At 35.0% G+C, this 72,089-nt stretch overlaps 1 protein-coding gene and 1 long non-coding RNA gene across 3 annotated transcripts; both read right to left on the bottom strand.

Annotated features, from left to right (window-relative positions):
• Positions 1-23,875: 23,875 nt before the first annotated feature.
• LOC127877946 (DNA polymerase kappa-like) lies at positions 23,876-51,684 on the bottom strand. 2 transcript variants are annotated; one of them, XM_052424276.1, is made up of 12 exons: positions 51,460-51,684; positions 50,433-50,552; positions 47,231-47,349; positions 46,619-46,771; positions 41,170-41,800; positions 39,821-39,945; positions 37,689-37,855; positions 32,539-32,571; positions 32,143-32,239; positions 31,150-31,321; positions 28,264-30,259; positions 23,876-24,395 (listed from the first exon to the last, which is right to left on the bottom strand). In XM_052424276.1, exons 1-12 carry the CDS (start codon positions 51,653-51,655, stop codon positions 24,281-24,283), a joined length of 3,924 nt encoding a protein of 1,307 aa, XP_052280236.1. In that variant the 5' UTR covers positions 51,656-51,684; the 3' UTR covers positions 23,876-24,280. The 2 variants fall into 2 exon arrangements, with proteins under 2 accessions (XP_052280236.1, XP_052280237.1); XM_052424277.1 differs by having other exon boundaries at positions 50,433-50,549.
• Positions 34,247-34,863, bottom strand: LOC127877947 (uncharacterized). Its single transcript, XR_008048675.1, has 2 exons — positions 34,459-34,863; positions 34,247-34,319 (listed from the first exon to the last, which is right to left on the bottom strand). It is a non-coding gene; the product is annotated as an uncharacterized LOC127877947 (long non-coding RNA).
• Positions 51,685-72,089: the final 20,405 nt, after the last annotated feature.

Genomic DNA, 72,089 nt, shown 5'->3' with positions numbered 1-72,089 from the left:
CAGGTAAAATTGTAGATTCAGATGATGTCTGTATATCAATTATTTTGTTAAAGAATTTTCATTTGTAATATGAGAGGTGTACACATTGGATAAGAATATTGCAATTACTGTGCACTAAATAATAATACTTAAAGTTGTATGGTGCCACATTCGTGAATTCATACGGCTTCAAAACTATCATGCTATTCGATAATGGCTAACACAATTGATTTTGTTGGTCACACGTGCATGTTGATACTGTCAATCTGGTTACTGTCTTGGTCTGAATACATCTACACATGTATTCTTAAGTACTAAAGTACTAAAGTTATTAGAGAATTGATAGCCAACATTAATTATAAGATCGCATAAAGGCGACAGGGTGTCATAGGAATAATAATAAATATGACATGATGTGTTATTATTGATTGTACCTATTCAATACATGGGGCATAGATTGAATGCTTGCTAATGATAGAAATACATCAATATAGAAATACATTACCAGATCCGGGTAAATTCTTTCTAATGGTTGACGCACATCAAGGTCCAAACACATAACTTTCTTTGATTTTGACATTAGAAAATAAAGATACATATATATGACATGTCACAGAAGTTCCTTCATTTCTGAGATCTAAAATTATCAGGAAAGTGATGAAACGTGCCTTCATTATTTCCGTTGTCAAGAGTCAGTGCCGACCGTTATATTATTTCGTCACAACCAAGATGGCCGTATCGAGACGAATGCAATACATCTTTTTACTAAGAAACTATTACAATAAATAATATGCGTGCAGGAATGTGCCTCGTATTCAAGTCACTAACATGTTTGACTTATAAGCGTGTCGACACATTTCAGTAGAAGACTGCTAAAACTTCAACTTACTCCAATGACATTACATGCCTTGTACTTACAATACGTCTAAAATGTTATATGGGCATTTGTGTCATTTAATTACATCATTGTGCTGTTACTCAAAATATGAGTCTTAAAAATTACAATAATAACAATAATAATTGATGTAATATAGTCATTGTTCGTATGATATTTAATCTTATAATATGTCTATGTTATAGAATCACAAATACAACTAACTTTTAAAAATACGTATACCATCATTGTTTTTGACGAAATCAGCTTGCCCATCCGGCAACCCGTTTTATAGAAATGCAAAATACTAGGCGCATACCACATGGCATTTAGATACCATAATTTCCATTGGAAAGGAATGATAAACCATTGAGAGAGGCATACAAATTATTATTATCATGTTTAATACAACGATCTGCCCATCGAGGAAATATCACCAAGCACTTTCGTGCGTAAAATACCCAGTTGTTTGGAAGTTAAGTACGTTTTAGTTTCATGTGTGCACAACGGCATTCAAATATATATAACTATATATGTATATATATATGTTTATTTATATATATATATATATATAAATATGACTCAAGCTTTGTAATTTTTATTAGACAAAAGGGGCTAAACGTTTAGATATACCTTAGGATTTCGCCAATATTCCCAATATTCGGACCAACAGAATCGGGCCTTTTGGTATTGGTATCCCGTTTATCGAGTCGGCCAAAATATATTATGGAAACGTAGCAAGTCCCAGTAATAAAATGCAGAGTATCTTATCATTATATTATCACTATCCTTAAGTAAGTGCCCATTAATATTGTTATGCACTAGATTGTTCATGTAAACATGTGTTTATGTTTATGTACATGTACATTGTTTATTTGTATCGTTTACTTTTTGCATTTAAATGACTATGTCACTGTTATTTAATGCTTTTATTGGATGCTGTGTGGTAGTTAGATTTGATAACAGCCGATGCCTTCCTTTTGCGCTTCTTTATTATTTGTAATATCCTTTTTAAATGTCTCATTGTATTAGCGTCTGTTAATGTGGCAGCCATTTTGGATAAACAGGAAGTTGATTTTCTGATGCTGTCATAAGTGCATTCTGGGTAGTTTACACTGACTACAGTAGTTTTGACAGTTTAGTCATATGAAATAATGTATTAAATACCCCTAATCAACCAAATTATCTAATAACAAGATAATAGTCGTCTTTATAAAATTTATTTATGTAATTGATATGTATTTGACTATTGTTTAATTGTAATATCGTCAGAAATATCATTTTAAGACGAGTGCCATTTACCTTGTCAAGAGCTCTCAAATTCTATTGTGGGCTCTTGCGCGCTTTACTGAGCGTTGTTTGTGCGCTTTTTGTGCACATTTCGTATGTGCGCTTTTGTGTTTATATTGGACAACGCTATGCGTGCGCTCCAGGACAGTATTAAAGGCACTGAAAATTGTCATTCGAGGACTCTGAACTTTGTTTTCCTAGGTGTGAGACCTATTTTATTTGCCTTATATTAGCATTTCAAATACAGTTTTCAATAAGACTATCTATTAAAATTAAGACTGAACTTCATAAATTGCATTTATCATCTTTTAGGACATCATAAAATAGAATGTGCAAATACTTAACATGATACATATATATTGCTGTATTGTAATGATAAATGTCTAAGAAATAATCTGTCTATTAAGAAATATATATATATATTGAAAGTTGTTATTTATTTAGTCCATTTTAGTTCTATGTTAAACTTGAACAAAAGCTTCAAGTTTGGAAAAGTTGAAGAAAGTCAAAAAAATCACAGTTACCGCTCGGCTCGTGATTGAATATGAATAATGAGATATCTTTTCCCAATAACATTACTATTTCAGACTAACTTCCTGGCCACGCAAACCCATCCTATATGGCTATTAAACTAATAAGGACCAATTACGAATGTTTCGTTTTCTTCGGCCTTTTTTAATATCTGCCAAAATCGAATTACTTTCATTAGAAAATATGAATAACTGATATAAGTGTTCATGGTCAGAAAACAGTTACAGGACATCTACAATCACTTGCTAACTCTATAACAGGAAATATTTTTCATTCTGCGTACTTGGCACAATAGACTAAACTAGCATAATTTTATGCACAAGAGTTTACAACTCGGGCCGTTTCCAAAGCGCCACTGTTTAGAAGGCGACTTCATGGCTGAACACATCCTCAATTGCATTAACAAGCACATGCTGAGCAAAATTGTTATTCCAGCATCTGTGAACCTCCAGGAAAATGTGCACGGGCAGGTGGAAGCCATACAGAAAACCACCCGTCTCATGCTTGCCTCTCGAATCTAAGTGTGGCTGCGATCAGGACTAAGTGTTCATGGTGGAATGCAGTACCTTGCCTATGATTCAGCTCTCATATACTTTGTTGGTTATCCAAAGATTCGGTTGTTGCCAATACCTTTGTAGCAATCCAGCTTGGTCTCGAATATTCCTGACATCGAGCAGCGACCCGAACGAAATGCTTATTTTGCGGATGAAAACATTATATGACTTTATGCGATTTTAATCTATACTGTTTCAGAGTGCGCTGAATTTTTGTGTTCATATCCTACGTCAATTAGTACGATGTATTTTTTCAACAAATGTTATGTAACATAGATCAATCAAAGGGTTTTAAAGCGTATAGGGCTGTAAATAAGAGTATTGAATTTCGTTTTATCGTGCAAATATTGATCTACGAATTCGTATATAAATTAAATTATTTATATTCCAGTCGTGAAAGCAAATACTTAAAGCAATACATATACATAACTATGGTATATTTAGCCTCCATGCGCTTTCATGATGTCTTAAAAGTGTTGAAAACCGCCCGTTTCTTTAAAATGTTGAAAGTTTGTATGCATGCCAAAGGACATTAAACAAACGTATGCAAATAATTGTCACAATCAATTTACTAGGAGCGAAAGCAGACAAAACAATGAGAATGTAAACCTTTTTGATTCATTTTGTTGTTTAACTAATACAAAACCGACATATATTTTGTTCAATCTCGTATTATTTTGTTTATTTTCACAAATTTTAAATTACAAGCTCGCAAACATTAAAAAGCAAGATGCGCGTAATGGCATAACGTCAATGCTTGCAGTAAATGCATTTCACATTTAAATGTGAATTCAAAACGATTTCACTAATGCATTCGCTCTAATGTGTTGACATGTATTATTTTCATTACTATTCCATCCCTATTCCATTCCTTACTATTGCGCAATCTTTTTAAGCTCTTTTATCTCTGAAACTCTCACGAGCTGTTTATGCACTTAGTGCTATTATGTCCATCTGTTTATATCAACAAATGCGTATCATACTGTTGAAAAAAATGAATGCAACTGTCATAAATGTATGAGATAATGAAACATCAAAGACATTATCAGGACAACATGTTTATGTCCGCCACTTGTTCTGTAAGCAAACGACAAATGTATGTTTGTATACAGAATGCAAGACAATACATGTATGTAGACTTGTTTCAATAAACCACTTGAATTGACCCGTCCGCTGCTATAGTCCTTAATGTTGAGCATTCCATGCACCACAAATTTTAACTAAAGGTCATTTTGCTCCTTGTTACCCCAATGCTTTACATGTCATGTCTGATCTTCCAGAAAACATAAACTGATTACATGAAAACCTAGCTGGGTACCCAGGAAGTCAAACTTATTGTATATGATTAAAGTTTAAGCACACTTTATAAATGACTTAAATTAGTCTAGTGTATAATGTGAACATCCTAATAATGTAAACATTTTTTCTGATCTGTCTTTTATTCATTATTATTCATTTCATTTAATATAACTCACGATGCGCATGGCGATTCTTCGATAACAGGTGGCACTTCGATAACAGAGAAAAACAGATGACACTCGCGAGAGGGTTTTGTTTTTTGCATTTATGTTCTGTTGTGTAGGTTTTGATACACGGAACATTGTTTGGCCGTTTAATGGTATAGCACTACGTATTGCGAAGAACGAAAATCCCGGAAAAACGGTGGCTTATATATTTTTAAAAAATCCATCGAAAAACAGCATGTATACGGTGCCGTACATATTTCAACAAAATAAAAATACTTCGAAATTAATCAAAAAGGTGCTTACTGTTCGACATATAAGATAAATATGTACATTAATGTTACAAAATGTTACAGTAGAAATTACTGCTTCTGTTCTGTGTCGCATATTTGAAGTTTTATCACATGGAAACCATTCAACCAAATCCAAAAATAATAAATAACACATGTTTTTGTTTGCAGTTTACCCTCTGAAAGTAAACGCGTGTATTTGAAAAAGCTGTATGTTGTGTTGATCCTTTTCAAACCCTTCCAAAACATTTTTGTTTTCATATGATGACCCTATTATGTCACCTTCTTGGTATGCTCTATATCTTCACACTCAAACGAAAGAGATTTGCACGATGCCAACTTGTCTTTAACAAGAGTATCAAGCTTTTTGCGTTTTGGAGTTGTGCGGGTAATGAAGATTTGAGAGCCCCTTACTTCAATAGTTTTCCCTCATTCTCCAATCTTATGGGAATTATCTTATCGTGGGACTGGTATTTTAGAAATCCAGTTTCGCTCTGAAGAATTTGTTTTCTATACTTAAAAGTCTGGCACGTGTGGCATGTGACGCAATTCTCCACAATTTCGGAATATTCCTCTGTTCTGTATGTAGGTGCTGTACAATTGAAGCACCTGTACTTCGGCAGAGTATTCTAATTGATTGGTTCAGATCTGTGAAGAGACAAAACAGTAATACATTTGAAAGAAAGGAAAAAACAAATCCATAATATCACATGTAAACATGTTATTACTACGCATTCCTTTTCCCAGCATAATTTTTTTTCAATTTAATTGAAAATTCTTATCCGTGTTTCTTTTTATTCAACAAAAAATGATTAAGAGTCCCTGGTGAAACGCACTTCGAGCAAACGTTATCGTTACGTAAAGGGAGGTGATCACTTTGAGCAACTACATCTAATTAAAGGGAGTTTTCCGTTCGCTTATCATTTTAAATTGTGGCTACGCTTTAGAATCGTCTTGATGATGCCATTCTAATGGGCCTAAACGAACAAAGCTATATTTGCCTGTTAAAGAACACTTTTCTCCCGTTATCTCGAGCCCTGCTATAAGTAAACTTAACACAATCGTGTTGCTCCACATGATCCCTGTCTAGTATTTTCATTTCTCTAAATCGAAAGTTATAACTAAAAATTAATTTCGTTATGTACACAATTATTTCCGATCGTCACTCGAAATATAATACGTCAGAAATAGGCATTTTTATCCTATTTATATCCTATTATAAAAATGAAATTATAATAATAATAGTATACATTGATATCAATGTGATTTTTGAAAACGAACAGAGCCATTCGGTATATTTCACATGTGATTGTAATTAAGATATGCACATATTTCCAATATGTCCCACTTGACTATGAAAGTTGATGCATACTCCAACATGTTTGGTAAAAATAGTAATCATATACATACATTCATTTCAAGTTGAAGGTAAAATTCGGATAAAAGAGTGCCCGATTTGTTGAAATTCTTTGTAATCCGTTGTGTCCTTTATCGGAAATCAACGTGTCTACAACATCATGAATATCACCTATTAAAACATGCTCGATATTCGTTTATAGTCAATTTAATACTATCAAAATTTCGATATTCTAAGAACAGTTATTACTCTACAAGCTGAAATAGCAAACACTTTATTGCAATATATCTAAGTATTGTTATTTTGTTGAAATGTGTATTGATTATTCAGTTAATGCTGTTTTCCGATGGAATTTTCTATTTTTTAACAACAGCTACTATTCTTAATTGAAATTTTTCTTCACAATGCAAAAGGATATACCATTTATCAACCCCGTCATCTACCTTGTTTCAAAAACTTTTATTAAGGATATAAGTTTAATACACGGAGGAACATACCGTTCGCGCGTGACTTTTGTTGTCCTCTGTTATCGAAGTACCAGCCGTTAGCTTAGTATCGCCACACCCAGCGTGTAATTGATCTAAGTATTGTTTTAAACAGTTTCGGCCGTCAATACTCGCATTTTTATAACAAGACGCTCGCCCAGCTTATAATTGTTATTTTTAATGTTTTGTAGTATATTTATAGACGTTATTGTGTATACAATTGATCACTTCAAATAAATGCCGAGCAGATGGAAACCGGATTTTCGCTATTTATTCTATTTATAGAAATTCTTCATTACTAGATTTTATGCATTTATACGGGACAAATTATTGTATGTAATATGCATTCCTTACGCGCGGTGAAGACTGTCGCAAGCTCAAAGATGAGGCTAGTATATCATTTGCCTTAAAGTGATTGTTTCTTGCATTTGCAAATTTAATTATCGCTGTTTCACAGGCGCAATCTCGTGTCATTCCCATACATGCTTTTGGTTTGCAGCAAAATCGGTTAATTATCAAAGGACGCTTATCTTATAATTCTGTTAATAAAATAAAAACATTGTGTTTTTTTTTGTTCCCGAATGTAAAAGGTTTAATGTCATGATTGTTGGTTTATGTATTTACTTTATAATAATCAATGTGAAAGTGCTTCGCAGTCTAGTACCAAACATTACCTGGCAGTTAGGTCATTTACAAGTCTCGCGTTTTACATTCACATTAAATATTAACTCTTCTAGCATGAATGTAACAATATTATAAGTTAGCATATGTCTAGTTTCTTCGCCTAGACGCATTTTGTGTTTATGTTAAGGTGACTAAATAATTTGCTTGCACAAACTTTACGAAAACAATAAAACAACATTCGTATTTTGCCTTTTACAGTTGATGATATTTAGTATTTACCATTTATTTATCAAAATTATGCTCAAGGGACAGCTGACTTTTGGTTAAATCTATACAAATTACATTTGATCTCGGTAAAGCGCAACCGCGCAAAAAGCATTAAAGCCTATAAAAAGAAATAGCATCAACAAATTTAAAATGCCAACTTCAATTTTTAATTTCTTGAAATAATGCCCAAATAACGAAAGAAGGTGAAAAGTGAAATTTAATGAGTAGTTTTTCCATTAAAATTACCGTTTTGTTATGTATTATATTTTATGTCTTACATGAATACTCTTTCTCCGGCAATTTTGCATTTTGAACATCACTGTTGAAAACATTTTCTATATTCTTTTGTGTCAACACATTAACAATCCTTAAGAAGTATTCTTTCACACTTAAGAATGTTCATTTTCAAACTAACATGTAGTAAAAACCAATGTTATTAAGGTGTTTCCTACAGTGCTTACTTTAGATGCCAGTTTGTAACGTAAAACCCCATAACTTTCTCTGATAACACGTCAACGTTCACTAGAACATGATTTCTTTACGTTGTATTCGTCCATTTATTACCAAGTGCCCACTGTATACATGACAGTAGTGACCGCAATAACTGGTATCTATGTTAACGAAGGATGTAAACCTTGATTGCTTTCTGTTTTAACCATTATATTGTCAATGTGTACAAACCCCACTTAGCTAAAATAGAAATACGCGGAAATAGGAAGACGACAGAGTGGCATTGTTCCTTAAACACAGATATGCAAGACCTTATACCAGAATGCACATACAATAGTAGTTAACAAATGTTTATCTTAGCACCAATAAATATAACAGTGATACGCACAGTTTAACAATGTCACATGTTAAATACAACACGACATATTTGGGATTTATTAGGATTGTAACTTTACCTTATAACATGCTTTTTGTCAACCGATAAACCGGAAATCGTGTTTCAACATGTGAACAGTACATGATAGTATTTACACAATTCATTTTCATGATTCTTTCTGTGCTTTTAAGTGTGATATATCAAATGCTTTTTTATATAAACAATATATGATATATCTATCCGTTACATACCTTGCATACTACATTAATGCGGATGTAATTACTAACAAATCGATTGATATGGTGTAACGTTAATAAATAAGATCAAACAAAATATGCAAATCAACTATCCACGGGTTCGACGAATTACTTGTCTCACGATAGCTCATGAGATATTTTCTACGGCTTTTCTCCCCTATCTCTGATTGAACTAGAACAGTTGTATGTTACTTGCATAGGAATGTTCACTTAGTAATGGAACTCCAGTAAACCCAGGGCGAGTTGGTATACTGACCGCCGTGTTACAGCTGAAATACTGTTGAAACGAAGAAAAATATGCAACAAATAAACAAAAGCCATAGTTCAACTATCTTTATTTAAAGATTGAGTAGCATTTTACGCTATTTCATCGGTCAACTGAATTTGTATATGCCAAAAACACCATCTTTACATTCGCGCGATTCAGGGCTCTTGTTTATAAAACCATTAATTTGCTAAAGTAGTGCGATCAGTGGGTATGTAAAACAGGTTAAAAATTCGAATTTTCCCATCATTATGGAGCATTTAGGTGATTAGTCCAACAGATGCAAAACGTTTGGTATTTTACACTATCAGAACTTCAATAGACAACCCATGATTTCTATTCATGCTGTAATAATTTTCAATTTGTAAAAATATATCTAATGCAGGGGAATGTCGAAACTTAAAGGCATCGTAAATACCTTACCATATTATTGTGGTTTCACGACAAAATCTTTCTTCTTTGTTTTCCAGATACATTTGGAGCATCAACAACAAGGAATGTTTTGCAAGTTGTTAGTTTTATTATTCATTCAACTTATACGTCCCACAAAGCCTCTATATCGGGGCGAGGAGAAGGCGTATTTATTCAATTTTCGCAACCTGTTGCCAAGTACGAGACACTTTGATCAAATCATGTTCTGCATGTGCATTAAAAATAAGCGCGCAACATTCCTTTCATCTGCTACTTCGTCGTCATTAATGAGGTGTTTGCAACCAGCTTAACCCAATAAAATACATTTGCCATCAATATGGATATATTTTGACTGGGCTGTATAGGAATGTACCAGGGATTACTATCACTGATGTGTCAGCCTCGGTTTTGCACGAAGATGTGGCATCTTGGCATTTCAGAGCATCAAAATGGTCATTTGGATATTACGTGTACCCTAGCGCACCATAGATTGAGTGGTCAATACAAAACATTCGGCGATTAATAACAAGATGTACATCATTCTTCATAAGCTTACTATTGGTGTAATGGTAACATACAGGCTAACATTTATCTTGATCTTCTAGTTCATTTGGCCAACTAAGAGCATGAGTTTCATCTGTTTAAACCATATACAATTGTCATTTAAGTAATATTGATAACAAGTATACCACACAATTTGAGAACAAACGAGTCTTCATCGTATTCTGTTGGTGGAATTGTGCAATGTCGATATGTATCTGAAATAACGGACGGCAATCGGTACCCCTCGATTAAACTTGTTAGGTAACCGATCATGCAATAATATGTTCAGTTTGAGGCAAGAAAATACAACCTCCAGCTCTGGAAGAAACCCTGACTACCTGGCCATGCAAAACCATCCTATGCGTTATAAACTATTTTGGCATTATTAAGCTGGTTTTGTAAATGTTTATGAAATATTACTTTTGCTGTTTCCTACTGCCCTTGTTCATTTATGGCCAAATCGCATTGCTTATGGAAACATGAGTATGAATAACAGATATACGTATTCATGTTTAATAAACAGATACAAGACAGCTACCATCAACTGTCAATACTAGAACTACGTTCATGGTACACTTTACTGAACTACCACATCCAGATTTCAATGCGTTCTGTCTCCAAAGTGCCCCTGTTAAGAAGCTGAACGAATGGCTGAACAGCTCCCACAGGAATTACTAAACTACTTAACCCTAAGGAAAAATATATTACCAAAACCTCTGCGCATGCATGAAAAGCTATACGGACAGGTATAGCCCTTACAGAAGACCACCATTGCCTGTCGATTCTAGGTCTTGCGGTGATCGAGAAGACATTCTAAATGTGCCGATTATACAACGAGTCGATTGTCGCAAATGAAAGATATTTGACATAGTAGCCATCATGCAATCAGGCATGGTAGCCACCCATGCAATCACAGCCTAGTGCCGAATAATTCCAAGACCACCGAGACACGATCCGAATCCATTGTAAATATGTCAGAGGAAAATACGTCAGGATATTGGTTTTTAAGACTCATACCGTTTCTGTTTTTTATATTTGTCGCCAATTATTACTGAAGATTGTTTTAAAGTAATATTATGTTACATCGTGCACGCAGTGTGTTTTAAAGCGTAGATTGTATTGGCTATAAATAACAGGATTTAACTACGTTTGATCATGCAATTATTGATCAACTAATTCGTATATAGTGAGGTATCGGAACTGTTAGCTAATATCAAGTAATGAACGCAATTACCGAGCATCTAGGTTAAATGTACATTACAGTGGTATTTTCAAACGCTTGACTGTTGTCATTTAAGTGTTAAAGGACGCCTGTTTCTTCAAAACGATGGTATTGAAATTAACGTGCATGTCTAATGATATTATAAAAACTTATAATATTTGAACAATAAGTGTGCCAATAAATTTAACAGGCGCAAAAGCAGACAATAGACAAGCGAGTATAAACCTATACGAGTCATTTTGTGTTTTGCTATTTCAGACGAATCACGTGAAAACATAGAGTTGTATATTAATCTTATATTATTGAGTTAATCTCCAAATATTAACATGGCAGCTTTCAAACTGCAAGCGCACAATACATTAATAGAAAGTGGTGCATAATGTCGTTACATCAATTGTTGAAGTAACTGTATCTTGACCTAATATCTAAATGTGAATTCAGAACGCGTTAAACTAATGCATTCGCCACTCTTATGGTTTTTAGTTGATGTGTTTGTTCGGCATAAGGTTGTTTGATGTTGACAGCCATTTTCATTTTTATTCAATTCTATTCCATTTCTTACAATTGCCTCGGCTTTCTAAAATTCTAGACGCGTTGTTGATGCACAAAGTGATGTTACATCCATCTGTTGACATCAAGAACTGCATATCATGTTTTATAAACCAGTTAACGCAACTGTCGTTAATGTATTTGAAAACTGAAACATCAGAAATATTATCAGTACAGCAGTTTTTGTACGCCAATCTCTTTTAGTTTACTCAACAATGGCCATAAACAAATCCGGACAGTTCATGTATGTAACCTCAATTCTAATTACTACAAAATTAGATCCTTCAACTGCTATAGTCGTTCTTGTTTAGTTTGTTAATTCATTATATAGTATTAATATGTATTAAATACCTCCTTGTTAATTAGATAATTCGCTGGTCGTTTTCATTTTTTAGAAACAGTAACCTTTTCCAAGCAAACGTAACTTCATTAGATGACTTCAGAAAACGTTAACCTTTAAATTGTATATACTTGCAGTAATATCTTATGTAAGGAATAAAACGAGTGTAGTGTATCCACGAGAATTTTTATCATGTCAGATTTTCCACCTTATCTGCACTTTATTTGTATGTGTAATGTTTTATAATATGGATTGCCCGGTATTGTGTAGACCGTTGGTCACTTTGAATAAAACCATACATGATGGAATGACAATATTCACAGAAAATCATCATTCCCAAATTTCATGCGTTAATACGAAAACGAATTGCACGAGATATTCGATCCTTGTACGCGATTTGCGTGTTATATTGAACTCACGTTCTGGTCTTCAAAACAATACAATTGTTCAGATTGACTTCGAGGTAATCATACGACTACTGGTGAAGAATGTCAGAAGCTCAAATAACACGAAAGTGATTGTCTCACGCATAACTAAAAGAATTCTCGTTGTTTTACCGAGCCAATTTCCTCGTTTCTTTCTTATATGCATTTGGTTCGTCTTAAAATCGGCCCATTATCAAAAATCGCGTATGTTGTTATTGTTTTAATGCAAGAACATTTTGTGTTTTGACTTAAAAGCTTTGATGATATGATTTCAGGTATATGTATGAACTTTATAATCATCAATGTGAAATTGCCATAGAGCATGTTTAAATTTACAAGTCATGCTTTTAAAATGAACATAAGTTATTTATTATCACAGTATTCGTCGAAATATAATAAGTGTCATAGATAAATATTATTTATTTATTTTTTGTTCGTGTTAAGGTGATACAAAAAAATTTGCACAAAGCCTGCTGTTATAAAACAGCCATAACGACATTGGTACCAGTATCTTTCACATTGTATATTTTGTTTTTCGAAATGATTCGCTGGGGACGTCTTTCTTTTGTTTATATCTATATAAATGACTTTCGATCGCGGAATATTATATCAATAGAATCCCGGATTATATATAAATCTCTAAAACAAATAAATAACAGCCAAGCAATACAAAACGCAAACTTCGATATAAAATTTATTGAAATAATTCCCGAATGTATGTAAAATCAAAGGATTAACCAAATTTCTATCCAGAATAAATTGAACCCCACACACCAGTTTTCGTTGTTCGTGATAGCTGATTCCATTAAAATATTATCTTTCCGGACAGAGTTCTTTACGAAGCGCTTCAACGGAATGTTTGAATGCACCGAAGGCGAAATGCTGACGCAACCGATGAAACTATAATAATAAATAACTGAATTCACAATAATAATGTGAAATAAATATTCAAAACTACTTTATAAATGAAATTCTTATATTTAAGTGGTTGTCATTTTTTAACTTATTTGTATTCGATCCAATGTTCTTATAAACAGCTGTGTACACTTTCGTTGAGTAATGCGTTTCTTCGATATGTTTTTCACCTTCGACCAAATAGTTATGGTTACATTGGATTTCCTTCCGGAAAGCCTTAGCTATATCTTATTAGAAAAAATTGTATGTACACAAAGCTAAGATTATATAACCGTGTTCTATATGTGCTTAGATGATAGAGGTATCATGTTTTGGATCAAAATCCGTGATTACGAAAGCTGTCCTGATTTCTTGATAATTAATTTAGTTAACAACTAATTGCTTTCTTACAACAACGCATCCCGTATCTGTGTGCGAAAATACTCAACTACATAAATGTTTAAGACGATCTTTCATCACGTCAGAAAAGTATAAGATAAGGATGGATCGATGTTCTGACCAGATCGCCTACCATTAGAACGCCTTGAGTGTTTAATGCTCACATCAGCACAACCGCCGACAATTATCCTGTTTTATTTACAGATACATTTCCGCATCTTCTAATCAGTTTATAACCACACGGTGTCCATTTTATTCCCCACTTAACGACAATAACACTATTGCTCTCTTGCTAATACAGAATGAAACAGATTTGGAAAACTACTAGACTTGAGTATTGAATTTATGGACTCAGAGAAAATATAGCGCGCTATTTTTCTTTTATTTCAAATGTTTTAAAGAAAACAGCTTGTCATTAAAATCAAATCTTCAATTAGCGAAAAAAACAATTACTAATATTTTACCGAATTTCATTACTAATTTCAAATCCGTTTGACAATGATACACCCAAAATATTCATATAAAGCAAACAAACCAAGAGCTAGTGTTCTCGAATATTCATCCGCATAGATTGTATTCGTTTATGGTTTTAGTGACCTAAAATCATGACCCAAATAACCCCCATGACATAATTGAAGTATTCATTCCATGTCTGTACTTATTGTCTTTGTAATTTTTACCTGAATTTAGGGTGATCTCTACTGCGTAAGTCTTCTCATTATAAGGTCAGATATTACCCACCCTTAATAAAGTTTTCGATCAATATAAATGCAATGTTTCATTGATAAATTGTAGTAGATATAGATGCCTGTATTTTAATTTTTTGTACATAAAGGATTTTTTTCTAAATGAATGTAAGAGTTATAGAGCTTTGCCAATGGTCTCAAAACATTAAATTTTGTATCAATTAAATAAAACTATATTCTTTACGCAGCAAAGTAATTGTTGCGCGGAAATGGTAACCAAATTTTAATCATGGCATTCTTGCACTTATCCATTAACCTGACTTTATAGGTAAACAAGTGTTCTTTGATAGTGATGGTTTACATAGGCGCTGGACAGATATGTAACGTTACAGATATAGCTAGTTATTGCATGTCAATTCTACATATCGCATAATTCGGCACAAGCATTATGCCAAATCACATGTCACGAGTTACGGGGTTTGTCCATTCGCCACGTATACTGATCCCAGAGATATTTGTGTAATAACTGAACACTTGTAACAGAGATAAATTCCAAGTGCACGCAAATCCTAACCGGAATGTCATCTTGCCCGTAAAAATACCCGGCGTTTCTAAGATATTAAATGGAAATTATTCTGCTAACTTGTTTGCTGCTGACGTGATGGGCCTTGGTTACAAAAAAAAGAAACATATTTTTTTAAAGGTTTCGTCGGAAAGGAAGTATCACAACAAAATAATAATTATACGATTTCCTTGTTGAAGCACTTTCCAATTATGTATAAGCATGGACAGAACTATAAAATATCGAAAACACGCATGAACATACTTTTTAGTTGGTCGCGTACTCAACATTTCAAGTCGGTTCTACGGAGAGCCTACCACCTGCCACATCCGCGCGAGAAAGAGTTGTATAATTTAAGCAACAGGTTCTCCAACTATATTCATTCACAAATGGAAACATTGTGTGAATATCGTGTTAAATGTAATAGTTTCGAACGGAGCTTATATAGAAAAGAATCAATAAACAATGATTGTATTATACATGTCGCGGAAGAGATTGTTTATGAATGATTGAGATTGTTTATGAATGATTAAAATAGTCCACTTTCTGCTACGTCTTCATGGTGTAGTATTTTTGCTCAGCATATTCATAATCTGAGGCTATTAATAGATGCGGCTGCTGATAAACAAGGGAGTCCAATTGCACGGGTGATAACAACGCAATAGTATCAGGTTACGCTTGTTAATCTGATGCTATTAATAGATTCGGGAAAACAACGCAATTGTATTAAGTTACGCTTGCTTATATTCTCAATTTATAAAACGTTGAACATGAGTTCAACAATAACATGAGAGATACGATAGACCACAACAAAAATGCTTATAAAATCACTCAATATGTTATGGTCTCATTATGTATCTCCTGACCACACTGAGAGATGAGCAGGCTGAGTGTGCTATATATATATATGATGGGCGCATATGGAATAACACCCACTTTCGCATGACGAGGGTCATTAAAAATCTCATTGCTTTTCGATAGAAAATTGAATTCAAAATAGTAAACTTGTAAATAAGGGCAGCCTATCCAGGCGTTCAGGAACGATTTCCAGACGTGCTGAAGGAGTACGGCAAACATTGTGGTTGGATAATTAAACGATTTTCTTCTTATCGTGACACTAAACTATTTTGGTAATGACTGCTTTCTCATCTTGAAAGCAAAACTGAAATTTATCGAAATAGATTGTAACGCGTAATTGTAACTCGGCCACAATTAGTGTCGTTTGAACATTCAGAGAGTAGTCCGGAATTCCTTACACTGAACAGTGCTTCATCCTTTGCGCTGAGCACAGACACAGTAATGTAGCCAAAGTTCAGAGGTTTTATCTCGAATCAGCCTATGAAATATTCGAAAATATTCATGCGTGTCTGCTGGAGTTATGTAAAAGTCATTAAGATGAAAAGCTGAGTAAAACAGCTACGCCGAAAAAGCGCAGAAGTGCTCTATACCTATATTTAGGTAAGAGTTGTTGACACCGTGTGAACTGCTAGGGTTACAAGTAATGCATAAACAACAATGTACGGGTCAACAGGGCTGCCTTGATGACTACCTAATTCGTGAGTAAAACGTATTGCTCGCAGATTTATTATTTATTTATTTTCATCAATGATCTGCTTGTGTATTTTGAATTTGTATATGGTGTCAAAAGTCAAAAGTTTTGTAAAGTTTATTTTCATCATGAAATTATATTCTTAGTGAGATAGGTATTCGCTATTCCATCAATATTCATTTAATATGATGGTGAATGCAAATTGCCTTTATATTCAGTTCCCACGGCCATTTTCAACATACTTTCTATGCTTTCAAAACGTCCAAAAAAGGCCATGTTGTTTTTATTTTGTCTAAGTTATCTCTATGAAATAAATAGGATGATACAAAGTGCACGAAAAGCTCGACCCGTGCGTTATGACATACTCTTCATAAATGTGAATGGCGTGTGTCCATTTCAAACTTGTGATTAATTTTGAACAAGAGGGCCAAGATGGCCCTAGTTCGCTCACCTGAGAGGAGTCAGTTCATTCAATCTGTAACACACATCAAACTTGACCTAGATATTGTCCAGACAATCATCCTGGTCAAGTTTCATCATTATTGAACCAAAACTCTGACATATGGAGTGACTTTGTTTTTGTAAGATTTGACCTGGTGGCCTATATTTTGAGTTGACCCCCCTTACCAAACATCAAACTTTGCTTACAAAAATAAATATTATGACCAAGATTCATAAAATCTGAAACAAAATTGTGACCTCTAGAGTGTTTACAAGGATTTTGTATAATATAATGAACATTTTGACAATCTAAGGGAAATAATTATGGCATTAATTATGTGATATATATAAAACCAATATTTTCACCAAGTTTCATGATGATTGGGCAAAAAATGTGACTTCTAGAGTGTTCACAAGCTTTTATATAAATATAAGAAAACTGCCCCCCCCCCCCCCCCGCCGGCCATGTTATTCAACTGACCGGAACCATTTTCAAACTCAACTCTCATATCAAAGAAACAAATGTTCTGACCAAATTTAATGAAAATTGGGCCAAAATGTGCCTTCTAGAGTGTTCACATGTTTTCACTATATACATATAGAGAAAAATGCCCCGCCCACTGGCAGCCATGTTTTTTCACCGATCTGGACCTTTTTGGAACTCGTCCGAGATATCAATAAAACCAATGTTTTGACCAATTTTCATGATGATTAGGCAAAAATTGTGACTTCTAGAGTGTTTACAAGGTTTCTCTATAGCCAAAAAAAGGAAAACTGCACCCCCCCCCCTGGCACCCATGTTATTCAACTGACCGGAACCATTTTCGAACTCAACTCTCATATCAAGGAAACAAATGTTCTGACCAAATTTCATGAAAATTGGGCCAAAAAATGTGACTTCTAGTGTGTTCACATGTTTTCACTATAGAAATATAGAGAAAAATTCCCCGCCCACTGGCGGCCATGTTTTTTCACCGGTCTGGACGATTTTCGAACTCGTCCGAGATTTCAATAAAACCAATGTTTTTACCAATTGTATGATGATTGGGCAAAAATTGTGACTTCTAGAGTGTTTACAAGGTTTCTCTATAGCCAAATAAGGAAAACTGACCCCCCCCCCTGGCAGCCATGTTATTTAACTAACCGGAACCATTTTCGAACTCAACTCTCATATCAAGGAAACAAATGTTCTGACCATATTTCATGAAAATTGGGCCAAAAATGTGACTTCTATAGTGTTCACATGTTTTCACTATGTACATATAGAGAATAATACCCCGCCCACTGGCGGCCATGTTTTTTCCCCGATCTGGACCATTTTCGAACTCGTCCGAGATATCAATAAAACCAATGTTTTGACCAACTTTCATGATGATTGGGCAAAAATTGTGACTTCTAGAGTGTTTACAAGGTTTCTCTATAGCCAAATAAGGAAAACTGCCCCCCGGCAGCCATGTTATTGAACTGACCAGAACCATTTTCGAACTCTACTCTCATATAAAGCAAACAAATGTTCTGACTAAATTTCATGAAAATTGGGCCAAAAATGTGCTTCTAGAGTGTTCACATGTTTTCACTTTATACATGTATAGAGAAAAATGCCCCGCAAACTGGCGGCCATGTTTTTTCGCCAATCTGGACTATGTTCGAACTCGTCCGAGATATCAATAAAACCAATGTTTTGACCAACTTTCATGATGATTGGGCAAAAAATTGTGACTTCTAGAGTGTTTACAAGGTTTCTCTATAGCCAAATAAGGAAAACTGCTCCGCTCACTGGCGGACATGTTTTTCAACGGACCGGAACCACTTTTGAACTCAACCAACATTTTATTAAGACAAACATTTTGACAAAGTTACATATAGATTGGGCATGAAATGTGACTTCTACAGTGTTTACAAGTTTTTTCATTATTTTGACCTAGTGAACTAGTTTTTGACCCGGCACGACCCAGTTTCGAACTCGACCGAGATTTTATTGGACCAAAGCTTCTGACGCAGTTTCATGAAGATCGGAAAATAAATATGGCCTCTAGAGTGTTTACGAACAAATGTGGACGGACGGACAGACGACGGACAAAGACCGGTCACAAAAGCTCACCTGAGCAATCAGGTGAGCTAAAAAGATGCAATGATTATAATGCACACATGTCAGATGGATAACAAAGTTATAAGGTGTTCAAAACATCTACATGATAAATTCCATTTTTGATTGATTTAATACAAAAATTCTATCAACTTGACCATTATATTGTTTCATGATCCAAGGCGTAAGCTTTCTTGAGTTATCCAAAAACCATTTTACTGTGTTAAGTAACCGTGATCTTGACCTAGTAACCTGAAAGTCAATACGGGTCATCTGAAAGTCATGATCAATGTACCTATAAAGTTTCATGATCCTAGGCATAGGCTTTCTTGAGTTACATCTGGAAACCATTTTTCTAAGTTGAAACACCGTGACCTTGACCTTTGACCTAGTGACCTGAAAATCAATAGGGGTCATCTGCAAGTCATGATCAATGTACCTATGAAGTTTCATCATTCTAGGCATAAGCGTTCTTGAGTAAAACAATTTTACTATTTTGGGTCACCTCAATGTACATATGAAGTTTCATGATCCTAGGCGTAATTAAGCGTTCTTGAGTTATAATCAGAAACCATTTTTCTAAGTTGAGTCACCGTGGCCTTGACCTTTGATCTAGTGGCCTGAAAATCAATAGGGGTCATCTGCAAGTCATGATCAATGTACCTATGAAGTTTCATGATCCAAAGCATAAGCGTTCTTGAGTTATCATCTGGAAACCATTTTACTATTTCGGGTCACCTTGACCTTTGACCTAGTGACCTGAAAATCAATAGGGGTCATCTGCAAGTCACGATCAATCTACCTATAAACTTTCATGATCTTAGGAATAAGAGTTCTTGAGCTTACATCCGGAAACCATTTAACTGTTTCGGGTCAACGTGACTTTTGATCTAGTGACCTAAAAATCAATAGGGGTCATCTGTGAGTCACGATCAACGTACCAATGAAGTTTCATGATCCTAGGCATAAGCGTTCTTGGGTTATCATCCAGAAACCATTTTACTATTTCGGGTCACCGTGACCTTGACCTTTGACCTACTGACCTCAAAATCAATAGGGGTTATCTGCGAGTCATGATCAATGTACCTATCAAGTTTCATGATCCTAGTCGTAAGCGTTCTTGAGTAATCATCCGGAAACCATTTTACTATTTTGGGTCACTGTGACCTTGACCTTTGACCTAGTGACCTCAAAATCAATAGGGGTCATCTGCGAGTCATGATCAATGTACCTATGAAGCTTCATGATCCTAGGCCTAAGCGTTCTTGACTTATCATTCGGAAACCATCTGGTGGACAGACATACGGACCGACATGAGAAAAACAATATACCCCCCTCTTCTTCGAAGGGGGGGGGGGGGCATAAAAATGTGACTTTCATAGTGTTCGATCACAAGGTGTGACGGAAACCATTTTTGAACTCAACTCTCGTATCAAAGAAACAAATGTTCTGACCAAATTTCATGAAAATTGGGGCAAAAATGTGACTTCTAGAGTGTTAACATGTTTTCACTGTATACATATAGAGAAAAATGCCCCGCCCACTGGCGGCCATGTTTTTTCACCGATCTCAACCATTGTCGAACTCGTCCAAGATATCAATAAAACCAATGTTTTGACCAACTTTCATGATGATTGGGCAAAAATTGTGACTTCAGAAGTGTTTACAAGGTTTCTCTATAGCCAAATAGGGAAAACTGCCACTTCTTAATATACATATAAAGAAAAATGCCCCGCCCACTGGCGGCCATGTTTTTTCACCGATCTGGACCATTTTCGACCTTGTCCGAGATATCAATAAAACCAATGTTTTGACCAACTTTCATGATGATTGGGCAAAAATTGTGACTTCTAGAGTGTTTACAAGGTTTCTCTATAGCCAAATAGGGAAAACTACCACTATATACATATAGAGAAAAATGCCCCGCCCCCTGGCGGCTATGTTCTTTCACCAATCTGGACCATTTTCTAACTTGTCCGAGATATCAATTGAATCAATGTTTTGACCACCTTTCATGATGATTGGGCAAAAATTATGACTTCTACAGTGTTTACAAGGTTTCTCTATAGCCAAATAAGAAAAACTGCCCCGCCCACTGGCGGCCAGGTTTTTCAACAGACTGGAACCACTTTTGAACTCAATCAAGATATCATTAAGACAAACATTTTGACAAAGTTACATGAAGATTGAACATAAAATGTGACTTCTACAGTGTTTACATGGTCTTTCTTTTTTTTGACCTAGTGACCTAGTTTTTTACCCGGCACAACCCAGTTTCGAACTCGGCCGAGATTTTATTGGGGCAAAGCTTCTGACCAAGTTTCATGAAGATGGGACAACAAATGTGGCCTCTAGAGTGTTTATGAGCAAATGTTAACGGACGGACGGATGTACGACAGACAAAGACCAGTCAGAAAAGCTCACCTGAGCAATCAGGTGAGCTAAAAATGAATTACGTCTTAAATTATGCAATAGCAAACAACTTCAGTGCCTTCAGCGCTTTGATTATTATTTTGAATGCGTAATTATTTTTATAATGCATCGTTACGAGTTGCCTAACACCATAACGTAAACTATCATCTAACAGAACATCTTTTGCGAAAATGTTCCATTGTGGCTTGAGTTATATCCAGTAACTTTGATAGTTCATGTAAATGTTTGTACTAAAATGCTTTTTCGCAAATGCTTACAAAGTGACAAGTCTTCAGCATCGCATTACCTTTGTCATAATACATGTATTTAAGACAAATGTCATTTGCAAAATGACATTTCAAAATACAAATGCAAGAAACAATATAACAATCCAAACAGAGGGAAGTGTAAATAATTATCAGTTTCTTATCACTATTGGTATATCTGCGTTCTTGTCCCAGGGTTGGCATATTGACTGGCCAATTGAGTATTGACCAGGCCGGCGGTCAATACCCGGTTAAAACCAGTCAATACTGGTCGATTGAAAATAATATCATTTAAACATCACAAAGGAAGACTGTATGCTATTCTATATTAAATAAATGATTATTCTGTAATTGATATGTTTTTTTTTATTTATTTATTGAAAAAAAATCTTTAAAGCTGTAAAAAGATTACTTCTTTATAATTTATGGAAACGGCCTCAATAAATACAAAAGGACTAAGGCAATGTCTTTATCTCAGTGTATCACATCTGTTACTAAAGTATAATAACAATTGTAGTTACCATAGTATTGGCAATTTGCACTGATCTATTGATATATCTATTTGATAAGCAGATAGACAAACAGACCTCGTGTGTTTTCTAGTGTTATAAATCTGGCCCATCAGCCTTAATTGGTAATAAAATGCATGCTTTGTTATGTCTCTGATATTGACAATTAAGCAAGTCTGCCCTTAGGCTATTTCATATCACTCAAACAAAAGGAGATAACTTGCTTTAGGAATCCAGAAAGCTGCCAAGTTAGTTGTTTTTTTACAGATATCTCCGTGGAGATCAAGACATTACCTGGTGAATTTGTGACAGTTCAACAACACACATATTGACAATGCCTGTATATGTATGATGTGATGATGATGACATGTTCATATAAGTATAAACTTGATCTCAAAAACATTGAATATACTTTTGATAATGCACATAATTGGTGTGTCATATTGTTAATCTTGTTGAATCAAGCACAGAGTTATCTGAACATTCATTATAATTGAAAAAAGCTCAATCGACCAGAAAAATCCAATTGACCAAATTTGACTCATTTGATTTTTTTTTAATTGGCCTACAAATTGCATTATCAGGTATAAAATAGTGGGTATTAATGGCTTAAGACATTATTGGCAAAATGTCTGTTTAATTTATATTATAAATATTGTGTAATTAAGCATGGAATATTAATCAAAATTGGGGGTAAAGTGCAATTGACCAGTATTGACCAGTAATGATCACTTCGGGAGTATTGACTGGGGCGGTCGATTGGTGCCAACCCTGTCTTGTCCGCATGTAGAATATTGTACTTAATTATAATTACCGTTTCTGTTCAACTACTTTTGAAATGCCGACTGATAATACTACTTGCTTCAAATCAATGTGAATATTGACACACAATCGGGTTCATATTTCAGATGAAACTTCTACCTAATACTCTGAAAATGGATACTAACATGGGAATCCATCAGTGTCAAATAAAAACAACATTTTTCAACTCATGCTTTTAACACGTCGCTACAAAATGTGTATATATGATCAGAAACTTTGCGAGTAAAAACCGTTTCAGTATCATAAAATGCGATTACCAGTACAGGTTAATTCCTGCAGCGTCATTTATACCTTTCTAGCTGAAATGAAAATCAAAGCTCATGATGTGCATTGCCCCCGTGAGTCTTCGCAGCTTGAATTACATTAATATGCTAGAATTTATGACATAGTCAACATGCTGGCTTTAGAACTTTAAAGCCATTAACAGCAATTTCGTTTATCTCTCGTTATACTTCAAATTTCACGATACATTACTCCAATTTAAAAATATTCTGCACGTCGCGCAATAAAATAATCGACAGAGCTCATTTCCAGTGAAAAAACAATAATGACTGCTAAGGGGTATACTTTGCATCAAATAGCCAACACCATGGCTAAATAAAGGCAATTAAGTCTTATTGTTTGTTTTATCTAGCCTTACTCCGTGATTTGGCGTAAGTGTGCATTCAGAAATTATTCCAAAAAAAACACGCCATGATAAAACCGTTTCAATTCGTGTAATTCATATCTGTAAAATGTTATAAAAACTTCTCTCGTTACAAATGCGTATTTTTGTAAACCGCGTTTACAAGTGTGAAATAAACATAATATAACTTTTTAATAATGCATGGTTTAACATAAAAATAATGGACTGTTTAATGGATTCAAGACAGATAACATGTTTCAACAATGTTCCTTTTGTGCACTTGTCAAACATGTTCCTATCTTGCTTTGGTTATTATTAATATTCATCATGAAATTCTAGAACAAGTGAAATTAAATGAGAAGGCTACATTCATTATCAGCATTTTAAGCACCATTACTATAATGAAGGAAGACAGATTCCCGGTAGACTGTGTGCACCCATTAGTTCAAAAATAATAACACGGGTATATCAGTTCTTTCATTTTTGCAGGAACGATTTTATGCTCCGACATGGCAATTTGTTTGATGGCATCACTGTCTTCCGCTTTTTTGATGGTGGATTTCTTCCGGGGGTGTTAGAATGTGGCAGGCATCTTAATAGAAATGTGTCCTCATTAATGCAGCACAGGATAATTTATAAGTTCCAAAAACATTAATCATACACATTATCTTACATAAAGTAGACCCATTTGAGCGGTCGAAGAATATTTAATGCATCATCCTTTGTATTGGCGTCTTATATATAAATATCTCATTCGAGAATGATATAAAGTGTGTAATAATGATTACCACGAAAATAACAAAAATAAAGATAAATGAGTGTGATTTAATAGAAAAATCATTTCATGAATGTTGAAAATTGATTAATAATTTGTAGAAAAACAATAAATTAACAAGAAACCGTCGGAGACAGGTGATGCTCCCCAAAGTTTTTTTTTTGTCACAATATTGCACTATATATTTAGATAAAAGGAAATGTCTAGTAGTTGGGGGGACAAGAATTGCACCATATGTACAGTTAATGGAAAATTTCAAAGGGCCATAACTCTGTGAAAAATCATCCGACCAGAACCAGCTGATAATATGCACATCTCCTCTTGGTAGTGAAGCTTCCCATAAAGTTTAATTGAATTCTGGTCATTAATTCCTGAGAAATAGCCAGGACAAAAATTGTGCAAGGACGGACACACGCACAGACAGACAAAGCGGCGACTATATGCTCCCCCAAAAATAAATTTGGGGGAGCAAACAAATTTCTGAAGTAACATTTCTTGTATCTATAAAGACACAAAGGAAAAATATAAACAAGAGGGCCATGATGGCCCTGTACCGCTCCACTGTTTTTTCTTTGCGAAAAAAACGTGTAATGCGCATGGGTTGAAATGCACTCAAGCATGTGACTTTTTCTTTCTATCCCTCGTCCCACTGGGCGCATAAAGTTGGAAGGGTGAGCATTTTTACATATGGAAAAAGTTACTACCGTGTTAACTAAACAGACAAAAAAGCCCGGGAATTGTTGCACAGGTCCTTTGCTTATAACGTAGGTACATTTATCTCTCCAAAAGATATTGTCGTTTTTTCTATTTCACATATTTTTAGATGCTGAAGATCAAATCTACGCATTTGATTTGAAACAGATTCACAAGACCCATAGGAATCAAAATGCCTTAACCCTTTACCAAACGACACATTTTGGACTTTCCCAATTTGAAAGAGGTTGCAGACGTCAATTGAATTAAAATGGAATATGAAGGAAATGATCAGATAGGGTAGAAATAATTGTGATAAAAGGAGAAATTGCTCATCAACCCACACATACCTAAGACCAACAGGCCTGAGAATATTATGATAGTCTAAAGATTATTTCTTTATATTTATAAATGTATTTAATTAAGTAATACATTTGACTTCTAAGATCAATTCATAACTTGTATTAATTAAGAAAATTATAAAATGGTCAGAAATATATATGGATTGTTGAGCAATTGACAATCATTTCAACAATTCATGATCAGTCACTATTCACAAATGGAACAATGAATCATTAGTTATTAAAAAGCAGCATATATGATAGTTAAGAAGATTGCACTTCATTAATTTCAACACCTTCTCTTGGATACAAAGTTTGAGTTTACAGTGCAGTATCATATATTGACTTTCCTTGAAATAATTATGTTCATGGAAGTTGTGTTTTTAAAATCAATAATATATTATTAAACTGGTTTTAACACTACAAAAAAGACATGAAATTAACATGTCATCCAAAATATTTTCATCCGGATATATGGTCACTTTCGACATATTTAAATAAAACCCGACTTTTTTCAGTTTATAAGAAAAACATTCATAACACATGTTCTTACTTCAATGCCTTTGTAAGCAGTCACCATCTGACCTAAAATGGCACTAAATGACAGGGTTTTATCTCATGTTTACAAGATGTTGATGTTGTTGAAGGTCACAGCCAAACGGCCGCAGTAAGCTCCACTGGTAAACGTCATATGTTCAGTTTTGTGACCCCCGGGGCCTGGTCAAATTTGAGCCCAGGGGAATAATTTGAACAAATTTGGTAGAGGACTATTAGATATCACTACATACCAAATTTAGTAGCCTTAGGCTCTATAATTAAGAACAAGAAGATTTTTAAAGTTTGCACAAAATAGGCCTTATTTAAGCATATGTTCATTTTTGTGACCCCTGGGGCAAGGTCAAATTTGTTCCTAGGGGCATAATTTGAACAAACTAAGCAGAGAACTATTAGATGTCACTACCTACCGAATTTGGTAAAAATAGGCCCAATGGTTATGGACAAGATTTTTATAGTTTGCACAAAATGGGCCCAATATAAGCATATGTTCAATTTTGTGACCCCTGGGGAACGGTCAAATTTGATCCCAGGGGCTTAATTTGAACAAACTTGGTAGAGGACTATAAGATGTCATTACATACCAAATTTGGTAGCCCTATGCCATACAGTTATGGACAAGAAGATTTTTAAAGTTTGCACAAAAAAGGCCTTATATAAGCAAATTTTCAATTTTTTGACCCCCCAGGGCAGGGTCAAATTTGACCCCAGGGGCATAATTTGAACAAACTTGGTAAAGGGCTATTAGATGTCACTACATACCAAATTTGGTAGCCCTAGGCCCAATGGTTATGGACGTGAAGATTTTTAAATTTTTCACAAAATAGGCCTTATATAAGCAAATTTTCAATTTTTTGACCCCCCGGGGCAGGGTCAAATTTGACCCAGGGGCATAATTTGAACAAACTTGATAGAGGCCAATAAGATGTCACTACATACAAAATTTGGTAGCCCTAGGCCCAATGGTTATGGACAAGAAGATTTTTAAAGTTTGCACAAAAAAGACCTTATATAAGCAAATTTTCAATTTTTTAACCCCCTGGGGCAGGGTCAAATTTGACCCCAGGGGCATAATTTGAACAAACTTGGTAGAGGACTATAAGATGTCACTACATAGCAAATTTGGTAGCCCTAGGCCCAATGGTTATGGAAAAGAAGATTTTTAAAGTTTGCACAAAATAGGTCTTATATAAGCAAATTTTCAATTTTTTAACCCCCCGGGGCAGGGTCAAATTTGACCCCAGGGGCATAATTTGAACAAACTTGGTAGAGGACAATTAGATGTCACTACATACCAAATTTTGTAGCCCTATGCCATACGGTTATGGACAAGAAGATTTTTAAAGTTTGCACAAATAGGCCTTATATAAGCAAATTTTCAATGTTTTGACCCCCCGGGGCAGGGTAAAATTTAACCCCAGGGGCATAATTTGAACAAACTTGGTAGAGGACTATAAGATGTCACTCCATAGCAAATTTGGTAGCCCTAGGCCCAATGGTTACGGACAAGAAGATTTTTAAAGTTTGCACAAAATAGGCCTTATATAAGCAAATTTTCAATTTTTGACCCCCCGGGCAGGGTCAAATTTGACCCCAGGGGCATAATTTGAACAAACTTGGTAGAGGACTATAAGATGTCAATACATACCAAATTTGGTAGCCCTAGGCCTTATGGTTATGGACAAGAAGATTTATAAAGTTTGCACAAAATAGGCCTTATATAAGCAAATTTTCAATTTTTTGACCCCCCGGGGCATAATTTGAACAAATTTGAAAGAGGTTCACCACAGGAACATTCCTGAGAAATTTCATCAGATTTGGACGAGTAGTTTAGGACAAGAAGATGTTAAAAGAAAAAGTTAACGCACGCACGCACGGACGCACACACGATGGACACAGGACCATGACATAAGCCCCGCTGGCCTTTGGCCAGTGGAGCTAAAAAACTGACTTCCATAAAAGAACTATTCGGGAGTAACAAGTGCGTTAACCATAACCGCTTTCTGTTTCACTTGAACTTTCACATTAATTGCATGTTCTTGTGACATACAATAATGTTTGAATGTTGCATTTATCCCTGAATATAAGCAGCCTACCTTTTATGTTTGCTCTTCTCCTCCGCCCTTTGCTCTTTCAGTATATCAGATATGGCACCTCTACTGAGGCACTGGTCCACGTGGCCGTTGAAGTCATCAAGGCTGGCTGACCTCTGCTCCATGCAACAAACTGGGCACACTAGCAATGACCTCTGAGATGATGTTATATCCTCATCATAAGTTTCGCATGATGTCTTGTCAATATTCAGCAGCCCGCCTCTGTGCATGCCATCAATCTCTGAGCTGTCCCTTTCACCATCTTCAGAACTGACAGTGCCTACGAGTTGATTCCTATTTTCTGTTTCATGAACATGTATCCTGTCTCCTTTTGTCACTTTGTCTGTATATTTCATGCCACTAGTTGAAGGTTGTAAATGGTTATCCAAAAAAGCACAAGATTCAACAATAGTTGTAAAATGAGCATTCGTCAACATGTCGTCTGCTTTCATCACTTTGTCAGCATTCTTGCTATCATTATTAAAACCTTCAACAAGTGTCATGGTCTCACTTTTGTTATAGTCTTGTTCACTGGTACTTGGTCTTGATTCATCATAATATGGGTCTTCCTTATTTTCCAAATTCAATTTGGTTGACATTGTGCAGGTTTTAAAGACTCTGTTATTTCCGCAGAAGCCTTGATCTTTACATTGAGTTTTATTTGCAATATTTCCACTTAAGTTATTTCCATCAGCACAATTATTATATTTGTCAATATCATATTCTTTGTTTACAATATCACGTGAATGCAGCATAGAAGCATGTCCAATATTATCAAAATCTTTTCCAATGTGTTTTGACATATGGCGATTTTGGTATGTTCTAGTTTCTATAAAATCTTCATCTTCAATTGGGTTAGTATCTTCATAAACAGAAGACGGTAAAATTATTCCATTTAAAAGGCTGTCATTTCCAGTTTCCTCATTGGCACTTTCTCTTACTTCCATCAAGTCAACAAGCATACCAGTACTATTAGGCTTCTTAATTTTAATGCAAACATTTAGTTCATTTGCCTCTCTGGAAATCTGATCGAAAGTTTGACTGACTTCTGTTTTTACACTTGAACAAATATCCTCCTCCTTTGTATGTTTTTCTATTGCATGCTGGTGAGTTTCTTCAATCACTCGGTTCAAACAAGAAACTGCAGGCAAAGCATTCTCTGCACAATCCGTGTCAGATTCATCTATCACAGCTAATGCATTTTCAATCAATGCACATTTAAGAGTTGTCATCTGTTTATCATCCGCTTGTAGGATTCTTACCTTCTTTTGATAGTTTTCACATGAAGCATTTATATCATCTTTAATATTCATATCATCTGAATTTGAACAACACCCCTTGTCCAGATTGATGGCATTACCATCTCCTTTCAAACATGCATCAACATGTTCATTAAACTGGTTCAGTCCTTTGCATATCACAGTCTTTGCACAAACTGGGCATTCATATCTCTCACTCTCAGGCTCAGTTTTCCTCCTTTTTCTTGAAGACCTCGGAGTATGAAACACTCCTCTTCTAGTTGACCTCTCCACTTTTGTCATGTCAACAATGTGCATCTGCTCATCATTTTGCAGAGTCTTTGATTGATCGTTTACCACCTTATAATCAGAGCTATCTAGCTCAACATCATCCACTACTCGATTTAAATTTGTTGTATTTTGCTTACTTGTGGTCTTCATGGAATGTTGGTCATGTTTACTAACATCAGTTCTATGCTTGGCAACCATTTCATAGTCACTGCAAGACTGAGAAAACCCTTCCTCTTTCTTTGAGCTTGCAAACTTTAAAAACATATCGCTTGTATTAGAGTTGGCCATAGGTTCAAAAGTTGTCTGTATGCCCTTCACTGCGGCCTGTGGGCATGGTATATCCTTAGAAAATTCTTCACTAAGTGATATTGTACTTGCTAGCTCTGCCTGCCGCTTGAATGCCCCAAGAATGGTGTTCTTCTTCTGCTCTTTGCAGTGTTGCTCATTCAATAAGCTGGACATACGAACTCCTGAATTAATAAACTTCAACATTTGTACACGAGTCATAATAGTGTTTCTAAGGCCAAAGAATCAATATTATACACGCAAAGTGAATTATTAATGTTTTTACCCAAACATACTTTAGAATGTTACATATGACATGATGAGAACTAGCATTTATAACAATAGGCTAAGGAATTAGGAGTTGTGTAAAAAACACAAGAGGGAATAGAGGAACCTATGACGCTCATGGTAGATCTCCAATCCTAATTGAATTGTTTACCTCATACATTTGTCCCATGTTTACATATATATTAATCATTTACAATATACACAGGATTTTTTGGGAGCCGTAGCCAACTCGCAATATATTGGACAGCGCGATTTAACTGACCGCCATATATTGGAGTTGCAGTGCATATATATATATATATATATATATATATATATATATATATATATATATATATATATATATATATATATACATTTACAAGAGCTACTTGTCAATCCTTTTCCATGTTTCTCTGTGCCTACTAAATTAATTTAAACCAGGTAAACTCCAAGATGTGGCAATTTTTATAACCGGTGCATAATTTAAATTATCTTTGTAGAGTACAAATAAATGAATATATATAAAATATAATTATATAATAACAAAATAAAAAGCTCTGAACAGTGTGGTCTTAGATGATAGTAGTGTTACATGTGTTTTCTTAAATGTTACATTAAACAAATTTGAATAAAGAAATATTCAATTGGCTGCAAATATTTGTTCATTAAAACCAACAAATAACCAAAATGCGATTTATATTTCAACTAGAGAACATTGTTGAAAACAAACATTAGGAGTGTTTTAAATTCTCGCAAAAGCATGTTGACAGATATTCAAGCTATTCTTATCATGGAGTTCACTTACCCATAAGCCTGAGTCTAAGAGGTTGTGGTGCACAGTTCTGAATCTCTGTTCTCAACAAGTCATGGGCAGATTTCATAATGTCTGCAACTTCATTGGTGTAGTCTCGCAGAGTGTGTGCTCTGGTACGAACTTCAAACTTCACCGTCTTGATCTTGATAGAAACTGTTCTTCCCTAGGCAGAATATGAATAAAGTTCCCATCTTGAGCATAATACAATATAGTACTGTTCGACTAAAAATGTTTGTAAAAAGATATTGATATTTAAAAAATATTGTATTTTAATTGGTTATTAAAATGATATCCAATGGGTAGCTATAAAACTATCAAGGTTCACTCATACAGAGTTCCATTACATTGCATGAAGACTTCTTATAATGTTCAATTGACAAATGAACAATTATATATCAGATTTTACTTCTTTTTTATTTTTTTAGTTTATGTTTTCTATACAATCAAAATCACAACATAGCTAATAATGTTCCTGCAAGTGATAATAAACTATGTTGAACTCTGAATTTCTACTTTCAGTATCCTTAAATACAAACAAGAGCACTGCATAACGGGTGCCAATGCTCGGCTGCGGGTGCAGTTTTTTAATAAATGAAAGCTTGCCAGAATTTTTTTTTTTAAAGGTCACAGTGACCACGACCTTTGACCTAGTGACCCAAAAATGGCTGTGGCGTGTAGAACTCATCAAGGTGCATCTTCATATGAAGTTTCAAAGTTGTAGGTGTAAGCACTTTGATTTTAGAGCCAATGTTACAGTTTTAGCACGGCGGACGGCAGACGCCGGACGACGAGCTGGCTATGACAATACCTCGGGTTTTATCCGAAAACAGCCAAGCTAAAAAACTTCTTCAATAAAGACAGATTATCACAATAAAGAAAAAACTGTTTTATAACAAATCTTAACAAAAGTGCTAACCTGCTATAACATCCCATTCGGTTATTTCTTACAAAAAACTATTACAAGATCTTAAAGTAGGTTCTCACTTTGAGCTGTTCAGCTTTCAAGTCTTCTGATAAACACTGACAGAGCTCTTCACACTTTTTGTACAACTCTGTAGGTTTGTTAATCTCAGAGAAGGTTCTGAAAATTTGACATACTGTTAATATGTAATCAAGCCATTTTAAAGAATATAAGTAAAGTTTTTTATTCTACTAAGCCAAAACTATTTTTTGGAGTAATAAAAAAAATGTTCTTAATTCTCATTTACTTAAGTACTATATGAATCAAGCAATTAGCATTAACATTTATATACATGATCATTTGAAATGCTATTGTCAATGTATTACAATATTTTGATTATAAATGCATTTAAAAAGAAAAAGGTAATCAATTTGAATTACAGCATACAGCTTAGTACAAAGATTTATAATTGAGAATACCTTTCTGTGCTGATACTCTTTCTTTCGCTATCTCTGTTAATAAAATCATGATAATATTTTAATCTTACAAGCAAATATACAACACTTTTATCAGAACAGCAGAATTTTCTAAATAAAAGCATTATAGATTATTTTTAAACATATTTTCAATATGGATTGTCAGAAATGTTAAAAAGCATTATAACCAGATGAAACAATATCAGACACGAACATTTCCAATACAAACATCTACTTCTATTCAACACAAATAAATCTTTGATTGCTATGAAAATACTGCTCATTAATGGACTCAAATTCTCAGGGCATTCTTTTACTTGTAATGTTAGAAATAACTAGAGGTTTGTCACAGACGTGACGTATACCCCCACATGCTGCATTGCCATGCAATATTTTGCATGCTGTCTTCACAAAACAAGGGAAGCTAATTTATGGTGATTTTTAAGAATTATTATGCCATTATCATTTATGCCATTTTGACCTTTGAACTCTTGAATTCTTTTGCATGACACGCCGTCATGAGTGTGAACAAAATTAATGTACAAAGTCATTTTAAAATCTCACAATAAATAACTTAGTTATGGCCCAGACAAACTCATTTATGGCCATTTTTTACTCTTGAATTTCAAGTGTGACCTTGACCTTGGAGATATCGACGTAATTCTTTCATGTTGTGCTCAGGTGAGCTAAAAATGCCCCGCCCCTTGGCAGCAATGTTTTCCAAGCAAAGGTTACCATTTTTGAACTCTGATCCAATATATCATTGGGACAAATCTTCTGAGAAAGTTTCATGAAGATCGGAAAATAAATGTGGCCTCTAGAGTGTTAACAAGGTTTTACTATAACCATATAAAGAACAAGACGGCCAAGATGGCCCTAGTTTGCTCACCTGAGCGGAGTCAGTTTATTCAATCTTTACCAAATGTCAAACTTGACCTAGATATTGTCCAGACAAACATCCTGGTCAAGTTTCATCATTATTTCATCTGCCAGTCATGATCAATGTACGTATGAAGTTTCATGATCCTAGGCGTAAGCATTCTTGAGTAATCATCTGGAAACCATTTTTCTAAGTTGAGTCACTGTGACCTTGACAGCTATTGTGTGAATACGTTTTTTGGCACTGTGACCTTGACCTTTGACCTAGTGACCTAATAATCAATAGGGGTCTGACCTGGTCATCTGCGAGTTATGATCAATATACCTATGAAGTTTCATGAACCTAGGCATAAGCATTGTTGAGTTATCATCCAGAAACCATTTTACTATTTCAGGTCACCGTGACCTTGACCTTTGACCTAGTTACCTGAAAATAAATAGGGGTCATCTGCCAGTCATGATCATTGTACCTATGAAGTTTCATGATCCTAGGCATAAGAGTTCTTGAGTTATCATCCAGAAACCATTTTACTATTTCAGGTCACCGTGACCTTGACCTTTGACCTAGTGACCTGAAAATCAATAGGGGTCATCTTCGAGTCATGATCAATGTACCTATGAAGTTTCATGATCCTAGGCATAAGCGTTCTTGAGTTATCATCTGGAAACGATTTTACTATTTCGGGTCACCGTGACCATGACCTTTGATCTAGTGACCTGAAAATCAATAGGGGTCATCTACGAGTCATGATCAATGTACCTATGAAGTTTCATGATCCTAGGCATAAGCGTTCTTGAGTTATCATCCAGAAACCATTTTACTATTTCAGGTCACCATGACCTTGACCTTTGACCTAGTGACCTGAAAATCAATAGGGGTCATCTTCGAGTCATGATCAATGTACCTATGAAGTTTCATGATCCTAGGCATAAGCGTTCTTGAGTTATCATCTGGAAACCATTTTACTATTTTGGGTCACCGTGACCTTTGACCTAGTGACCTGAAAATCAATAGGTGTCATCTACGAGTCATGATCAGTATACCTATGAAGTTTCATGATCCTAGGCCTAAGCGTTCTTGAGTTATCATCCGGAAACCATTTTACTATTTCGGGTCATTGTGACCTTGACCTTTGACCTAGTGACCTGAAAATCAATAGGGGTCGTCTACGAGTTATGATCAATGTTCCTATGAAGTTTCATGATCCTAGGCCTAAGCGTTCTTGAGTTATCATCCGGAAACCATTCTACTATTTCGGGTCATGCTGACCTTGACCTTTGACCTAGTGACCTGAAAATCAATAGGCATTATCTGCGAGTCATGATCAATGTATCTATGAAGTTTCATGATCCTAGGCATAAGCGTTCTTGAGTTATCATCCGGAAACCATTTTACTGCTTTGGGTCACCATGACCTTGACCTCTGACCTAGTGACCTGAAAATCAATAGGGGTCATCTGCAAGTCATGATCAATGTATCTATGACGTTTCATGATCCTAGGCATAAGCGTTCTTGAGTTATTATCCGGAAACCATTTTACTATTTCCGGTCATCGTGACCTTGACCTTTGACCTTGTGACCTGAAAATCAATAGGGGTAATCTGAGAGTCATGATCATTGTACCAATGAAGTTTCATGATCCTTGGCATAAGCGCTCTTGAGTTATCATCCGGAAACCATCTGGTGGACGGGCGGACCGACATGAGTAAAACAATATACCCCCTCTTCTTCGAAAGGGGGGGGGCATAATGAGAAAACTGCCCCACTCCCAGCAGCCATCTTATTCAGCTGACCAAAACCATTTTTGAACTTAACTCTTGTATCAAGGAAACAAATGTTCTGAGCAAATTTCATGAAAATTGGGCCAAAAATGTGACTTATACTGTGTTCACATGTTTTCCCTATATACATATAGAGAAAAATGCCCCGCCCACTGGCAGCCATGTTTTTTCACCGATCCCGACCATTTTCAAACTCGTCCGAGATATCATTAAAACCAATGTTTTGACCATCTTTCATGATGATTGGGCAAACATTTTTACTTCTAGAGTGTTAACAAGGTTTCTCTATAGCCAAATAGGGAAAACTGCCACTACATGTATATACAAATAGAGAAAAATGCCCCGCCCACTGGCGGCCATGTTTTTTCACCGATCTCGACCATTTTCGATCTCGTCCGAGATATCAATTGAACCAACGTTTTGACCAACTTTCATGATGATTGGGCAAAAATTGTGACTTCTAGAGTGTTTACAAGGTTTCTCTATAGCCAAATAAGGAAAACTGCCCTGCCAACTGGGGGCCATGTTTTTCAACAGATCGGAACCACTTTTGAACTCAACCAAGATATCATTAGGACAAACATTTTGACAAAGTTACATGAAGATTGGGCATGAAATGTGACTTCTACAGTGTTAACAAGGTTTTTCTTTTTTTTGATTTAGTGACCAAGTTTTTGACCGAGCACAACCCAGTTTCGAACTCGGCCAAGATTTCAATGGGACAAAGCTTCTGACCAAGTTTCATGAAGATGGGACAAGAAATGTGGCCTCTAGGGTGTTTACGAGCAAATGTTAACGGACGGACGGACGGACATACTACAGATATAGATATTATTGGGATGAATCTTTTGACCAAGTTTTATGAAGATCAGACAATGAATGTGGCCTCTAGAGTGTCAACATGATTTTACTATAGCCATATAAGGAAAAATGCCCCGCCCCTTGGCAGCCATGTTTTTCAAGCAAAGGTTACCATTTTTGATCTCATCAAAGATATCAGTGAGACAAATCTTCTGAGCAAGTTTCATGAAGATCGGAAAATAAATGTGGCCTCTAGAGTGTTAACAAGGTTTTAATATAACCATATAAGGAAAAATGCCCCGCCCCCTGGCGGCCATGTTTTTCAACCAACCGGCATCATTTTCGAACTCGTCCAAGATATTATTAGATTAAGAATCTTCTGACCAAGTTTCATGAAGATCAGACAATAAATGTGGCCTCTAGAGTGTTAACAAGATTTTACTATATGAAAAATGCCCCGCCCCTTGGCAGCAATGTTTTTCAAGCAAATGTAACCATTTTCGAACTCATCCAAGATATCATTGAAACCAATCTTCTGACCAAATTTCATGAAGATTGGACAATAAATGTGGCCTCTAAAGAGTGAACAAGGCAAATGTTGACGTCGCACAACGGACAACGCACGACGGACAAAAGGCGATCACAAAAGCTCACCATTAGCACGTTGTGCTCAGGTGAGCTAAAAAATATAATATTCAAAGAAATCCATTAAAACAAAAAGAAAATGCCTTCTTAAACCTTAAATATTATTCGTGCAAGCATTTTACATCAATTGTTTATGTTTGAAAAAATCATTGGTTCATGCTTATGAAGATCGGACAATACATGTGGCCTCTATAGTGTTAACAACATTAAACTACTATATCCATATAAGGAAAAATGCCCCGCCCCTTGGCAGCCATGTTTTTCAAGCAAACTTAACCATTTTCCAACTATCCAAGATATCATTGAGACCAATCTTTAGACCAAATTTCATGGACAATAAATGTGGCCTCTAGAGTGTTAACAAGGCAAATGTTGATGCCGCACAACGTACGACGGACGACTGACAATGGACAAAAGGAGATTACAAAAGCTCACAATGAGCACGTTGTGCTCAGGTGAACTAAAAATGATTTGTTTGTACCTTTTAAGTCTCAAGAAAATAAAAATGTCATGTAAATGTATTTCACAAATTAACAGGTAAATCAATATTGGAAGTGACAAAATTATATTTCACCAGTAATTAACATTATATGGTTGCAATTGATATACAACTCCTATAGTTAACAGCGACCAAATAGAAAGACCAAATAGAAAGACTGAGTGATTTATGTTTGTCTACTGGTTAATAACTACTCTACAGTTGGCTCTATAACCAGGTATAGTGTTTGTCTACTTGTAAATAACCTCTGTTGTTGACTCTATACCGTGGCAGATCTAAGTCAGTCTACAGTTTAATAACCTCTCTAGAGTGGTCAACCCTACACTCTATTTTGTTCACTGGTAAATTATTTCCACAGAATGGTTGACTCTATACCAAAACAAATCTAATTGTTTACTTGTTAATTACCTCTACACTGTCATAGACCCCATATCCAAACAAATGTTTCTACTGGTAAATAACCTCTCCTCTCTAGTGGACCATATACCCAAACAGCTCTATGTGTGGCCACTGGTTATAACACTTGTTAATTACACTAGATAATTACCTTTCAACTGTGGTGGAGCCAATACCAAGGCAGATTCTCATGAAGTAGTTGAATGATATGGGAGAGTACAGGTGATACAGGAGGCCTCTATGGGTATACAGGTCAGTACATGTGAACACCCCTACAGCATTCAACATGGCTTCACTCACTTTACCAATCCCACTGATCTGCAAACAAAATACTCATAATACATTTACAATATGCAATTCTTCGTTTAACAATGATATTGGTCCAGTAGTCATGAACATTAAATTTATAATGACATACTTGTATAATAATGGCAATTAAAAAATAACGATGTATACTCATGCTTATTATATCAAAACTAGATTTATGACTAATGGTGATTAAAACTGCCACATATTGCTTTGGCACAAATGTATACTTATGACAATCATTGATGCATTTCAACCACGCCTGACCTCATGGTAGCAATATTAAAAACAAACAGACTTAATGAATCTTATTTCAGGCCTGACAAGTACACTACTGTAGATGAGTGTGGTCAAATATTCATTTCCATGAGCAAATACTTGTGATTGAGTTATGGACTGATTTTTCACATATCAGCATGTACTGCTAACATAATTATCAAAACAAACAACAGCAAATGTTGGTTTGTTATACTTAGAAATAAGCCGTACAGATATAGAAAAAGTAGGTACTATTGCATATGTATGTGTGTGTGTATGCTTGCTTTTGTCCATCTATCCCTCTCAACATTATGTTTGCAATTTTTCGTCACAATTTAACAGAATAATTATCTGTAAGTGCTTCAGCGCACATTGTCAATGTTTCACTGTAACCATTTTTAAAGAAGTTATTGCCTTTTGTTTAATGTTAACATAGAAAAGTTTCTGTGGGCAACTCCTATATTTTGTGTTGTTTTTTTGGAAAGTTTTACAGAATAATTTTCTCTAAGTGCAATAGTGCAAATTGTTAATAAAGTTTTATATAGGAGCTATTGTCTTTTGTTAAGCATTACATGTAAAAGCTTCTGAACACATAAACCCTCCTACATTTTGAGTGCAATGATTATCAAACTCTAACTGAACCATTTTCTACCAGTGCTTCACTACAAGTTGTCATGGATTTTCCATAGGCTTATTTTTCAAGAAGTTTTTGCCTTTTGCTTAAAGCTGCCTATAAAAGGTTCTGTGATTGATTCCTACTACATTGAGTATAGGATATTAGTCAAACTTAATGTACATATTAATTTTCTTAAAGTGCTACACTGCAGATTGTCAAGGTTGTGAAATTAATATATATATATTTTTATTTTTTAAGAAGTAATTGCACTTTGTCTATCAAAATTTCTAGAACCTTCTGTGTGCAACTCCTTCAACGTTTTGCTTATAATTTTCGCAAAACATGTACCGAATAATCTGTAGACAATATTTGCTAAAATTTAACAGAATAATTGTCTACCAGTGTGACAGTGCATACTGTCAATTTTTCAGGACAGCGTTATTTTCAATTTTTTTAATTACATATAAAAGCTTCAGTGCGTAACTCCCACCCCACCAACATATTTTGCATGCCATTTCCTTCAAGCATCTACAGAAAAATTGTCTCCACAATGATAAAGCACATATTTTCAAGGTTTTAAGATAGCATTATTTTTGAAGGAAAGATTGTCCTTTGTTTAAAATAACATAATGCCAGGGCCGTGTGACTATAGTTTTACTAATTTTTTTTTATTCAATCCTTTTTTTACACCAAATCATCTGTGGCATATCAATACATTTTCTGTGACAGCTTCATGTGTCCAATGTTTATAAAACATTCCTGAAGGTTTTTTAAAAGTAAACATGATATGTTCACTAATACCTTGAATTGCTTTGCATATTAAATTGCACCTCCCTTTAGGTCAGCAAATGTTCATGCATGTGGCATGTGTGTTAAGTGTCATCCCAGATTAGTCTGAGCAGTGTGCACTTTCCATTTTTATTGTATTTCTTATTTCAAGAAAGTCTATTCATGGCAAAAGTCCAGTTTAGGCAGAAAGCGTTTGCCTTAATAAGCCTGTGCAGACTGCACTGGCTAATCTTGGACACAAATGCCTTACACCCCGTTTTCCCAGAGCAGGGCTAAATATGATAATCCAGAAATGGACTCCTTCTGGTCAATACCTTTCTTGTGGGCAGATCTTTTACGAATGCAAGCACAGCATCTCTGGTAGCCGGTATCTTGTACTGGCCATTGGGCTTGTTCTTATCAGAGCACACTTTGGCCAACATCATGTTTGGTGCTATCCCTAAGAAAGTAATTGAATTAAAAGCAGTTATTAAAACAATTTCTTTTGTTGCTTAATTAGTCAATACACCAAACTTTTCAATCACCAGGCAATTCTACACTCCTCTTTTTCAATGGATAGTATTATGTTAAATATTAGGAAAACAGCTTTCCCAATAAAGGAAAATGCCTCAAGAAGTTAATACCAATGTATTCCCATCTATTACAAATAACAGATAACAAAATATGTGGTCTTTTAAAAATATATGAACAATACAAGAACAAATTGGATTACCATTAAGGTGCCCTGTGTTTCCATCTAATTTCAATTATTCTTGTTCAGAAAATCTCTCATGATATTCTTATAAATAAAGATCTGAACTGGACTTAGTTTATAAAAAACTAGAAATGGCGCGGCAGAGGCCGACACGTATCCTCATGCCTCATTTTTTACCCAAAGGGCGCCCCAGGGTTGGTAATGGGGCCATGCATAGTTGAGATTGACCGTATTGTCATAAGAGATGTTCAGTATCAATTGGAAGTAAATCGGTGTAGAAATGAAGAAGATAATGTAAAATCACATAAAACAATAGATGTGTTTGTCAGAAACACAATGCTCCCTACTGCGCCGCTTTGATTTATTTAACATAAAATGATCATTTGACAGGTTCATTAATTACCTCCCTTTAAAGCTTATTACTTCCCTTGGATTTCTTTTTTTTACCTTTGACCTTAAAGGATGACCTTGACCTTTCACCACTCAAAATGTGCACCTCCATGAGATACACAAACATGCCAAATATCAAGTTGCTATCTTCAATATTGCAAAAGTTATGGCCAACATAACATAAACAAATGAGTGAAAATCTCTGACCCGGCTCCACCTCAACCCCCATTACTTTTGACCCAGGTGTCACATAAAAATTCCAAAAAGTGCAGGGTTGCCTATATGCACATAGCTAACATGTGTGTAAGTTTCAAGGTTTTAGTGCTTATAGTGTAGGAGGAGATAGTGGCCAGGACCGATGGACAGATGGATGGACAGACGGCGGAGATAACCACAATATCCCCACGCTTTTCAAAAAGTGTGGGGATAATTAATAACAATTTTACCAGTTACTTTGAGGGTCATCATGATCTTAGCCTACAATTAACTATTCTCAAATTACCATGAATGCACCTTCCAACATAATGGAAAGATCAAAAACCTGAACTAAATTATGGTAAAAAGTATAAAGATATTCACCTGCACTGGCAGTCAGTCTAGTTTTCTGTTCAATTCTGAGCCTCATTTCGTTAACCGCTTCCTCATCAGACATACCAAACGTCTTGAAGTCAAAGGGAGGAAACTGCTTCTTACACTCAGGACAATTTTTTGTAATCTCCCCTTCCATATCTTGCTCATGACATCTTGTTACTGTTAGATTGGTTTCAGACTCACAACTTCCAACATTATCATCATTTAACTTTTCCTTATCACATTCCAGGTTTGTCTTTTCATCTGTCAAAAGCTGACGTGTTTTCAACAGTGAAAAACATTCATTTTCGTACTTTCTCTGAATTTCGTTTAAATCACAGTGGCAATGAGTCTTGGAGTCCACATAAGCCGAATTTCTGAAAATTAAAGTTCTTTCAATCTCTGGCATGGCCTTTCTTTTCTCCAGATGTTCAGTAATGTCCAGATATGCCTCATCTAGTGACATTGGACAGAAATTTGGATCATAGTCTGTGATGATGGCTTTTACAAGGTTACTCATGGAGGTGTATTTCTCGAAGTTACAAGGCACAATAACGAGATCTGGACACAGTTTCCTGCCAATGAAGCCTGGCATGGCAGCACGTACACCAAATTTTCGAGCATGGTAGTTGGATGTGGACTGCAATGAACGGATTAACAGTCACCAAACAAACCAGTCATATTTTGAAAAGTTTCAATTCTTTGGAGCTGAATGCTTATTAAGTTAGCTTATAGTAAAGGTTCAAGTACTAAATAACATGCAAACAAACTGCTTCAAAACAGCAAGATGATAAAGAAAAATATTTGAAAAATAGCTTATTGAAAAAGCATCCATTGACTTAACGGTAATGCTTACCTACCCAGTGATTTTTTCCCCAAAATTAAAGCCTCTTACAGGCTGTTTCCCAATTGCCAAAAGTAACAAGAGTGCCAAACTGTCACAAGATACGCCCGTTTAAAGGTTTTGGACAACTTGATAACTTTACCATGACCCAATTTGAACTTGACCTACATATTATCATCTACATGTAGACACAACTTCTGACCAAAATTGGTGAAGATCAGATGAAAACTACATGTACTTCAATTAGAGAGCGGACACCATGCTAAATGCTTGCAATGCACTAAGTGACCTCGTGATCTAGTTTTGACCCGGCATGACCCATATTTGAACTTGACCTACAGTGCTTCAGCTAGCAATAAATAGAGGGGCGCTGCGCCCCTCTAAAATTTGCCCTCTTAAAAAGCGCCCCTCTATTTTTCTGTCAAATGCCCTTTTGGTCTCTTAAGTTTCTGTTTTCAGGCTGTATAAATCGTTAGAAACATCGACATGAATACACAGATAACACCTTACCGGTACATGACTGCCTAGGGTATATTAAGTCAACACATTGTGAACAAACAAGCCCCAAGGGCATGGTTTGTTATCAGGTCATTAATTAGCCTTTTGTTGCAGACAATAGTAACATGCTGTGAGAGATTATCTCTGGGGTCACGCTTGGTTAGGCACAATCACACTCTTATGAAATCAAACTCAGCATTATTGATTTTTTTAACTTCTGAATTCTTTGGCTATGATTTTTTCCCCAATATAGCAATTTTTAATTCAAAATACCTATTAAAATTTGAAAATTAATCATCTTTTTTTAATGCGAATATTCGGTTAATTTTTAGTCCGAAATTATGGCATGGAAAAACATATTAGTGTTTGGATTTTATTTCTGAACTTTAAAAAACACTGTCTGTCCTCAATCATGATGAATTTTAACATGAATAGGGGCAGACAGTTGTTATTTCAACAAATAAAGAGCTTGTTTGGAAGGAGGATTTATCACTCTGCAAGTAAAATGTAATTTTGATATTATATATTTTCACGACCTAACAAAACTGTCAACATTGTTGACATTAGTTGAAATAATGTGTTGTAAAATCAATATATAATATTTTTAACAATAACAATGTTTCATTTTAATCTCCAGACTGGATGCTACTTTATAGTGACATTGATCATTGTTTAGACTTTAAATTTGTCAAAATAGATTTTTGTTTTAATTAATATTATTATTGTGGACAAACATTGGCTCAAAGTTATTTAAAGCAATGAATTAAAGAGTTGACAGTCACAACGTTTTTTTTGACCCAGTGAAACCCCTGAATTTATTTCATGTTTTTTTCGTTTCTCTAATATGTGTAGTCGGATGCTAGCCCAAGGCCAATTAAGTTGCTTATGAAATTGGCTACTAAGTTGTTTTCCTTAGCGCCAATGTAAAAAGTAATATATTTATTATAATTTCATTACACAAAATGAGGAACAGCATACAATTGGTGAAATCATCAAATGTACTAATGTTTACAATTCATGAGTATAAAGTATAACCAAAGTATATACTTAAGTATATTTATAACCAAATGCCCTATTTTCCAAAATTACGCGTGAAATGTGCCCTTTTTGGGGAAGCTCCCCTCTATTTTGAAAAGCTGGCTTGAGCACTGACCTAGATATTGTCTAGACACAACTTCCAGGGTTTTTTCTGCCTATTTTGGGAAAAGGAGTTTAACCAAATTGGGAATTTTTTATCGACAAAATTGGCCATTTTGGAAATTTTTGCTTCGATGAAACGGCTCATTTGGGAAAGAATTGTGAATTAATCAAGCTTAAACAAGGGACAAAATTGTCACAAAACCAGGTTTTCATTGTGAAAAAAAAATCTGATAAAGGGAGAAAACTCAAACTGAACTTTTGAAATGACCAAAAAAAATTAACCCCCTTTGTAATTTTTTTTTTTTTTTTTAAATCTATTTTTAGTCGTGGCGACCTTGACATTGGAGATATTGACGTGATTCTTTCGTGGGACACACCGTCCCATGATGGTGAACAAATGTGCCAAATGATTTTAAAATCTCACAATGAATGACATAGTTATGGCCAGGACAAGCTCATTTATGGCCATTTTTGACCTTTGAACTCAAAGTGTGACCTTCACCTTGGAGATATCGACGTAATTATTTCGCGCGACACACCGTCCAATGATGGTGAACAAATGTGCCAAATGATTTTAAAATCTGACGATGAACGACATAGTTATGGCTCGGACAAGCTCATTTATGGCCATTTTTGACCTTTGAACTCAAAGTGTGACCTTGACCTTGGAGATATCGACGTAATTATTTCGCGCGACACACCGTCCAATGATGGTGAACAAATGTGCCAAATGATTTTAAAATCTGACAATGAACGACATAGTTATGGCCCGGACAAGCTTATTCCGCCAGCCCGCCAGCCAGCCCGCCAGCCAGCCAGCCAGCCAGCCCGCCCGCATTCGCCAATCTAATAACCAGTTTTTTCCTTCGGAAAACCTGGTTAATAATTCAGTGGTTATACAAATAAATTTGCTTTTATTTGTTATTCTTTCTTCTTTATATAAACAGATGCAATATTGGGCATGTTCAACGTTTATTCAAGTACTGCAGTTTTGTTTTTCAGTTACAGTTACACTCTGAGATAAGAACTGTACAGTCAAATTCTTATAGCAGATATTTTTGACCAAAACAAACACGGGTTAGTCACACAAGTTATAAGACACTTCATTATTATTTTTATTTTTTTTGGAAATTGGGAATTATTTTTATAATTTCTGTTTGGGATCAGGTCCGTTTGCTTTAGGAGTGCCTCTGTTTTCCGGAGGCGCTGACAGTGCTGAAAAACCCCTGACTTCTGACCAAATTTGGTGAAGATTGGATGAAAACTACTTCAAATAGAGAGCGGACACCATGCTAAATGCTTGAAATGCACTGAATGACCTGTGACGTAGTTTTGACCCTGCATGACCCATATTCGAACTTGACCTAGATATTGTCTAGATACAACTTCTGACCAAGTATGGTGATTATCGGATGAAAACTACTTCTATTACAGAGCGGACACCATGCTCAAATGCTTGAAATGCACTAATTGACCCCCTGACCTAGTTTTAGACCCGGCATGACCCATATTAGCACTTGACCTAGATATTGTCCAGATACAACTTCTGACCAAGTTTGGTGAAGATCGGATAAAAACTACTTCAATTAGAGAGCGGACACCATGCTAAATGCTTGAAATGCACTTAGTGACCCTTTGACCTAGTTTTTAACCCGGCATAACCCATATTCGAACTTGACCTAGATAATGTCTAGATAAAACTTCTGACCAAGATTGGTGAAGATCAGATGAAAACTATTTGAATTAGAGAGCAGACACTGCTGTGGACGCCGCCCGCCTGCCGCCAAGGTGAAACTGTAATACCTCCCGTTTTTTAAAAACGGGCATGTTTCCCAATGTCAAAAAGTAACCATTTTTCCCAAAAATCTAACCAAAATTTCGCAAAAAATATGCCAAACTTTTCCAACAAACTCAATAATTGTTTTTTTTGAGTTTTTTATACAGCAATTTCATCCCTAGCACTTAATAATATAACTTTTAGAAAGCAGTCAAATATGCACTTATAAACACTTGGTATACTGTTATTTATAATCATATTAAAAATGTTATTTGTGCCAAATGTCATGGGCTATCTCGTTTTTTCAAAAAAAAAAAAGACAGGCTGTAAAATATATAGCAGAAAAAATCATTGCTTCCATGCCAAACATACAACAGTCAAATTTACAACCTGAATAACATTTAATAATGCTACAACCCTTCTTTGAATAGATAATTCTTTATACATGAATGTTCATTCAAATATATTATCATCAAATAATCAAATTAAATAGCATCAATAATATCAGGTAAAATATACACTTCACACGTTAGACCATGCTTTCAATTGAAAACAAGGGACAAAATTGTCACAAAACCAGGTTTTCATTGTGAAAAAAAATCTGATAAAGGGAGAAAACTCAAACTGAACTTTTAAAATGAACAAACAAAATTAACCCCCTTTGTAAGTTTTTTTTTTTTTTTAATCTATTTGAGTCGTGGCGACCTTGACATTGGAGATATTGACGTGATTCTTTCGTGCGACACACCGTCCCATGATGGTGAACAAATGTGCCAAATGATTTTAAAATCTCACAATGAATGACATAGTTATGGCCAGGACAAGCTCATTTATGGCCATTTTTGACCTTTGAACTCAAAGTGTGACCTTGACCTTGGAGATATCAACGTAATTATTTCGCGCGACACACCGTCCAATGATGGTGAACAAATGTGCCAAATGATTTTAAAATCTGACAATGAACCACATAGTTATGGCCCGGACAAGCTTGTTCCGCCCGCCCGCCAGCCCGCCAGCCAGCCAGCCCGCCCGCATTCGCCAATCTAATAACCAGTTTTTTCCTTCGGAAAACCTGGTTAAAAACCTGGTTAAAAACCTGGTTAAAAATATGAAAACATAGGCACTTGTCTATATTCCAATAATAATTTAGTTTATCAGCTAGTTCATATAGCAAAGCAAGCAAACAGATTTTCACTTACAAGCATAGAATTACTACCAACTGCCATCGGTTTATTACGCAGCTCAGGATTGTCAAGCATTTCAACAGCGGCGTAGAAAGCATCCATGTCCACATGCACGATGGTATGACTTAGATCTCTCTGCTGCTCAAAGTCTTCAAGCAGACAGTCAGCCTGTCAACAAAATTCACTTTATACAAAATTGTCTACCACAAAATCAGCTATGGCCACAAATATATGTCCTTGCCTATCTTTTCTTTCTGTACTTTAAACATGTTCACTTCCCTTATTTTCCAAAAACATGTTGTTGTTTTTTAATTAAGTTTACCTTTTATTTTTATTCTACAGAGTTCTGATTCCGAAGGCCCCTTTAAAATAGAACATAATTGCTAGAAACACATTGATTTTATTTGGAATTGTTCACATGTTACAAGGCAATTGTTTTACCAGGGATTGTGTACATATTTTGCCTGCTTTTGATTGCACATGTAAGAAATTATATTCCCTATTTATATTATTATGATGAACTTAAGTCAGATATTCAACATACTTACAATTAATGGGTTATTTATTCACTTAACTAATATTCACCATTCCAGCATTATTTTCTGTACACACTCAGGATGTGCCTACCTCCATTTCTCCTTCTTTCAGCTTCTCTGCTGAGATCTGGTCTATCTTCTCTTTTTGATCTGCAATCCTTCGTTTCATTTGATCTTCTTTCTGTCTCTCGTTCTCATAAAACTTTGAACCTACAGAACAAGATTTATGGTGTTAAAATATTCAAATACTGTACCCGGCTTTCTCAAACAACACTTAAAATCATTAACTTCAAAACATTCATTACAAAAGAACTTTAGAAAAAAACTCAGCAGAAATATATACTTTGTCTTAATTATTACTTTGAATAACATACTATCCATACCCGTATACATAATACACTTTATAGGCCTACAAAAACAAGGGACAAAATAAAGAGTATGTAGAAAAGCACCTAATGGTTTCTTTTACTTATAAACTTATTTATAAACTTTGTATACTTTAAGGTGATGAAACTTGAATGATGGTTTTTAACCAGGTTTTCCGAAGAAAAAATTAACCAGGTTTTCCGAAGGAAAAAACTGGTTATTAGAGTGGCGAATGCGGGCGGGCTGGCTGGCTGGCTGGCTGGCTGGCTGGCGGGCTGGCTGGCTGGCTGGCGGGCTGGCGGAATAAGCTTGTCCGGGCCATAACTATGTCGTTCATTGTCAGATTTTAAAATCATTTGGCACATTTGTTCACCATCATTGGACTGTGTGTCGCGCGAAATAATTACGTCGATATCTCCAAGGTCAAGGTCACACTTTGAGTTCAAAGGTCAAAAATGGCCATAAATGAGCTTGTCCGAGCCATAACTATGTCGTTCATCGTCAGATTTTAAAATCATTTGGCACATTTGTTCACCATCATTGGACGGTGTGTCGCGCGAAATAATTACGTCGATATCTCCAAGGTCAAGGTCACACTTTGAGTTCAAAGGTCTAAAATGGCCATAAATGAGCTTGTCCTGGCCATAACTATGTCATTCATTGTGAGATTTTAAAATCATTTGGCACATTTGTTCACCATCATGGGACGGTGTGTCCCACGAAAGAATCACGTCAATATCTCCAATGTCAAGGTCGCCACGACTAAAAATAGATTAAAAAAAAAAAAAAAAACTTACAAAGGGGGTTAATTTTTTTTGGTCATTTCAAAAGTTCAGTTTGAGTTTTCTCCCTTTATCAGATTTTTTTTTCACAATAAAAACCTGGTTTTGTGACAATTTTGTCCCTTGTTATGTGTTAATTTACAAATATGACAACAAATTAATTGCAATCTATTGTTCTAGAGTTCTGTGTTAACACATTCAAATTTAAGTATCCCATCTACTTTGTTCTTGAATGCATGTAATTGACAGATAACTGAGACAAGAGGGCCTGAAAGGCCCAAAGTCGCTCACCTGAGATTCAAAGGAACTGACCTGTTCTGTGCAGCCCAATATGTCATTAGAACAAAATGTTCTTACCAACTTTCATGACTAGTGAACACCCTGGCAGCCACGTTTTTCAACAGACCTGAACCATTTTCATACACATCCAAGATATCATTTGAACAAATATTCTGACAAAGTTTCATGAAGATTCATAAGTCAATATAAGGAAAAATGCCTGCCCCCTGGTGGCCATGTTTTTCGAGCAACTGGAACCATTTTCGAACTTGTCCAAGATATCATTGGGACAAATCTTCTGACAAAGTTTTATGATGATCGGACAATAAATATGACTTCTAGAGTGTTAACAAGGTTTTACTATAGCCATATAAGGAAAGATAACCCGCCCCTTGGCAGCCATGTTTTTGAACCAACCGGCATCATTGTTGAACTTGTACAAGATATTATTGGGATGAATCTTCTGACCAAGTTTCATGAAGATCGGACAATAAATGTGGCCCCTAGAGTGTTAACAAGATTTTACTCTAGCCATATATAGCCATATAAGGATAAATGCCCCGCCCCTTTGCAGCCATGTTTTTAAAGCAACCAACGTCATTTTCAAACTCGTTCAAGATATTATTGGGATGATTCTTCTGACCAAGTTTCATGAAGATCGGACAATAAATGTGGCTTCTAGAGTGTTAACAAGGTTTTACTATAGCCATATAAGGAAAAATGCCCCGCCCCCTCGTGGCCATGTTTTTAAAGCAACCGAATCCATTTTCGAACTCATCCAAGATATTATTGAGACCAATCTTCTGACCAAATTTCATGAAGATTGGACAATAAATGTGGCCTCTGGAGTGTTAACAAGATTTTACAATAGCCATAATTAGCCATATAAGGAAAAATGCCCAGCCCCCTGGTGGCCATGTTTTTAAAGCAACCGAGATAGCATTGGGACAAATCTTCTGACAAAGTTTCATGAAGATCGGAAAATAAATGTGGCCTCAAGAGTGTTAACAAGGTTTTACTATAGCCATATAAGGAAAAATGCCCCGCCCCCTGGCGGCCAAGTTTTTCAACCAACCGGCATCATTTTTGAACCTGTCCAAGATTGGACAATAAATGTGGCCTCTAGAGTGTTAACAAGGTTTTACTATAGCCATATATTAGGAAAAATGCCCCACCCCCTGGTGGCCATGTTTATCAGCCAACTCATTATTTTTAAACTCGTCCAACATATTATTGGGATGAATCTTCTTACCAAGTTTCATGAAGATTGGACAATAAATGTGGCCTCTAGAGTGTTAACAAGGTTTTACTCTAGCCATATAAGGAAAAACGACCCGCCCCTTGGCAGCGATGTTTTTCAAGCAAACATATCCATTTTCGAACTCATCCAAGATATGAATGAGACCAATCTTCTTACCAAATTTCATGAAGATTTGACATTTAATGTGGCCTCTAGAGTGTTAACAAGGCAAATGTTGACGCCACACAACGGACGACGGACAAAAGGCGATCACAAAAGCTCACCATGAGCGCGTTGTGCTCAGTTGAGCTAAAAACAAACAAAATGCAAAATTCTTAATATCTTAGAAATGCTTTTCTCTCATAAAATGTAAATATAACCATTCAAAAATCTAAACTAAAATGTAAGAATATATTATATATTGCATACCCGTTTCCAAAAATCAATGAAATATATTTAGAGGGTTTATACAATTTTGACCACCTGTAGTTTTTGTCTCAATATTTTCGGACACCTGTATTTTTTAAATATTTTTTATCTAAATTTTCAGTTATGCAAAAAAATAAGTGTCCAAATTAGACTAATTACAGTAATCAAATGTTATTTACTTAATGAAAAATAACAACCTTTTGATGCCTTATATATAATCTGGTTGATGCGTTCCTTGTCCAAACCCTGCATGCCAGCCTTATTGTCATTCAGAAGCATTCGCTGAACCATGGCACCGTTTGCTTCACCTGGATCTGCTAAACATGCACACGTTTATTGGGCACTTTTTCACATACATGTACACAAAATCTCAAGATAAAGATCCATCAATCTAACAAACCTGAAGGGAGATCCACACTCTTAATTTAAAGGTTCAGCTAATTATTGTCAAAGTCCTTCCCAAAAATTAAATTTATTGCAGGACAGGAGCTCTTACATTCTTGCAGAAATTGCTAGCCAAGACAGATCATTTGCAGCCCAAATAATTAAAGGCTTCTGTAAAACAATGACAGATTTTTTTAATTGGTATCATTACTTATTGATTAATATCATTCATCATAAAATTTTCAAAACAAATAATGAAACTTATCAATTTTTTTAACAATTTATGCACTTCTGCAAGCAATAATTAATTTATTCCATGGAAAATTTGGTTTGATTTTTTTATAAAATCAGCTTAAGGACACAATTCAAAATTAATTACCAGACACAAGATGGGATAAAAATCATTTTTCAGATACAATATACTTTCATGTATGTCATTCGGAAGATGAATGCAACTAATGGAAGAATATAGCTACATAACAAGAGTAAAATTTTATCAATTAATGAGGCTTTAGGTTTGCAATGTTTCTCAAATTTTGTTAAGGATACACATGTATAATTCTAAATTTGGTATGGGACATTATGTCCTGAATGGTAAATTATTTCTCGATTTTTCAAATAAGAAATGTACAAGGACCAACTAAATTTTGAAAGAAATATGTCATGCAAATAAGAATATACTAAAGTTGACGAAAGAAAACAGTTAACTACTAAAGTTTAAACGTATAATTTTTTTTTTTTTTTTTAATTTTAATCATTAAATATAAGAAATTCTGATTATTTCTTCATAATCTTCAACACTTGAATGGCCTAAATTTATTTTAAATCTCTCCATTATACCTTGATGCACTTTAACATCCTTTGAAAACTGCTCCTTGGTTTTAGACAAGCTTTTCAATGCAGATAAAGCCTCAGCCATAGGAGTCCTCTGCAGGGGGGCTTGAACACTTGACTTATTGTGGGTTTGGGGCTCAGCCCATGTTGTGTCCGACCAATCCTCCTGATCTTCCCAGTCATCTGCACTGTTCTCACCCATGTTGACAAGGCACCATGACACTCAAAAGATACCTGATCAAGTATAAAAAGTAAATATGTAAAATACATACAAATAATATCCTACTCAGAGTCCTGAATAAGAACCATCTGACTATGTTCATGGTTTTACAAATCTTTTTTTTCATATTTACACGAGTGTTAAATTGTCCCATTTCAACATGTACACAGTATCGCGAAGCCTCACTGAGTTCCCTTAAAAAGCCATGCGAAAGACAACTAAATTCCACAGGACATTAGGTCTTGCAACTATTGAACTTTACAGGACCTCAAAATATTTAACTGGACTTTGTTCTTGTTTAACCTAATAAATGGAAATAGTCTTTTCAATGTCTATTACTATCATTTTAAAAATGCAAATGCTTAACCAGTCCAAATGATCACAAAATTAGGATTTCTTTCATAAAAAAATCATTGAAAAACAGCTTCTGTACAGAGAAAATCATATTTCCTCTCAAAAGAACAACAATAGACCAGTTGATTGCTACTGTTAACATTTATAATTGTCCGCACATGCGCACTTACTGGTTGGTTGTTGATTACAGTAACGTAAAAACGGATCTAGGCATGTGTTTAGTCAAGATATTGATTAGAAATTTAAAGCAAAACATTATAATACCAAATTAATATTTCAAAGATATAATATTTAGTATCAATATTGTATATTGATACATTAAATTGAATATATATATATAAAGATGAGCAAGTAATTAGCATCAGAGTAAAGGTGGTACAAGAGACAACATGTTGACATCAGGGATTTCAGTAGATTTTGAAAGCCAGGAGTAAAATGACCCAAGGTCTTAAAATTATACAGTGGTTAAAATAGAAACGATTATTGTCAAAATACTAAAATAACTTCAAATGTTCCTAAATGCATGTTTTAGGTTTTGCAACAGCTTATTTATCCTTATAATGAATAAAACATTTTCACAAAAGTATTATTATTTCCATTAAAGATCATTTCTGGTCCTTTTTTCTAGTTGGATTGTGAAAACAAATGTGTCAAAATTATGAAATTGTTACTATAAGGAATTATTGTTTTACATTACCCCACCCACTTCTGACTATTTCAGAAAGTGATATGCCCTTAAGATAAACAATATCGTTTTACGGTTATAGTGCGTTTTACTACATCGGATTTTGGGCGGGAATACAACTCCGGTATAGTCTAATATTGACCGGGTACGTCTAGGTATATTCACCTTACCCTAGGTACATGTTGTATACTTAAGAGTACCCGGGGTACATGTAAAGAGTACCTGAACCGCCAGTGACCAATTGAGCCTTAAGGCTTAATACTAAAGCTACATTCACTTAAAGCCGGCCGAGTTGATATTTCTCACAACAATTTGGTTTTATCAACTGACCAGAATTGATCAATATTCGTAAGATACATTCTAAAGCTTAACTCTTCCATACTGATTTTCGCAAAAATTGTGCCAAAAAATGCCAAAAGTATCAAAGATACGAAACTTAATCATGTACATAACGGAATCCTTAAGACTATTATTAACCTGTGACGTTACACGCCTTGGGTTAGGTGAGTGCCGATTTCACGTGATTTCCACCTCGGCGCTTTTCAAAACAAAGAACAACTACTTAACCACAGGTGCTGGACGCGTGGCCAAATCACTTAAACACTATATCAATATGTCATAAAACAACATTTTTCATCATTTTGACATAACAATTATGATATAGTTTTTATAAACAAGATAGGTATCTCTTGACACAGGAAAATCACCTACATACAACTATCGAAATATCACAGCTATAAGGAACATAATACACATTAATACAATTAACAAATACGAGTGTATTAACTTACAGCACAGATTTGTCCTTTTGTTTGCATTATTACGTCGAAATCGTGGTAAATCGGGATTTTTTTCCGGTAGTTTCGAGTCTAGCTCCATGTCGATCAGACGCTCAAGTAAAATACGATTATCGGTTTCGGATATTCGGTTACTCTGAGGCGCGAACCAATAGTTGGATAAATAGTGTAAGGTGAAGGATGGATCATCGTACACGATTGAAATAAACATTCATTGTGTCGAGTCCGTATCCGAAACTCTTTACAAGAAGGGGTCAATCAACAGTGACCTTAGAAGGTATCCCACCAGCAGCGGTGGAACTTCCAGTAAGCTTCAGGGCAACCCGAAGCTTCATAAACCTTGGATGCTTCTCCGCACTATTGTAAACTGCCGTAATCACCTGACAGAGAAGATGGCGGAAATAGTGGAGAATGAACTGCGCGATCATGTGACGTCACATCCGTCGTATGTGAGAGACACAACCAACTTTCTAAACAAGATAGCACAGATACAGCAGCCGTTACCAGACGGTACCATCATATTTTGTTTGGATGTGAAGGCTCTTTACCCCAGCATACCAAGAGAAGAGGCCCGTGCTGCAGTAACTGAAGCTCTCAATCGGCAAGTGCAACCGGAAGTACCAACCAACGACATGATCATAATGATGGACACTGTCCTAAATAACAACACCATTTTATTCAATAGAGACCACTACATGCAAAATGAAGGAACTGCCATAGGATCGCACTTAGGTATGAACTACGCATCGACCTACATGGGAGCCTGGGAGAAAGAATTATTTTCGAAATCAAATAAACATCCAATAGCTTACTTCCGGTTCGTTGATGATGTTTGGGGCTTGTGGAGACATGGTTTGACGGCACTTAAGACATTCCATGCGTTTGCAAATGCAATCCATCAACGAATACAGCTGGAGCTCCGCTACTCAACAGAGCACAGAGCAGCTCGAATTCCTAGACACTATGATGTCAATTTGAACAGGAAAGCTGGTTTCAGACTTATACAAGAAACCAACAGATAGGCACCTCTACCTGCACATGGACTCGTCTCATACCGAGTCTACAAAAAAGGCCATTCCGTACGGCTTAGGTGTGAGGCTGAAACGAATATGTTCGGAAGAGACGGACTACAGCGCCCTCACACTACTTTGGGGAAGGGGTCTGCAGCCCTTAGGAGGGGGAATTTTCGCGGCGTTTCCATTTTTGGGGGATTTTTTTAAACTTACTCTCTCATTATTACATTTGTACATGTTTGCACTATATTCATTGCATTTTTCATAATTTAGTATGTTTGCAAAGATGAAATTGAAATAGAATTGAGATATAATAATCATGAGACACATCTTTCTATAAAAAAAAACAACATTTTTTTTATTTTTTTTTAGGGGGAATTTTTCCTCCCAAAAGGGGAAAAAAGTATACTTTTTAGGTGGGGGACTGCCACCGAATTTAGGCGGCAGATTGAATAGATTGAGGGCCCTGGACTACAAAAAACACAGAGATGAGATCAAAGAACAACTACTGCAGCGAGGATACAATGGCCGATTCGTCGAGACAAAACTGAAGAAAGTTGATAGCAAGAAGCGAGAAGATCTGCTGCGTACAAAGGTGTCTTCAACAAACACTTCCAGGGTACCGCTCGTTATCACTTTCTCCAGAGCGCTACCAAATGTCGGCCATATCCTTCGGAAACACCTGCCCACACTCCACACTTCCGATTGTATGAAAAATGTATTTCCTGAACCCCCGTTAGCAGCATTCAGAAGAGACTGCAACCTGGAAGACATATTGGTTCATAAAAAACACAAAGGAATATTTTTCCGGGTTCCAAACAGGAGCGGACCTTGTGGCGCACAGAGGTGCGCAATCTGTCCGTACATGATGGAGGCCAAAAAGTTCAGCGATACCACCTGCAAAAGCTACAATGTGCAGAACGAGGTCACCTGCAAATCCACCAATGTAGTCTACGCTGTACACTGCGAACGATGCAAGACCTTTGTATACGTAGGGGAAACGGAAACAGTGCCCTCAATCCATTTAGGGGAAGCGGGTCGCTACCCATAGCTTGGGGAATTTTCGCGGCGTTTCCCTTTTTGAGGGATTTTTAACTTACTCTCTAATTATAACATGTGTATATGTTTGCACTATATTCATTGCTTATTTCATAATTTAGTATGTTTGACAAAATTAAATTAAAATAGAATTGAGATAAAGTAATCATGAGACATCTATCTATAAAAAAAAAAAAAAAAAAAATTTTTTTTTAGGGGGAATTTTTCCCCCAAAAAGGGGAAAAAAGTATACTTTCCAGGGGGGGAATGCAGCCGAATTTCGGCCGTGGATTTGACAAATTGAGGGCCCTGGGAAGATACCCTGTACCAGCGACATCTCCTTATTCTGTCCCGGATACGGACTCAACACAATGACCCGGTTGCCGAGCACTTTTACACGAACGGCCACAGCGTCGCGGACTTCCGGGTCATGGGACTCGAAAAATTAAATGGATCGGACGAGTACCGGAAGACCATCAAACAACTTTGGAAGAGTAAATTGAGGACGTTCAAACCATATGGACTAAACACAAAAGACTAATAAAAATGGCGCGCAATGTAACGTTCAATAATATAACGTCACTTCCGCTAAACATGATATGCTTCACAAATAAATGCCGCTGAAGAAGACCGAGAGGTTGAAAGCTACGGCAAATTTAATAAAAGCGTTTTATTTTATATAAACGGCTAAAAGCGACTTTATTATACATATATCAGGGCTCAACATTAACTTTTGAAGCCACTTGTCCGGTCGGATATGTAGACCAAAATTTCACTTGTCCTGACCAAAAAGCAACTTGTCCTGACCATTATATCTTATTCTGCTCAGTACTTTGCAAAATAATGAAATAATACACAATGCTCAAATCATAAAGACTTTTATTGTTCAAGATACATGTTAACATAATTGTAGGCAGGGCCAAAGAAAAAAATATGTCTGGAGCCGTTGACTGAACGACCTTATTTTTTACCGCCCACCCTTAACTTTTTTCTCGCTCCGAGTACGAAAAAATTTAGAACGAAAAGTTGAAAGATTGATTTTTCTTTTAATGCCAAATTATTGTTAGTTAAGCAGAAATAGGCGTCCGCATCTTAAGTTAACCCGAGCTTGACATGAAGGCTGAGCCGACATTTTCTTTCGCCATTTTGTATTGAAATTGGAATTCAGCATAGCGGAAAAAATCCAATAACAAGGCAAAGTCATATTTATATCGAATAAAACCCGACTGATTTAAAAAGGTAAATACATTTTAAACATTATTTCAAATTATTGTAATTTAAATTTCGGTATTTTGATATATAATTTAATTATACAAACCGATCGTACCCTCGATTCGAAGTTTGACAGCTTCGCGTTTGTTTTTGTGAACGCTTCCGTGTAATATTAAATGAAAACATAGCCTCAAGTGTGCAACAGTACTTGCTTATCTCAATAAGGTCAATATCTCATATCTGTAATATCTTTCATAGTTTTTGTGCACAAATTTCCTTTAAATTATTTAAAACATGTTGATACGAAATGGTTATCTATAGTCCCGAGTACGGTGTAGTATCAATTAAAAATATCGGAATATCTCGCGCTTTGTCATATAAAAGTAAACAAAATATAATCGACACAGTTTTGTGGTAACACCACATAAATAATGGATTTAAAATTTTAAAGGCATTTTTTCTCAGTAATTAATTATAAAGGCCACTTGTCCTGTCGGAGTAGCAAATTCTATTTACTTGTCTGGACTAACAATTTAATTGTCCCGGACAGTCGGACTACTGTTATTGTCAAGTCCTGTATATATATATATATATATATATATAAGATTTTTTTTGTCAAAATGATGTAAAATGTTGTTTTAGGACATATTGATAGTGTTTAAGTGACTTGGCCACGCGCCCAACTCCTGTGCTCCGAGTCTGTGCATTTATTTTCAGTCCATGCCTCAAGCGAATCATGTGGTTTTACATGTGACCCGCGCGTGTTTAAATATAGATCATTTTTTGTCCATGGACAGAAATTGAAAAGCCCTATCTTTGTACTAATTTTGGGCATTTCTTGACCGATTTTGACCAAATCTTTTGCACATCTGACATAAATACGTTCACATTTTGACTCATAATCACTTTTTGCGACACATAACAAAAATAGGAAAATATACCAACATCAACTCGGCCGGCTTTAACTAAGATAATTTGTTGGTTTCAATTTAACATTTAGGTTTGAATAAAAGAGAAGATGTCTTTAACCATGTTCCTGTTCAAATTGGAAAAGACAATTCGGCTGATCCTTGAGTGAAAAGTATTACGAAACGTACAGCAATCAAACATCCGAAAATCATGATCGTCCGAAATAATACAATCAACCATAACAACTTTTATATCATCAAATACAAAGTACAAAATGCAAAAACATGTATCCTTCAATGCATGTTTTGGTATATTCAATAATATGATTAAATATCAAATATTGCTTAAAGTTAAAAATAGTTAATTATACTCTTTACTCTCCCGCAATTTCTGAATCCGATTAAATATTTTGTTGTTAATACCACAATGTCAATACCACAAACGGTTACTTTCAAGCATGTCGCCCATGCAGGAATTGAATTTGGAAATGGTAAAATAAGTTTCGTATGAATATTAGATCTAATTCCATTCAAATGATTTGATTAAACTATTTCATGATATCTAAAATTTGAAAGTTGTATAAGCTGAGAATACACATAAATAATTTTTCATTCATAGCTTTTTACACGATTAAATAGACAGTACTGCAGTAAGTAGATGTATAACCTGGGTCGCCTATGTACTATGCTATTTTATATTAATTTATTCATAGCCAGAAATACGAACATTTTAACTGTTTAAGTTATTTTTAACAAGTGTATGATTCGATTCATGATAGTATACTATACGTATTTAATGGTTAAGAATAATACACCTTTAACGGATCAACAGCATATGCACGAAAGCAACGTGCACAGATCTTTTCAGCAAAGATACGTTTTTTTATCAGAAGCCTACTGATCGCTGTCAAATTATAATAATCCCATCCTTGAAAAATCGGGCTATACCATAATCATACATTCTGGTTTGTTTATCAGCATACGTGCACATGTATTTGTAACGCTTATACGGATTTTCTTATTCCTGTAAAATATAAATCTCAATGCCTGGGCCACACTCAAATAGACCTTGCGGAAATCAAACCGTGCATGCCGGTTAGAAGCCAAAGTCATATATCTGTATTTAATTTCAGCCACATGCTATGCCATTGTCTGAATGGTGTTTAATTAAAAATAAACTATTCCTGTGCACAAGGCAAACGCTTCAAACCCCCGACCTCAGCTGACCTAAAAAATTATATACCCTATATTTCTTAATATATAATATAATATATAAAATTGTGGCAGAGCAAACGGTAAACAATTACCTTGTTAAAGTTTTACACATTTATCCCATTTTCAACGCGACATTGACGATATAACACCTTATGGAATATACTAACCTGTATTCAACCTTGTTGAGATATACCTGTCGCGTGCACGGACTACTTTTTACTTTATAACTGAATGATGTTTCATAAGAAATAAAGTCGAGAAAACTTAAGCTTCAAAATTATACGACCTTCAACCTTTAAATCTAGTCATATGACATAATTTTTCGCCATCCGTATAATGAATCAGCTGATTGATGGCGTCATAAAATGACATACTTATTGCGTCATTTTCCCCATTTTTTTGACGATTTATTATACACGCGACTTATTTCACATGTACATGTACTGTATATCGACATATTTGAATTGTCAATTTATCACATTTTCCTTATTTCGTGTAATATAATCCATGCATATACTTTTGACATTTAAGAATGTACAACTAGCCATACAAATATCGCACAATTCATAAATAATCTGCAATATTTGCTTTCCGATTTAATTCATGTTAGGCATACAGCTGTGTAAAGTATAAGATGGTAAAAATAGCACCACAGCATAGAATTCGGACCGCCCCATTTTGTATACGGGTATTATCAACTCATTTATCTGTTGTGTAATTGAATGTTTTCCATTCTTTGTGTATTTATATATTAAATTATTTTCTCGTACAATAAGGGCATTTACCATAGACATAAACATTGTGCAAGTTTAAACATAATTATGTTCGTATGCAGAAATCTGCAAATGCAACCGAGTTTACCAACGGCTATTATTTGATAAACTGCTCCGGTTCATTTTAACAGCAGTAATGTACATAGAGTACATGACGTAGCGTGTGACGAAGAAGAAAGTTTATTGAGTTCATAAACTCATTTGAATACAGTGATAGGATGGCATAAGGGTCTCTTTGCGAGGCTTAGAAAATGTGAACCACGAGCCTTGTACTCCTATTACCGGTGTACCCGAATTACCGGAGATGTTTGTAAATACACTAATACGTTACAGCACGCGCATTTTCATTTACAACTTCCGTCTGAGACTGTTTACTATTTTTTCCGGTAGCTGTCAAAACGAAATATGATCTAAATAATGTCTTTTTATCGGGTAAGTAGGTATTAAAACACGAATGCCCATGTATTTTTTCGTTATTTACGCACACAATCTGGTTGATCATTCAGTTTTCTCATGAAAACTATCATTTTGAAAAGTCCGCCTGCAAATGTTTACAGAGTAGAAAACAGGTGCGCGTTTCCATAACCCTGTACATATCTCCTCTTTGCATTACTGAGCGAAACTTTTCAATTGTCATGTAGACAAAGGAAAGGGCGGGAAAATAACTGGTCAAGCCTGACTGAACAATTACATAAAATGGACGTATGATAATCACATGCCTCACTGACTTCAACTCTTAGACTGGCCACAGGACCACTGCTTAATAAGCAAACCATGTAAACACCGTGATTTAAAGGGAAATAATAACATTAAACAGAACAAATGAACAGAATACTTGAAATGAATGTTTAAACGCTGTTACATCATTCATATTAAATGTCATTTATTGTTTGAAAATTGATCACAACGTATTTTAAACTTTGATATATTGTTTGTATATATTCGACATTACGGAAGTTGAATTTAGTAAACTGTGATTTTTTTAAAAATGTGTTTTGTCTGAGTGAAAACTATGTCATCACCGGTAATAGAAGTAAACAGAAGAAACCAAAATGGCTGACAGTGACCTACTTCTATGATGGATTAAAATGAGTTTTCGTTAACATATATGGTAGGTTTCGTGTTAACTTTTAGAGAAATGAATGATTTGATAATTATATGAAGTTTTTTTTAACGGAAGTTGCATTTAATATTATTTATTTACAAATGAATGCTTACGTCTCCGGTAATACGGGTACCCAGGATAACTATGCTTAAATAATTATTAAAGACCCTAGATGCAAAATCGTCAATTATTGCGTTAAATGGATTACTAGACGGATTTTAAAGGATAATTAAAAGTAAGATACTAGTTCGAACGTGTTTTGGTTTTTGTTTGTACTTTTGTCGTTCCCTGTTCTCGGGGAAATGATTTTAACATGGGCGCCATTGATGCATTATAAAAAAAAACACGTTCTGCGCGTCCTTAAATTCCTCGTCCGAAGTCGGAAAACGTATTGACCTGTACATTAAGTCAAATAAAGTGTCAGTCGCTGCAATTGTCTGTTTACTCGTCGAAATTGTTAAGGTCGTCGATGGTGTACATGTATGTTGACATCGACATCATTTTGTCAGGAGCAATCGCCGCCATATTGGATTTTGATCATTTTCTTTCGAAAATAAAATTAATTATAGTAAAGTAAAATCATTTTTTGCGCGGTCGTATTGTGTAACAATTCGCATACTGCGTAAAATTGAATCGAGGCATGTGGTGATATTTTTACTTGTTTTACAGTTTGTGTGTGAATTTTTTAAAGACTATTTTGCGTACCAGAACAAATACATTTATATCACTCCGAATGGTTACATTCGTTAGATTGTAAGCGCTTTTAAGACTGAATTAAATTATTGTTAAGGTTATTAGATCTATTTATGTTAAATGTCACGTTGAAAAAAATCAAATGGGATAAATAGAATACTAGGATTAGCGTTGAATACAGAGAAGTTTATGTTGCTCGGCTCGAACACCGAAAGTGCTCGCCAACGCTCGCGCTCCCGGCATTCTAAGCCTCGCAACATAAACTTCTCTGTATTCAACGCTAACCTAGTATTCTCTATAAGTCCAATCAAAGGTTTCCTTCCAAGGAAACTGTGGCATGTTAAAACTGTTGATTATGACAAAATGTTGTTTAGTACAAATTAGTACAATAGCGTCTGTTATATGGCCTTTAATAATCCAGTTCAATAAAACAGTAATCGCATGAAAGTTTTGATTTTTTACACCTTCAAGAAAATGAGAATAGAACAGTTCTGTCCTGTTATAAGAAAATGATACATAAAAAAAAAATGAAGAATCGCTAGCAAATGAAGTAATAAAAGTAGAAGGCGAATTGTTATAATTAGTAGCAGTAGCAGTAGCAGCTTTTTGCTTTTTTGTTTGAGTAGTGCTTGTCGTATAAGAAGAAAGCAAAGAAGACACATTAATTGTACCATTTGTTATCTTAGTCTTTGTTATATTAGTATTTGTTGTAAAAATATAACATACAATACATGTCTATACTCGACTGAAATAAAATAATTCATTATTGATATCCTACACAGCCATTTTTCAGTCACCTGAGAGAAATGTTTTCATAAGAGATTTTATTGTGGGCCAACATATCGTGTATTACTATCAGTGTACCGACTGGGACACCACATGGGACGAGGATTCACAGATAAACTAGGCCTTTAATTAACATGACGCCAACTGTCAATCAAATCCTTATCTAAGAATTGATCTACCAATCAGCGATCGATAAATCGGGCGCGCGAGTTAGCAACGAACTGTCCGCCATTTTCTAGACAAGCTATGTCTAGGTTCACTTTTATTATAACGAGTTTATTTTGATTTTCTCTTTTAAAACGTAGATTAAAAATGGTTTAACGGTGTCAATTGGGATTATGTTACTCGTACAATCGATATCCTGAAAGATTTGTTGGTGACATTGAATTTATATCGTTTCCAAAGCCGAAAAGAGATCTTGAGAAGTGTAAGTGATGGATAAATGCATGCGGTCGTCCCCACGAACGTCAACACTGTAAAAGACAATTGCAATATATTTTCATCGAATATACTAGCAGATTTAAATAGTTTATGTTATCGATCTGATTATCGCATAATCGTTCATGTTTTTAATAGTTTTACCAGTTACTAGGTGATTAATAGCAGCAATATTCATCTGCATTACTTTACGAGAAATAAAACCCAGCATGAAGCCTTATTCATGCAGTGTTTTCTTACTCTGATAGTTATGGACTTAATTGTCATCATACATGTTATTTGAAGGTGACACATGATATCTTATCTTATTAACGGTATCTACAAATGTGCAGACATATGGTGTCACCAATAAACGCCTTAAATCCACACTGGGAGCTCGAATGCCTAGTTCTCATTTTTAAAACGAGTTTCGTTTAATTTGTTCGGATAAAAACGGAAATGAAATATGGCAAAAACGGTGTATATAGGGTTTATGCAAATCTGACATTAGGTATCCAGAAAGATACGTTAGATGAATAAAATTTATACCGTTTCCAACGCGGAAATGCGGTCTTGAAATGTCATAAAAGCAATTACTAAGCATTTTTAAGTATGAATTATGTCACGTGTGCATGTAAAATAATAGAGAATTTTGGTACCCACCTCGTGTTACTTAACTAAATCCCCGTTAAAAATCGAGTTTTGTGTGTGTCAAAACAAGTGAAAACAACTTTGTTACTATTTTAATAAAGACGTATCGATAAATGCTATTGTACAAGAGTTAATTATTACTGATATAAGTTAATTAATAAATGCGGTAACTTGGTGGAAGTCGGAACCTGCGCGAGCGTCTGATATTGGTAGCTTTATTAATTAGCATGACCTAATTTCCCTACGCACAACGCTAATTTATATCAGACAATGACCAAACTTATTGTGTTGTTTTGCGCTTTCAATTTAAGTGCTTGATAAATGTCCCACAAGTACTCGGCGTCGAAAAGCGCGTAAAACTTCACCGAATTACCAGGAATGGAGCGTTATTTCGTGTCAAATACACGGGGAGGGGGATTTTTTTCGGTAATATTTTTGTAAATAACATGGGTAAATACTGGTGAAGTGTTAATTTATTACTAATACCACCATGACACGTAATAACGGATTCGATTTCGGTAAACGCGCAAGCGTTTGAGAGCGTGTTTAATATACCGATTTACACGTTATAAAAAGCTGATGTTCTCTATAATCGTATATTTTTTGCATTTGCAGAATAACTTAATGATATCAATCCCTTTACAAGTGTAAAGGGTGTTAACAAAGTCCATAAAAATCGTCAGGAATATCGCGTAAATTTATATGCAGTCTATAGGCAAAGAAGCCATTTTGGTGTTAGCTTATCTAGGTTTGATAACCGCTAAGCCACGTGATTAAGTGGGCGGAGCGATCATCGATAAGGCGTCATATCAATTAATTATGCACTGAGAGGCAATCGATACTATAACCAACTGATAATTTGGGAATTGTGATGTGTGTGTATCTTATTTGAAACAGAGACGTAGATAACAATTTTGGTTTTCCATAAAAAACATGCATATTCCGAGTGACATAAGCTAAAAAGGGTGCGTTGCATCATATCATAACTGATATTTTTTTAAGTGCTAAATTTATTGAATTTTTTTGCACATATTTTCATATTGTTGTCTACGTCTCTGTTTGAAATAAGCTAGCTTAATTCAAAAACCTATTATAGCCTCATTATTATCATGGACAACAACATCATCATCAGCAATTTGGGGAACAAAATCCTTTTCATGTATACGTAAATAAACCATCTGTGTGTCTGTCTGTCTGTCTGTCTGTCTGTATTAACGCAGTACATAATCGGGCGATGAGTTTTTTTTCTAGGGGTTGGTAGATATACTCCAAATGCAGCTGTAGCAGACGAAATAGGTTGGGTTCCTACTAGTGCGCGACAGTGGAAAAGTATACATGTATATATATGCAGTCATTGTAGTCGATTGTCCGCAATGCAAGAATGCAGACTGAACAAACGAATTGCACTCTGGGCTCTATCGAAGGGTAAAGGTAACTGTAGAAACTGGTGCTATTTAGTTAAAACTAAGCTTAGCGTTTAAAACTGTGAAGAGTTTTGTGATTTGAGTAGCTTCAATATTAATTATGCACTACCTGTAATTGTAAGAGACAAGATTTTTGAACAGTATGTAGTAGACTGGCATGCAACTATTAATCGTGAGCGAAGTGGTCGAGGTAATGGACGTAATGGACGTAATAAACTTAGGAAATATTGTTTGTTTAAACACATCTATGGTTCTGAAAAGTATAGCAAAATGATCCTGCCTTTAAATCATAGTGCAGCTTTTAGTTAATTCAGGTGTGGTGTAGCACCACTTAGGATCGAAACTGGACGATATGAAAATTTAGATGTGAATGACCGCAAATGTTCATTCTGTGACTCGATTGAAGATGAGTCTCATGTTCTGTTTCAGTGTTCTGTGTACAGCCATATTACACATGTTCTCACCCAGAAAGCCTGTATAGTTAACCCAAACTTTGAAAATATGTCATTGTTAGAGAAGACTATTTTGGTGTTCTCCGACCCACTTTTGAATAACTGAATAACTGCCAAATCCTGTTTTGAAATTCTTAAATTACGCTCATTTTATCTATGTAAATAACTAGATAGAGGATTTTTAACAACCTGGTCAACTGGTATTTTATTCACTTATGTGTAATACTTTGTATTTTAATCTTTGAGTAATTGTACGCAACATGGTTGTAGATATTTATAGTTGGTTTTATGGTTGCATAGTTAACAGTTGCTCTTTATTGCCTAGCAATATAAATTGGAAAACTGTGATGTATCAATAGCCGACTTGTGTCTTTACACGTTCTTCTTCAACATCAAATTCTTAAATTATCCAATGGTGCCTTGTTTTAGTACCATTATAATGTCAAGTATCCTTATTTTGGCCAATATTCTCTTTTTTGTTCGACATCACTACGTTTTCCAATTTTCCAACTCTATTTGTACAATGATACACAATGCTAAATTTGTTTGATTGTACAGACAATGTATGTTGTTATGTATGTAATGTATATCAAAGTCTCTTTTAAGGCTTTTGTATAGTGGTCATATTCAATGCATCAATTTTATGGATCTTAAAAGACATTTTTAAAGTACATTGTATATGCTGGGATTAAAATAATGCACTAAACTAGATTCTTGGCGCATTTAAATGTTAATGAAGGAAAGATGACTCTGCAGGGCTTAAAAGTAGATATTTTAACGATAGGGTCTGAAGAGTTACATCCCTTCAATCTGATATAGAGCAACTATCTACAGTCTGATAACTGATTGTAAGTTTATACTAGGTTAGAAGTATATATTTTCACTACTTTTCAGCTTATCATGGTATGTCATGACGATGGAATGTTGTTTTTTTTGGTGGTTAATTATCTGTGCGATAATGTCACAATTCCCAATGTTGGATAATATTCGGCAACAAATCTGTATGCCAAATAGTAAGATTGGTGGTTGCAATATAGATTTTAACATGCATATTGATTGTCAGGTATAAGTCTCTTATAACTCATCCTATGAGTGACCAATGTTTTTTCTTATTGTTTTATATATGCAAATCTGTGATAAATGTAAATATTGGATGAGACTATAACAAATAATAAATAAATAATATATCCTTTTTGTTTTATATAATCATATCACCATCACAATATGACAGAGCGTTAGGATTGCGCATACTAATACTACAGCAACATTTACAAAGCTTATTACATACTTTCTAGTCAAGCATTCATTTAGATTGATTTTATTTTATATCATGACATACATTTAAGATAACTGTCAATTAACTAAAATATAGCTTGATGCTTCGTACTCGGCGATTTAAAGAAGAGAAACGTTGCGTTCACACATATAAATATAATTGGGATTAATAAAAAAAAATGTACGATTCAAATAATTCCACTTAAATGATACTAGATTAAGTTTCAAATTGTCGCTCAAAATATTTATAAGTTATATCAGTTACTAGGGAAGCGATTTGTTTAATTTCCGCAATCCAATAATAATTATGGTGTTTGTATGACAAATAAATAGCTATTCGTCATTGAATGTATGCTACTCATAAATATATTGAAACAACAACCACAACATAAATAAGCTCCAAAACACCCAGAATAAGTTAATGCGGTTCGTTCTAGGTCTCGATGCAAGGGCACACATTGGGCCAGAACATTTTCGTTTGCTCAACTGGCTACCAGTCAATAAACGTGTAGACCAGATTGTTCTTGGCCATGTTTTTAAGATTCAAAATGGTTTGGCCCCTGACTATATGGGAGAACATTTTATCCCGCAGGCCTCTATTCATTCATACAGGACCAGGTCAACTCAAAAAGGTGCATTTGCTGTCCCCAGGGTCAAAGGTTTCGGGTCAAAGTCCTTTTGTTACACGGGATGCTCATTATGGAACAATTTACCCTCCAGTATTACACAGATTGACAGATTGCCTGTTTTTAAGTCATCTTTAAAAAATTATTTATTAGAAAATCTGTAATTTTTTATGTGTATTGTTTGTTTTTTCGGCTTAAGGAATCAGTTTTAGTCAGCAATTTTTATCAAAATTGATCCTATCTTTCAAAAATGTTATGCATTCTCCATTTTTTATTCTATGTATTTTAGGATGGTGTAATAAATGATGCTATCTGTGATATCTAATTTATTTCTTACACATTTTTTAATAGTGTATTTTTAGGATCTCATAATTAATAATGATATCTGTGATATCTTAAGTATCAAAATGGTCTGTGATATACATGCATAGTATTTAATATATTTATTTAAATTATGTTGGTCATTTTATTGATGTAATTTTGTTTAATATTTAAGTGCCACTCTATGTCATGCCACCAGCTCAAAGGACCACAATGGAAATATGGGTTTACCCATTTTTGTGTTATCCTTGGTGTTGGTATGTATGTAATGGTATATTTATTTTCATGTATGTTATATTTTATATTTTGTACATGTTGTAAATGCCCTTGTATGCATTCCTTGCCGAAATAAATCTATCTATCTAACAATAACAACATATGTGTATATGTAAATATCTTCTTCAGATATACTGTGTCATACTTTCATTATCCTCATTTATAACATTTATTATAATAAAATAAACACTATTACAATCTTAATCAAAACCAATTTTACCGTGATGCTAATGATTTTATTTTCAATATTTGTCTATATTTTAATATTGTATAACAAAAAGTGTTCACAAATACCTATGTTTAATCATTATTGAAATAAACACATGGGAACGAATCAAGTTATTGCATTTTAATAAACAAATTTTACTCTTCATTATTGGAGACTCAATACTAAAACAATAAAAATTCAAATACATTGACTGTTAAATATAATTGACTTAGTCGTGTATTTCATAACAACACAATTTTCAACTATCACCGCTATACAAAAGATGTTTATCGCGGTTACGTCCCAATTAAGAGGAACACGTGAAATGCTAAATTGAAAGCAATTATCATGCTTAAATCTAACACATTCAGTAAATAAAATGTTCGGTTTACTTGAAAACTGTTATGAACGTTTTAAAACATCTGGACGCTAATGTCCTAGCGTGCACTTTTTTGAAGGGGCTAATGTCCTACGAGCTAATGTTCTAGGGGTTTATGTCCTTGGGGCCAAATGTCCTAACATCCGTACCCCACTTGAACAACAGGGCATTTTAACGCTGATACTTATTGCATGATATTGTAATGTTATGTACAAGTTTTCACGTTCATGTATGTTGTTCATGTGTGTACTAAGCACCATAAAAGCCACCGTATTTTCTCTTGCATTCTAAATTTTCTTACATCTCCTTTTTAAGCAAAAATATATATGTTTCATGATTCAAAATTTTCGGACATACGGATTTTCGGTCAGTTAAACAGCGCTATTTTATCAGATTTTGGCCCTGTTTTTGCATATCTGGTGACCTTCGATCATGCATTTTTACAACCGGATTAAAGTAATAAAACTTGGCAGAATCATGCCTAAGGGCAATCGGCCATTACATTTGCGAAATTGGGTAAATCACATTGAAAACCTGTAATAAGCAATGGTTCATTATAACAGCATTTGAAATGATATCGTATTAAGAAAGCAAAATGTTTTTTGTTTTTACTTTTTAAACATTATTTCAGGTGATTGCACAGTTGTTAATTTGTATTTTTAAAGCACAGAACGAAGAGGACAACACAATAACATTATTGTATTAATGTTTTATTTCTACTTCAATTAACTAATTGACAAACGATCATAACACACTTGTCTCTAAATATTTTTTGTATTTTCGTATTTAAATTTTCGTACACGAAAAACAATATATTTAAGTGACCGGAAGCTTAAAATAATTACGGTATATAGTAAAAGCAGAGTTGTTTGAACCATTAGTAAAAAAAAAATGACAACTTATTTTTCCCTTAACTATAAATGATAATATGGATAAACAATTAAAAATACATAAAGTCAGTTGTGTTGATTACTCGTTATTGAAATATTGCAATGCCACTTATAGGTCATCTGATTAAAAACATACAGAACAGAACAGAACAGAACAGAACATAAAAACATAATGTATGGTATGCCAATATATTGTGAGACTGGAATACCTTATGTGGGAATAAAAACTAATGATACTATTTATGCAACAACAATCACATCTATTCAAGCGCAATCAGAAAACTGCTACAGCTTTGTATTTTTGTAGCTTTCTAAAGATCTTGAACAAACATAAATATGTTTGTGCTTATAGATTCAGATAAACGTCAAATCTTTAAGCGTGCTATGAATTGAATACAATTTTAATTTATATTTAAAAGTTTCTCTGCTCTGTTGATAACTAGCAACGGCAAAAAAGGAAAATGCCATTTTTTATCATTTATTTATATTTATATTTAATTGTTTATTTGTTTATGATCACAAGGATTGTTTTGATAGCATAGTGTGTCTTGAGTGCATATACTGGTACCCTTATCAATATTTTTATCAATTGCAATAAGCGTAGAAATTAAATAGGCCCTAATACAGACACCATTCTTATCGGAATGCGATTAAAAAGTCGATACAGTGTCCATAGCAACTCGTAATGCTTTTTTGGATTGAATGTGTAATGAATACTTTCAGTGACTAATTGCATTGGTCAAATACTGCATTTTAGACGGATAAATACAATTGGAACCATTTATTTTCAATGTTATCAATTCATTATTATTAAGTTATTAATACATTAAGCAGCAAACTCTATTACTTAGTAATCAATAAGATTTGATAGAACTCGTAATAAAAAAGAGAATTATCCGCATTCACTGCAAAAATGAGCTGAGCGATAGGTTTTACGGTTGTTGAAATTGCTCATGATGATAACGATGACGACGATGACGACGAATATGACGATGACGACGATGATGACGATGACGACAATGACGACGATGATGACTACGACGATGGCAATGACGACGATAATCATGGCTCTGATGATGCTGATCACGGCGATGACGACGATAACGATGTTGTTGATGATAGTGACGATAATGCTGTTGCTGATGATGATGATTGGGATGCTGCTGCTGCTGATGACGAGGTGGATAAGGACGAGGAGGATGTGTTGGAGGCGGAGGAGCAGGACGAGAACGAGGACGACGGCGACGACGACGTTGATAATGATGATGATGATGATGATGATGATAACGATGATAACAATGATAACAATGAAAACGATGTTGTTGATGCTGTTGCTGATGATGATGATTATGATGCTAATGATAATGATGTTGGTGATATTGATGATGATAATGGCGATGAGGTGGAGGAGGACGAGGTGGAGGTGGTGGAGGCGGAGGAGCAGGACGAGGACGAACGAGGTCGACGACGATGCTATTAAAGATTATGACGACGGCTATGACGACCATGACCACAACGATGATGCTTATGAAGCCTCTCATGGTAGTTATAAAACGTCACAGTTGTTTTGGTTTTGACTTCGATTAAATTTATTGATACAATTTTAAAACCATCTGTTAAAGCCACCGAAACATTCAGTCACAAACAACAAGCGACGGCACTTTTCATGTAATAATATATAAATGACTGGGGTTGTGTAGAAAAGTTTTGACTTCGACCGGGAAGATGACAACTATACATATGGTGTTGATCTCAAAGTATTATATTAAGTAGAACAGAAGATTTTTGTCTTTTTGAATTTAAAAGAGAGCAATTTTGTATGTTAAAAAATGAGTCCAGCTCTAGTACAACTAGCATATACATCGGATTCATTTTAATTGTGAACCGCGAGGCAGGACCGTTAGGGTCTGGCCACCCGCCGTAATTTTAATTATTGGTCATCACTTGTTAATTAGAAGAATGAAATAGAAATGAACATTTTACCGGACTTGTGTATAAATTGTCATCCCATCGGACTATGTAATATGATTGTACGTGTGCTGTGCGTGACCGTCCGTCACGGGCAAATATGAGAGAAGGCAAACAAATTAACTGAGTGTGTCATAATTTTTAACAAATTCGTATTTAATCTATTGGTTATGAAATATAATTTGTAAATAAAGAGTGTCTATATTCAATTAAATGGGGCAAAAGTAAAATATAATATTTATCGAGAAGCACTTTTATGTGTATGTTATGTTAATAAATACACCAACAAAGAAGAGAAAATCTCAGAGATTCACCCCTTTTCGATCGAGACCGACTTTACGTGGTATTGTAAAAAGTAGACAGCACATAAATGTAATGAAGTTGGATTTTTGCCTGAGGCATTCAACTAACCCGTATTTTCATATTGATGTTCAATCCGAAAAATCAAAATGTTGGACAATTGGAAGTAAACAGTTAATACATATAATTTTTCTTACGGTTGTTCGTGCAACTGTCCCATTCCTAATTAGAGTCGGATATAAAAAATGAGACTATAATTTAATAATACGATTCAGTAAAATAGTAAAATAATTTATTGTTTTAACAACATAGAATATAACTAATTATTAGCATTAAATAATAAACAATAATACAATACTGAAGTAAAATCGCGCGGCCATTTTTCGGTCTGCCGAGAGAAAATAATAAGATGATAAATCTCATGTTGGGCATTATACTGTGTATAACTACTGCATTCCTGATATACAATTATTCATATGATAAAATATATGAACGCAAATACAAAATGCTGTCTCCGATTTACTTCCGACACGTATTCATAGTAATTTGTTATATCATTGGGTTTAAAGCAGGACGAGTCATTCTCTCTCCTATTATTTACATATTTACATATTTAACTATGGAATGTTCTGATTATTTGTATGTGCATT

The sequence above is a fragment of the Dreissena polymorpha genome, chromosome 4 (genome assembly GCF_020536995.1).
Source record: "Dreissena polymorpha isolate Duluth1 chromosome 4, UMN_Dpol_1.0, whole genome shotgun sequence".
In the NCBI taxonomy this organism is placed as follows: Eukaryota; Metazoa; Mollusca; class Bivalvia; order Myida; family Dreissenidae; genus Dreissena; species Dreissena polymorpha.
Note: the sequence above shows the minus strand (reverse complement) of the source record. Positions and strands in the feature narration are given on the sequence as shown.

What these genes read in the sequence shown, in the direction of transcription:
- LOC127877946 (XM_052424276.1), bottom strand. Translation starts at nt 51,655, where the DNA reads ATGGGTGAGAACAGTGCAGATGACTGGGAAGATCAGGAGGATTGGTCG. An exon ending in GGATGTTAAAGTGCATCAAG is followed by an intron (nt 50,553 to 51,459) that starts GTATAATGGAGA and finishes GTGCATGTTTAG; the next exon opens with CAGATCCAGGTGAAGCAAAC. An exon ending in AAGATCTGCCCACAAGAAAG is followed by an intron (nt 37,856 to 39,820) that starts GTATTGACCAGA and finishes TTTTGTTTGCAG; the next exon opens with ATCAGTGGGATTGGTAAAGT.